At 39.8% G+C, this 72089-nt stretch overlaps 2 protein-coding genes across 8 annotated transcripts; one reads left to right on the top strand and one right to left on the bottom strand.

Annotated features, from left to right (window-relative positions):
• The first annotated feature begins 15977 nt into the window (after positions 1–15977).
• On the top strand, positions 15978–17767 carry LOC122024929 (formin-1-like). The gene is made up of 2 exons (XM_042583666.1): positions 15978–16169; positions 17014–17767. The coding sequence occupies exons 1-2, from the start codon at positions 15986–15988 to the stop codon at positions 17622–17624; spliced, it is 795 nt and encodes a 264-aa protein (XP_042439600.1). The 5' UTR covers positions 15978–15985; the 3' UTR covers positions 17625–17767.
• A 3575-nt stretch (positions 17768–21342) lies between these two features.
• LOC122023547 (polypyrimidine tract-binding protein homolog 1-like) lies at positions 21343–43580 on the bottom strand. 7 transcript variants are annotated; one of them, XM_042581695.1, is made up of 11 exons: positions 43231–43580; positions 38047–38057; positions 37852–37960; positions 37125–37187; positions 36969–37042; positions 36791–36886; positions 34771–34828; positions 34593–34697; positions 34446–34527; positions 22119–22231; positions 21343–21847 (listed from the first exon to the last, which is right to left on the bottom strand). In XM_042581695.1, the coding sequence occupies exons 1-11, from the start codon at positions 43414–43416 to the stop codon at positions 21479–21481; spliced, it is 1266 nt and encodes a 421-aa protein (XP_042437629.1). In that variant the 5' UTR covers positions 43417–43580; the 3' UTR covers positions 21343–21478. The 7 variants fall into 7 exon arrangements, 6 of the variants coding, with proteins under 6 accessions (XP_042437629.1, XP_042437631.1, XP_042437628.1 ...); XM_042581697.1 differs by adding an exon at positions 43043–43133 and having other exon boundaries at positions 37852–38061; positions 43231–43372; XM_042581694.1 differs by having other exon boundaries at positions 37852–38061; positions 43231–43579.
• Between the last annotated feature and the right edge of the window lie 28509 nt (positions 43581–72089).

Here is a 72089-nt window from a genome sequence, read left to right as displayed (position 1 = left end):
CGAGGGACGAGGTGCTGCAGAAGAGTACACCGGCGGACGAGAAGGAAGCATGCGGTGGTTCCGAGGGACGAAAGCCGGAGCGGAAGATTGCTCGGGGAGCAAGAGACGCTGCTAGCGAGAAGGACGGCATGCGGTGCGTCCGAGGGACGAAAACTGCGGATGAGTACGTCGGCAGACGAAAAGGAAACACGCGGCGATTCCGAGGGACGAGAAGCCGGAGGGAAGCCCGCTCGAGAAGACCGGAAGTTGGGTTCGGGTGAGCCCTTTTCCGGATGGCAGAGATCACCCAAGCGAGTGGATCCGGAGGAGAAGAACCGGACCGAGGCGGGACTGAACCAGAGAAGAGGTCCCGGACGAAAAAGTCAACATCTGTTGACTTTGGGCTCCGGGGCGCCCGGAGCAGTCCGGAGCACCCGGAACCCTTTCGAGCGCCCGGACCAGAATTCGATCTGATCATTGGGGGATAAAGTTTATCCCCCCCAGGGCGCCCCGACCAAGACTATAAATATAGCATTGGTCCATAAGCTTTTCAACGAACTCAGAACTGTAAATCCAACGCTTGTGCGCTTTAGAGTTTTAGTTTAAAACTCTACAACGACCAAGACAGGTATTTTATGTAAGTGTTATCTTAAAGAGTTCGAGGAAGGTTGTTTTTGTTTTTATTCTACAGGACTATCCAACAACCCCTCCTAGCCGGCCCAACGGTCCTACAAATACCTGCATCATTTCCAACATCTAAAGCAACCATATCAGTTGAATCAAAAGTATGATCAACTACATCATCACAACAATAAAAAGTACTTAAAGAATCTAGTGAAGAAGCAGATGCAGTGTCAGGCCTGACAAGAGCGCCACAATCCAACTCCTCACTGGCGCTTTGTGTGTGTAACTAAATAATGGATGATGCAATTTGATCCAATTGTAACTGTATGTTCTGTATCCTTGAGAATTGTTGCTCTTGAAGCTCGCTCATTTGTTGCATAATCTCCCTGAGTTTCCATGTTGACTCTTTCATTTGAAATTTATTTTGTTGATAAGAATTTGGCATAGAAAATGTTGAAACCTCTTGAAACCCATACGAATTCTGATAGGTTGGATATGGTTCAATAAATTGTCCTTGTACATTTTCACACCTGAAACATGAATTATCCATCTAATTAGCATTAAAACCATTAGAAAATGACTCATACCTATTTTGTTGATCCATGTTTGGGTAAATTTGATACTCAGGCTGAAAATATTGATTTTCCACTCCACCTCCAAAATTCTAAACATATGGATCCATGCTAAAGAAATATCCTGTTCTTCACTACAACACTAGCACTCAAAATTAGAAGATTCAAAAGCATAAAGTTTCATACACATGAAAATATTAACAGAAAAGTTCTTAACAATTAAGAAATAAGCCAACATGAAATCATAAAAAGAAATAAGCAATCAAATCAAGAAAGATGCTAACAATAAAATCAATCAAATCCAATTCTCAATCTAAAACAAATACACACTACTAGTTATCTCCCCGGCAACGGCGCCAAAATTTGGTGTTCGCTATTTTACATGTCACGTAGCACATCAAATTAATAAAGATTAGGAACTCAACTAACTAAATAAAATATGTGTAGTAAGGAGTCCCAAGTCGTATTTTTCAAGGATAACTAATGGATGTGTGCGCTCTAGATTCAAGTGATTCTTTTCAAGTTTTATTAATTAAATTGATTTTTCTAGTTTTGATTCATGCACAGGGAAGTATCTGAATAAAGTCCAACAAATAAGCTATTCATGCTAACTGATATCCAATCCACATTTAATCAAACTTGTCAACAAAAATAACCTTGACACTCTCATTAAGTTCACAATCTAAATGGAGCTCATCTCATTCTCAACCGTGTATTAATAAAAACTACAACCTTACTAATTGAGTTACAATTCAAGATCAGAACAAGATTAACATCAAAGAAAAATGGTTCCCACATCAAGATGATCACCTTATTTGAACTCAAACCGAATGCAAATCAAATTGCAACAATTCAAATGTGAACACAAAAATTTTCTGTTGTCAACAAGAGATTTATGAAATGCAGTAACTAAATCAGAAATGAATAGAGAACATATTTCAAATCAAGTATCAGATCACAGGAACAAAGAATTGCAAGTAAAGGAATCATGTGTTAATCGAACAAAGGAAACAATCTAGCTAACTCAAATGAAAGCAACAATGCAAACTAAACTATCAAATCTATTGATCTGAGCAATATCAAGAACAATTCAAAGACAAAGATAAAGAAAACAAAAACCTAAACTGCATTCCACAACCAAACTCGAGCTCCAATTCCTCCTCTCTGTCGAAACACAGATCTGCCTCTGGGAACGCCCTTCGGGCAATCACCGGCTAACCACTAAATCCCCTGCACAATCAGGAGAAGTCCAAAGCTACTGGGAACGCCCTTCGAACTCGGATTCACCTGAAATCACCAGTCGCCAAAAAACAGAGCAAATCTTGCGGAATCTAGAGACGCGAGGTGAAAATGGAAATGGATGGCCCTCTGAAGAATCAGAGAACGCCCTCAAATCCTCCCGTGAGTATGACAGCAGCTCAAATCGGGGAACACCCTCAAATCTTGGATTGGATGAAGCTCGCGGACAACAAGACAACGATTGGGGAACGCCCACAAATCGCTGCTCTGCCCCTTGAATTGCTTGTGGCCGGATCGTAGATAGCTCGCTGGCGTCGAAGGAGATTGAATCTTAGCTTTGGATATGGAATGGAAGCGTCGGCACCGCGAAGAAGATAGTGAATAGTGCGGAAATCACGAGGAAACGCCAAGCTCACAAGATGATGTAGCTTCTCAAAGCTTTTAAACTCTCCCAAATCTGATTGGACAGTCCAGATTATTTTAGGGCTTGATCAACGGCTGGATTGAACTCAGATTTGGATCAAAACCTCTGGATCTTCATCAATGGACGAGATCTACTCCTCATTAGGTCGGATGGACCAGATTCTTGACGGATGGCCCAGATCTCTCCGACCTTCAATGAACGACTACAATTATTCTGGAGTTTGATCGTCTCGTTAAAACTCCGATCCGAGCATAAATTTGGTTCAAATTCATCCAGTCTAAGATCCCTTGATGCTTACAAAATAACACTTAAATATTAGCATCAAATAAAGCCATAATAAATTAATTTATAATTAAGTCCAAAATCGATACAATGCATAAAATATGATGTAAATATGGGTTCTATCTATGAAAACTACATCAAACCATGATTGGATGAATGAAAATAGTGTAATAAAATCATGATTATTAGTACCCAATGGTATTCAACAAATGTAACTCGTTCCCGAGCTACATGGTTGGTTTCTCCCAAATTTATAATTCACAAAGGATAAGAATCAGCTAGCAACACTGAACTAGCAACAAAATGCTCAAGAAAAGAAGACACACATAGATTTATCTTTTTTGGCTCAGTACACTCCCGAGCGAAGTGATCTTTCTTTCCACAATTAAAACAAGTCAACTTATTTTTAGATTTCTTTCCAGTCTTCTTTCCTATCTTTTTGATTAGGCTCTGTCCCACAGTAGCAACTTCTTTCCCTTCCCTTTCTTATACCATTTCTGTTAGGACCAAAAGTAGCTAGAGGGGGGGGGGGGGGTGAATAGCTCGTCGCGTGCTCGTCGCTTGGCGTTGCTTGTTTCTTCAAGGATATGCAGCGGAAAATACAGAAACAAATCACACAACGCTAACAAGGTTGGTTTACTTGGTATCCACCTCACAAGAGGTGACTAGTCCAAGGATCCACACCACGCACGCACCCTCCACTATGAAACACTCCTTTTCGGTAACTACCGAGGGCGGAGAAGCCCTACAAGACTCTCAGTACAAGAAGAAGAAAGGGAAATACAAGTTAAGCAAAAGCTTACAAGATGTGCAGTAAAAACACTAACCCTAACTTCTTCCTCTTGCAATAGATCCGCCTCTTGACTTGGAAAGCCTCCAAGAACCTTCAAGAGGCGATCACGTGCTTGTAGAGAGCTGTGGAGGAGCCGGAATGAATCGAGAAGAGCTCGTGAAGCGATGCCGAAGACCACGCTCGCTGCGACGACGCCAGCGGTCGGATCCCGATCGATTCGAATGTTCCGAATCGATCGAGGCTTTTGATCGATCCACGGATCGATCCGGAGGCTCTAATCAGAAGCCCAGATCGATCCACGGATCGATCCGGCCATTCCAATCGATCCGTCGATCGATCGGGACCTCTGGATCGATCCACGGATCGATCCGGATTCTCGTGACCAGAAGCTGGATCGCTCCACCGATCGATCCACAGCCTGGATCGATCCACGGATCGATCCAGAACTTGGTTTTTGCCCAAAACCAAGTCCCAATCCTCCCTAACCAACATCCGGTCAACCTTGACCTGTTGGTACATCATGCCTCGCATCTGGTCACTCCCTTGACCTGCTAGGACTCCCCACCAAGTGTCCGGTCAATCCCTTTGACCCACTTGGACTTTTACTCGTCGTGCCAAGTATCCGGTCACTCCATTGACCTACTTGGAGTTCCACCAGATGTCTGGTCAACCTTGACCCATCTGGACTTCCTTCCTTGCCAAGTATCCAGTCAATCCTTTGACCTACTTGGACTTCCCAACACCAGATGTCCGATCATCCTTGATCCATCTGGATTTTCCCTTGCCAAGTATCCAGTCAATCCTTTGACCTACTTGGACTTCCCAACAGATGTCCGATCATCCTCGATCCATCTGGATTTCTCTCTTGCCAAGTATCCGGTCAATCCTTTGACCTACTTGGACTTCTCAACACCGGATGTCCGATCATCCTTGATCCATCTGGATTTTCCTTGCCCGGCTTCACTCACCGGACTTTCACCTAGCTTCACTCACTAGGGTTTTCCATCCGCCTAGCTTCACTCACTAGGACTTTCACCGCCTCACTCACCGGGACTTTCACCCAGCTTCACTCACTAGGATTTCCTTCTGCCTAGCTTCACTCACTAGGACTTTCACCTGGCTTCACTCACCAGGACTTTCACCTAGCTTCACTCACTAGGATTTCCTTCTGCCTAGCTTCACTCACTAGGACTTTCACCTGGCTTCACTCACCAGGACTTTCACCTAGCTTCACTCACTAGGATTTCCTTCTGCCTAGCTTCACTCACTAGGACTTTCACCTGGCTTCACTCACCAGGACTTTCACCTAGCTTCACTCACCAGGATTTCCTTCTGCCTAGCTTCACTCACTAGGACTTCCTTCTGCCTAACTTGCCAGTTAGGACTTCCCAGTCAAGTATCCGGTCAACCTTGACCTACTTGACTCTTCTTCGATCAATATCTTATTGTCAAACATCTAAACCCAAACCAAGACTCAGCTTGGTTAACCAGGTCAACCTTGACCTGAGGGATTTTGCACCAACAATCTCCCCCTTTTTGATGTTTGACAATACCACAATAACACTTACAATCCCACATGTAAGTTAGGCTAATCCTATAGCCTCCTTCTTCATGCCACTAGGTAATGAACACATAAGTTAAGCTTTTCATTCTCCCCCTAAGAGGGCAAACTCCCTCTAGGTAATGAAAACCTAACTTACTTCCTTTCATTCTCCCCCTATTGGCACACATCAACCCCCTACTAATAAAACACATCAACCCGTCTTTGGACACACATCAACCTATGCTCCAATTTTGGGCACACTTCAACAACTTCATCTGTTGAAGACTCTCCCCCTGAAGAGTTGCTCATCGTGATCACAACTTCACTCATTGTGATCAACACAATAATGAAGGTCCCATACCCTTCATTTATCCTTAACTTCTTCCTCAATGTAGACAAATACCCAACCTTGAGCATTTTCTAACATCTTGAGTTCCCACTTGAAATAATGAGGATATCCACTCCCCATTTCAAGTTCAACTGCTCATCCATGAGCATTCTCTTAACAGAAGGTTAACCACCTTCCAAGGTTTATGAAAAATAATTTTCATGTCTTTAAAGAGTCCCTCCCCCTAAAGACATGGTGGTAACTTCTGTCATTGCACCAACAATGACTTGGAATCCCTAAACCTTTAGGAAACCCAGATTTAGAAGTTTTGAGGTTCAAATGTTCAAAATTTGAAACAAACCTCAACCTAAACTTCAATGAAGTCTTCCTTAACCATTCCATCCTTGTTTTCAACACGAAAACACCCTTTTTATGTATACAAATGTATTTTAAGGGTTTGGAATGGTTACCTAGACTAAAATAGGTTCAAAGTGCTGAAATCAGGCTTTCCCAGCCAAAATCAGCAACTTGGATCGATTGGAGTTGGGTTCCAATCGATTGAACCTTTCTGAATCGATCCACTGATCGATTCAGACTACCTGGATCGATCGGCTGATCGATCCAGCGAGCTTCTGCTCGCGAAAAATGCCTTCTCAATCGATCGCCCGATCGATTGAGGCACTCCAATCGATCCACTGATCGATTGAAGCTCTGAAAAGGCTGAAATTCCATTTCAGTCAATTTCAGAAACCCCTAGAAAAATCTACAAAATTCCAAAAATCATAAAAATCATTGTAGACATTATTTAGGGCATATAGTATCATGGAAAAATAGTTTTCTAAGAAAATACTTCATATTTTCAAACATTGACACAAACTTGAAAACTCGTAAAAACTTTAGTGTTTTCTTCAAGTTTGTGCTCAACTATTTAATGATGATTACTATCAAAAGATAGCCTTCACCAAGGTTTTCCAAAAGCATTTTAAAATGATTTTCAAAACCAATATCCAACCATGTTCCTTGGGCTCAATGCACATGACTTGTACATTAGCTTTCCCAATGATTGGAAAACACATAACTATGTGTTTTGATGAACCTAAAACTCAGAAGAATGCACTAAATCAACATCTTGAGTTTTGTTCATCTTCCTAACATCTCACTTGTATCTAATGTGCACTTAAACACATACAAGTCACCTTATAGGTCTTTGTGAGATGTAAAATTTGGTTTTGCCCTATTCTAGGGATCATGCATATCTATCTAGGCATTTTGGAGATATTAGACACCCACCTAGGATGTCACTTGTTAATAAGTGTTGTTAAATGCCTTTTGTCCTTAATTACAAGGAATTAAACTTAATGCATGATAATGTTATGACATACATCAAAAAGAAATAATTTTCAAAAGAAAATATCCTATAATTACATGATGTATGAATGTCATGACATGGTATTTTTGGATTTTTCATAATAAAACATGAACGTAAAAATAGACATGATGTCATGACATATGATGGGCAAACAATCATGGCAAGATTTAACATAAATAAAATATACCTAGATTAACTATCTAAGTATCCTTAAAACCTTAGCTAAACTTACAACTTAATCCTAGATTGCCCTTAAGTGCGTCACGAAAACGCCAAAACCTAAATTGGCATTTCTAATTCCCTTGATTAATTTATGCCAATTGAAATTAAGCATATTCCTCAAATGTTGGCATATTTCATTTTTCCACAAGAGTAGCACTTTAAAGTTAAGGCCCGGATTGCCTTAAATTTCCTAAGAACATACCAAAATCCCAACTTGGTAGTTCTTGTGAATTTCCCAATATGTGCCTTTTAAGATTAAAATCAAATTTTCACCACTAGGCACATTTTACTCTTTCAAGGAGTAAATAATAATTCCATTTCATTTTCAAAGGTTAACAAAAACCTTGAAAATGCTCCTTGAGTGTCAATTTCCTCAAAGTTGGGTTAACTACCCTTCTAATCGGAGTTGACACTCTCTAACCCATCTATGGGGTAGAGAAGATGCTCCTAGGAACCCAACACCTATTGGTGCTCCTTGGATGCTCTAGATACTCACTAGGGATAACTTCCCTAGATACCTTCCTAGTGACCTTGTTTGGCTTCTTGGAGACCTTGGTCACACTTTCTAGGTCAACTCTAGGGATAGCCTCCCTTGTGACTTTGTTTGTGACTTTCTTAGACTTCTTAGAAGCCTTAGTCACATTTATTGCAAAAATACTCTTAGGGATGACTTCCCTAGTATTTTTGGCTTGACCACTAGACCTAGGGTTTGTTCCATAACTATATGAAACTCTATGGTAAGAGGGCACATCCTTCTTAGCCTTTGGTTTGTATCCCAAACCTCTATGGCCATTGGATGGCTTTTGTACCCCTAAACCTAGGTTATGCTCTTTTTGCCCTAATAGGATATTTTCCATCCTATTTAGGGTCTTTTCCATTTTATCAAGTCTTGACCTCAAGACTTGATTTTCCATCACTAAGTCCTTAGTTTTTGTTTTTCCATTAAGTTCATGAGCATTTTTATTTCTAGGCTTGTAGCTACAATCCTTAGAGTTCTTGCCTAGACTTTTACCTACATTCCTAGCCTTAGATGTAGTAGTTTTGGCATGTAGGGCCACATGCTTTTCCTTAAAGCCCTCATGCTTCCTATTCTTATGGTAAATTGCATTAAAATGATAAAAGTTAGAACTATCATGCTTTTTACCATAATGTAAAGGGGTAGGCTCAATAAATGTTACCTTCCTTTTTACCTTAGAGGCTCCCCCTTGACTAGTTCCTCCTTGAGCCTTGACCATCTTCTTCCCCTTAAGGCATTGACTCCGATAATGCCCCTTTTGATTGCAAGAGAAGCATATGATATGCTCCTTGCTCTTCTTTGTTCCGGAAATGGTCTCCTCGGGCTTCTCCTTGCCCTTTTGCGTCACTTGACCCTTCTTCTTGGCCAAGTTGGGACACTTGCTCTTGTAGTGCCCACTTTCCCTACACTCAAAACATATGATATGATTTTTATTATTAATTGAAATGTTTATACCTTCTTGTGTAGGGATGGCACTTGCTCCTCCATTTGATATTTCTTGAATTTCGGAGGTGGCACCATCTTCTTCTTCTTCACTTGACCCGGATGTAGAAGCTTCTCCTTCTTCTTGATCCGGCGTCACCAAGGATTGCTCCCCCTCAATCCTAGAGGTGGAGGCTTCATCATCTTGAACATGAAACAAGGAGTATGCTCCCTCCTTGTTCCCTTCGTTGCATTCCCTTGAGGATGAAGCTTCTTGGATTTCCTCTTCTTCGGAGGTTGAGCATCTCTCAACCTCGGAGTCCTCCTCTTGATCTTGCTCCAAAGAGTCACCCTCTCTGGATTCTTCATGATCTTGTACAGTGGAGGGGATCTCTTTATGAAGCTTGTCCAATTTGCTCCATAATTCCTTTGCATCTTCAAATTCTCCAATTTTGCAAAGGATGGTGCTTGGCAATAAATTGACCAAAAGCTTGGTCACTTTGTCATTAGCCTCGCACCTTTGGACTTGCTCTTGGCTCCACTTGCTCCTCTTGAGAACTTTACCCTTTGAATTTCTTGGAGCCTTGAAGCCTTCCATTAGAGCAAACCATTGCTCTATCTCCATCATAAGAAAATTTTCGATTCTTGATTTCCAAGAATCGAAACTCGTAGAAGTGTATGGTGGAGCCACCCTTGTGTCAAATCCAAGCCCATCTTGGAATTGCATCTTAAAGTTGAGCTTGATAAAGTCTTGAACTTGAAGAATTTGCTCCAACTTCTTCACCCTCTAGCTTTTCTTGATATGCTTGACCCTTCCGGCGATGATTCCGGTGAAGAGCGGCCTCGCTCTGATACCACTTGTTAGGACCAAAAGTAGCTCGTCGCGTGCTCGTCGCTTGGCGTTGCTTGTTTCTTCAAGGATATGCAGCGGAAAATACAGAAACAAATCACACAACGCTAACAAGGTTGGTTTACTTGGTATCCACCTCACAAGAGGTGACTAGTCCAAGGATCCACACCACGCACGCACCCTCCACTATGAAACACTCCTTTTCGGTAACTACCGAGGGCGGAGAAGCCCTACAACACTCTCAATATAAGAAGAAGAAAGGGAAATACAAGTTAAGCAAAAGCTTACAAGATGTGCAGTAAAAACCCTAACCCTAACTTCTTCCTCTTGCAATAGATCCGCCTCTTGACTTGGAAAGCCTCCAAGAACCTTCAAGAACTGGCGATCACGTGCTTGTAGAGAGCTGTGGAGGAGCTGGAATGAATCTGAGAAGAGCTCGTAAAGCGATGCCGAAGACCACGCTCGCCTGCGGCTTTAAACCCGACGCAACGGTCGGATCCCGATCGATTCGAATGTTCCGAATCGATCGGGGAGGCTTTGGATCGATCCACGGATCGATCCAGCACTTGAGCTCAGAACGCTCCGGATCGATCCACGGATCGATTGGCATCGCTTCGCGAGAGCGATTCCCGATCGATCTACCGATCGATCGGGCCTCGGATCGATCCACGGATCGATCCAAAAGCTTGCAAGAAGAGGATCGATCCACCGATCGATCCACGGGATCGATCCACGGATCGATCCGACGCTTTTGCCCAAAACCAAGTCCCAATCCTCCTAACCAACATCCGGTCAACCTTGACTGTTGGTACATCATGCCTCGCATCCGGTCACCCTTGACCGCTAGGACTCCCCACCAAGTGTCCGGTCAATCCCTTTGACCCACTTGGACTTTTACTCATCGTGCCAAGTATCCGGTCACTCCATTGACATACTTGGAGTTCCACCGGATGTCCGGTCAACCTTGACCCATCTGGACTTCCTTCCTTGCCAAGTATCCATCAATCCTTTGACCTACTTGGACTTCCCAACACCGATGTCCGATCATCCTTGATCCATCTGGATTTCCTTCCTTGCCAAGTATCCGGTCAATCCTTTGACCTACTTGGACTTCCCAACACCGATGTCCGATCATCCGATCCATGGATTTCCTTCCTGCCAAGTATCCATCAATCCTTTGACCTACTTGACTTCCCAACACCGGATGTCCGATCATCCTTGATCCATCTGGATTTCCTCCTTGCCCGGCTTCACTCACGGGACTTTCACCTAGCTTCACTCACTAGGGTTTTCCATCCGCCTAGCTTCACTCACTAGGACTTTCACCGGCTTCACTCACCGGGACTTTCACCTAGCTTCACTCACTAGGACTTTCACCGGCTTCACTCACGGACTTTCACCTAGCTTCACTCACTAGGATTTCCTTCGCCTAGCTTCACTCACTAGGACTTTCACCGGCTTCACTCACGGGACTTTCACCCAGCTTCACTCACTAGGATTTCCTTCGCCAGCTTCACTCACTAGGACTTCCTTCTGCCTAACTTGACAGTTAGGACTTCCCAGTCAAGTATCCGGTCAACCTTGACCTACTTGACTCTTCTTCGATCAATATCTTATTGTCAAACATCTAAACCCAAACCAAGACTCAGCTTGGTTAACCAGGTCAACCTTGACCTGAGGGATTTTGCACCAACAATTTTGATGTTTGACAATACCACAATAACACTTACAATCCCACATGTAAGTTAGGCTAATCCTATAGCCTCCTTCTTCATGCCACTAGGTAATGAACACATAAGTTAAGCTTTTCATTCTCCCCCTAAGAGGGCAAACTCCCTCTAGGTAATGAAAACCTAACTTACTTCCTTTCATTCTCCCCCTATTGGCACACATCAACCCCTACTAATAAAACACATCAACCCGTCTTTGGACACACATCAACCTATGCTCCAATTTTGGGCACACTTCAACAACTTCATCTGTTGAAGACTCTCCCCCTGAAGAGTTGCTCATCGTGATCACAACTTCACTCATTGTGATCAACACAATAATGAAGGTCCCATACCCTTCATTTATCCTTAACTTCTTCCTCAATGTAGACAAATACCCAACCTTGAGCATTTTCTAACATCTTGAGTTCCCACTTGAAATAATGAGGATATCCACTCCCCATTTCAAGTTCAACTGCTCATCCATGAGCATTCTCTTAACAGAAGGTTAACCACCTTCCAAGGTTTATGAAAAATAATTTTCATGTCTTTAAAGAGTCCCTCCCCCTAAAGACATGGTGGTAACTTCTGTCATTGCACCAACAATGACTTGGAATCCCTAAACCTTTAGGAAACCCAGATTTAGAAGTTTTGAGGTTCAAATGTTCAAAATTTGAAACAAACCTCAACCTAAACTTCAATGAAGTCTTCCTTAACCATTCCATCCTTGTTTTCAACACGAAAACACCCTTTTAATGTATACAAATGTATTTTAAGGGTTTGGAATGGTTACCTAGACTAAAATAGGTTCAAAGTGTTGAAATCAGGCTTTCCCAGCCAAAATCAGCAACTTGGATCGATTGGAGTTGGGTTCCAATCGATTGAACCTTTCTGAATCGATCCACTGATCGATTCAGACTACCTGGATCGATCGGCTGATCGATCCAGCGAGCTACTGCTCGCGAGATTTGCCTTCTGAATCGATCCATGGATCGATTCAGGCACTCCAATCGATCCATGGATCGATCGGAGCTCTGATAGTTGCTGAAATTCCATTTCAGTCAACTTCAGAAACCCCTAGAAAATTCTACAAAAATCCAAAAATTATGAAATTTCGTGTAGACATTGTTTAGGGCATATATTATCAAGGAAAAATAGTTTTCTATGAAAATACATCATCTTTTCAAAGATTGACACAAACTTGAAAACTTGCAAAAACTTTAGTGTTTTCTTCAAGTTTGTGTCTAACTATTCAATGGTGATTACTATCAAAAGATAGCCTTCACCAAGGTTTTCCAAAATCATTTTGAAAACTTTTTCAAAACCAATATCCCACCATGTTTTCCAAAAGATAGCCTTCACCAAGGTATTCAATGGTGATTACGCAGTGGGACCATTTATAGGTTCTACCATAACATGATTTATAGCCTCTAGAACTTCTTGTTCCTCAAGTATATTTTGTATCTTGAGCTGTCAGATTTTATAGTTATCCTCATATAATTTCTCTGTTATTGAGTTTAGCTATGATGTTCTTATTTGCCATGATCTAACATAAATAAACATATTATTTAGTATTCAGTGTAATTCACATGCATGAAATTATGATTGACTTATTGTTAATTTGAGTTGATTTACAAAATCAAGTGATAACTGCGTTTCCACTCATTATTTGTATGGTCCAAGCAAATCAACATTGATCAATACTATTACACACATCCCAACTAATGAACTTAATCATTATTCTATCATGATTTTTTTAATAAAATAAACTAATCATTTTTCATGATATCATGTAGAGCAATTAGCATATGAATGAACATATCATTAACATAAATATGCTGCAGTTTGTTAACATATAACAAACTGACATGAACTAAATGAACTAATACTATTCATACATAATGACAGTAACAATAATAGAACTCTAATTAATTAGATAGACTACTATCACTCCCACTAGGACAGACACTAGTACAATGGCCAACATTATCCCTTTCAACCTGAACTCATTTGGGGTAATCTCAGGTGAGACAGCTTTAGGATTCTCCATCATATCCCCAATTGGATCCTCTTCTGGATCCTCCTCGATCATTTATGGGTCCTCTTCAAACTCTTTAGGATCCTCTTCAGTCATATGGTGAAGTAGTTCTTCACATAATTCTAAATATGTGACACATCCTTGATGATGCCCCCAAATATAGTATGCTATCATCCTAAGATTCTCTGACAATGAACGTATCAAAGCCCAGATCCTATAACTGTCTAAGACTGAAAACTCTTCTCATTCAAGTTTCCAAAATAGATCATCAAGCTGTCCAATGTGTTCGTCGACTTCATAAGCAGAGTTATACTCTATCTCCTGAATTTCCTCCTTGAACTGATTTCGTTGCACTTCCGATGAGTCAATGTGGTAATCATCCGTGCCATCTGAAAAATTGAAATTAAATAAATCAGTACAAAACCGACTTAATTCAATTTATACAGGCATAGAATCAATATAATAAATCAAGAAAGAACAAATCTTCTTAATTTGCAGGAGTCTAAGTCGACTGACCCATTGGATCGGTTGATTGGGAATCCAGATCCTAAGCTGCGTCCTTTGTCCTTGTTAGAATTAATCTAATTTGACAAGGATTTATAGTACCTATGTTCTGTTATTATTTAATCTAAGTCTATTTTAGCTAAACTCAGACTTATTGATCAAACTTAGATTCGTTTGATCAAACCAAGGCTCTTTGGTTTAAGTCCGACTAATTAGAATAAATCTAATCATTTTGATCAAATTTGACCCAATAGAATAAATATGGTCATTTAATTATATTTGGTCCAAGCCCAATTAATCAACCCAAATCGTTTCCAGTTCTAATCAAACTGATTCAATTAAATCAACTAATAATTTAAGCTAAACCGAGTCTAAGTGGACCAAACTAATCTAGCCCATTAATTGAACCAATTTTCCAATTAATTACCGCATGCAAAAATTAATGCTACAGTATACATGCATTGGCAAAAAAAAAACATGCATTGATTAATTGAGAAAAAAAAATATAAAGTTTAACTTTATAAACCTACTATGTTTCTTTCTTGGTTTCTTGATTTCAAGATGCATGCCGTAACGAAATATTTATTATTATTATTATTTTATTTTTTAAAAATAAATTTTTTTCTCACGAAGTACTGTGCTTCGTATTTATCCTTCGTCTGTTTTCTTCGCCACACGATACCCACGCCGCCTCAACCGTTGCCTCCACGAAATCATGACAAACACAATTGCCGGCCACGAAGGCCAATCTCTAGCCTACTGGGGCGGTCGTCGGTCCTATCCTGCACCGGAATCCAGTCACTTTTGGCCCAACGAGGTCGTTGTTGGTTGTTCTGCCCATCCCGACCACCAGCACATCACCAGCCATCCGGGACGCCATCGCTGGCCATGGAAAGTCTTCGCTGGCATATCCCTGTGGCCCGAGCCCGGCTTTGATGGAAATCGTGACCTTGTCATGATTTTGGCGCAGTGCGTTGCCGAGCAGCGGTGTTAACACCGGCAAGCGACGCTTATTAGCAACCCTATCGCCAGTGAGCGACGCTTAAGAGCGACCCTGCCACTGGTGTCACTGAGACCCTATTGTCGGCATCATACAACCGTGGTGCAATCACCGGTACTTGTCTGCTACGACACATTAGTCGTGCAAACGGCGACGAGAAATCTTAACTAGGTATAATTCCTAATGTTCTGATACCATTGTAGGAATTATATAATAATTGAACAAAATAATTAAACACTTATAGTGATCTCCCATAGATCTGCAATCGGCGACGGTAGGACTTACTGTCGGAAGAACGATTACAAAATCGGAAAGCTCTTTATAGTTCACAAACTAAATCCCTCTCTAATGGGTGTTCTCCTTCTCTGCAAGACACATAGTTTCGGTAGAATTCTGACAACACTTCTGTTGTGCTTCGATCTCATCTGCATACACAACGCAACAACCTTTTCCTGATGCATGCACTCCTTTCTCATCATCCATCAATTGCCTTGGACGCTCTTTTATATAGAGGAAGATGATCTTCCTCTACCTCCATTAATAAAGGAAGGTGAAAGGATTGAAAGATGAAGGGAAAGAGACATCCTTTCACCTTCTTAACACCAACACTAAGAGCAATCAGGGTCCATAAAACTAATTAAAATAAATATTCATACATTCTTTATTAGTATAATTTAATACACACACAACATTATATAAAATCATAATGTTTTAACTATCAAAATAAAAATAAATAAATCACTTAGAAAAGAAACATCTAAAAAACAAAATAAATCAATCTTTCAAAATTAGGGTGAAATGAATCTTTGTTTTTTTTTAAAAAAAAATATTAATTATTTTAATCAACTTTTTATATATAAAGTTGCATGGTAATAAATGAACTTGGAGGATGCATATATAGCACCCAACGTCCATCTGAACCATTTAATAAAGAGCATAACTGTCACATATGGGCACCTTTGCTAGCTCTAAAGCAATAGAGCTCACACCATTCTCCTCATTCTTCTTCTTCTTTTTTTCTCAATATAAACTCTCCCATATGTTCACCCATATCTTCAAATCAAAGGCCCCATGGAATTTGGAGCTCACTCCTCGCTCCTTCGCTTAGTCATCTTCGCCTTTTGTTGCATCTTGTTGTGCTCTTCCTCCTCGACTCACCATGAAGTGAGAGAGGGTGCAGTGCTGGTGACCGGCACTGTCTATTGCGATACTTGCTTTCGACAACCCGACGCTAAGTCCACTCAGGTCATCTCAGGTTATGTCATCTTCAACCTCGCTCGTGTAGTATATTATGATCGAAAAAAGAACATCCTGTTGTGAAAATTAATTAGTTAATTAATTAATTATATTTATTTATTTATTTGATCCATAATTTTTTTTTTCTATAATACCTTTGAATACTCGCCTGGAAGTTAATTTCCACCTTGGAGCTGTTTTTCAAAGCTACTCTAAGGTAATCATGCTAATGATTCTTTAGTTATATCAACTAAGAATAAATTATATCTTGGATAAAAAGGTATACCAGAATGAAGCTCCAGTCAATATATTGAATTTTGAAGAAGGGTCAAACTATATTGAATGTATTATATACAATTTTACCAGGCTATTTTTGTGATTAGAATTCATGACCCTAAAATTATATTATATAATTTTCATGTTACATTAAGATTCGCTTCAAATTATATCTTGGATATGGAAAATTATAAATGCAATGCTATTTAAAAAAATGTTTAAAATTACTTCGACTTAAAGTTAAGATTTGAAACTCACCTGCTAAGGGATCGAAACCCACATAAGATACATGGTACTCAAATCACTCGTGATGTTATGTCGTTCGTTAAGATCTATATGCACTTTTCGAATTTATCTTAATAATTGATAGAAATTTATGTAAGACTAGATTGATCATCTTTAAAATTAATCGATTCAAATAACTTAATACATATATTAAAAAAAACTAAGAATGATTAATATTTTCGATAGAAAATTATAAATAAAATTCTATTTTAATATTTTTTATAAAAATATTTTTTTTTGTATGATAATAATTGTTACATCATTTCCTATAATTTGTATGTGACAAGATTATGCGAGTGCAGGTGGTTGGGTGGCAGTGGAGTGTGGAAGTTCAGGTTCAAACAGTCCGAGCTACCGGACGGTGGTCAGGACTAACCGGCAAGGAGTGTTTCGAGCTCACCTTCCGGCCAAAATCGGCGGCGATCGGCTCCACTACCTCGAGTCCTGCGCGGTGGAGCTCATCAAAACCAACCAGCCCTTCTGTGCGGTGGCGTCCTCTGCCACCGTTCCCCGCCAGCTCCGACTCAAGTCCAGGCGGCACGGAGTCCACGTCTACTCCGCCGGATTCTTCAGCTTCAAGCCGCTGAACCAGCCGGAGATGTGCTCCCAGAAGCCGGTACCGTTCGGAGACCAGAAGGCGCCAGCGGAGGAGCAGGCCGGAACCGGCGGGTTCTTCCCTCCACTTCCGCCCTTCAACTTACTGCCGCCGCTACTGCCGAGCTCGCCGCCGGCCTCGTCGGCTCTCCTGCCGCCATTTCCTCTGCATCCACCTTCCGCGCCGGTTAACTTTCCTCCGCCAGCTGATACGGCGATCGCACCGCCCCGAGCCGGATGGGGCCTGTTATTCCCTCCGGCGACGCCGCTAGTCCTGCCTTTTCCTAGGCTCCCCGGTCTTCCGCCGGCGTTTCCTTGAGAGAAGCAGACATCGCCATGACTGTGGAGTTGTTTTGAATGTTGTTGCCGTGCAATTAAATAAATCCTCTAACTAGTTTCTCTTATCTTATCCCTGTTTACATGGAAGAAAAATAAAAATTACAAAAAAGTTTTCCGCGTGGAAATTTTTTTTAAGGTTCATGTTTATTTCGTAAAAAAGAATGAATTACTCATTCTTTTTATTATTAAATTCATCTGTGCATCATTTTTTTTTTAACCATCCAAATCGAATGGGATGAACCTTTTCTTTCTTCCCGCATTTTTTATTGTTCTCGTGCTCATGGAGGGCTTGTTTTTTTTCCTCTTCCTTCGTCGAATTCTTTTACAGTTTACTCTCTCTCTTTTCGTTTTTTTTTTCTCTTCCTTTTCCTAAAAAGTTTGTTTTTGTTTTACTGTGTATTCCATTCCTTTTTCAATCCATGCCTCAAATAAACACAGAATTAATAATATTTATGCTAAGGTAATGTAAAAAAAACCTAATTATTTGAATTGTCAAAAATAATAATAATAATAATAATAAATATTGTTATTTATAGGACAGATGTATGACACCAGATCTCTTGATCCATATTTTTTAAATCATATGAAATTACGATTAGATCGTGGCCACGATCTAACTACATTGATTATGATTTTTCTCTGGATTCATTGTCCTCCTGATTATAATTTGAATTAGAACGGGTGGTCAGAGGTCTCCGAAAACCGCCTCCACTTAAGGCCAACAACCTGACTACTTACTACCATCAGCAGCCTCCAGCCACATAATATCTTTTCACGGGCATTTGTTATCTGAATTTAATTAGGGGTGTCAAAAATGAATCCGACCAGACAATCCAACCCGAGTTGACTCGAAAAAAATCAAGTTCGGGTTGGGTATTTTCGGGTGCGGGTCGGGTTCAGATTGGAGGGTTTTCAAGTTAAAAATTTTTGAATTAGGTTGGGTCGAATTCGGGTTGACTCGGGTTGATCCAAATATAGGGTTTATTCGATTTTTTAGGATTAAATTAAATTTTATTTTGAAAATTAAGATGTTTTTATATATATTAATATCGTATGATAATGACGGAGTATTGAGATAAAAGTGAAGAATTATATGAAAAATAGTTTAAAAAAAATCATTTTGAATTGGATTTTCGGATTATCCGGATTGGCTTCGGGTTGATTGGATTCAGATTCGATTTTAAGGGTTTCAATTTAAATTTGAATTTGGATCAGATTTGGATTGGATTAAAAAAAAATTAATCCGACCTAATCCACCCAGATCTATCCGAATTGACATTCTTAAATTTAATAGAGTATAATTATATTGTAATTAATTCTGAAATGATTCATATGATTCCACGTAAATTTTTCATTAACCATCATTAACCATCAAACAGATGACCAAACATTCTTGATATCTGATAAATGAAAAGATATTCTGTATCGTTGCCCGCTTTCATTAAAATCTCTTACAAACTATTATACCTGGTATTACATTGTTGTTGCACTGTTATAACAGTTATTATATAATTGATACAATAGCTAACAATAATTGTTATAATAATTTTTATCAAGCTAAAATAATTTTAATTAAATTTAAATAATTTTGATAAAGTTAATAAGGATTATTTTTAGTTTTGACTAAGTTTAACTTAAAAAAAATTCTAATATACTATACCAAAGAGACAGAATTACTATAACAATACTAAAATAAAAATATTTTTTAATAAAAAAATTATAAAAGGACTTTTAAATTCCAACTAACTCAAATTTAAATCATTTTAAATTTTAATTCAATTCTATTATTATTATTTTAATAATACAAGTTTCTAACTCTTCAAACCAACTAATCTTAAAAGTGATCGATCTAGTCCCATAAAAAATTTCTATTAACCATCAGAGTAAATCAAGAAGTGCTCATAGAAACTCATCTAAGAGACCAACGTTCTTATAGTTATCGTCCAATTGAAGAAAAATTTCTACAATACACCACAATTAAAATTCAACTATTAGATATCTAGTTAACTATTTGAATGAGTTAATCGCTATACTATAATCATAGTTCATAATATCATGATCCTCTCGATAAAGTCGAGGGGGAAAAAAAATCCTCATCCGTACTAATCAACTACAGTTTTCTGATTTATCTTTTCATAGATGATCACTGCTACGATAACATATTCCACCTTTTTGCTACCATAAGATCATGATTCTATGTAAAATCGATTAAGAATTAAGATCCAATCGATAAGGACCATAAAATTATATGATCCTTATCAAAAAGCCTTTAAATGCTATGGTATATGATTAATAATTATAAAAAATATCTTCATTTAATATATAAATAGATTAATAATATATTTTACCGTATAGAATATCAATTATTTTGAAAGCTAGTTCTAAGAGAGAATTTTTTTTTAGAGAGGATAAAAATCACCAAACACAGAATTTTTCAATATTAACTCAATATAAACAATATCTAACAATAATTAAATAATTATTTAAATAATCTTAAAATTTTAACACCAATAAAAGAACTAAAATTTTTTAAACTTCAAAACAGATTTTAAACAATATTTTTTTAACCTAACATTATATCTTTAAACAAATTTCAATTTGAAGTCTTAAATATCCTGTAATTCAATCCAAATTAAAAATTATAATTTCTCAAAACTTAATCGATCATGCTCCAATCCAACTACAAAAATCGATCATACACAATTCAAGTTCGATTCGATGTTCCAGATCATAGGATATGTGATCCTTCGATCCAAGATAACAATTTTACAGACTATGCCCGTAGCCCCAAGGACTACTTAAATTATTTTAAACAACCTAAACTTGAACTCAAATTTCATTTTGAACTAAATTTGAAATAAAATTATTTATATTTTTAAACTTTAAATCAAATTCAAATATCACATGTTTTTTTCAAAATCAACTCAAATATCAATATTTTTATATATTTAAAAATCAAAATTCAAATTTCAATAAAAATAAACATTCTAAAAATCAACTTCGATAAACTATACTTTAAATTGTATTCAATAGACGAATAAGAATGAAGATCATTTATATGCATGCACACCCCACAAAAAATCAATTTAAAATTTTTGTTATACTTAATACTATAACTCAAATCATAAATTTTTATTGACAGAACCAAAAGTTTTTTTAAAAAAACTCATCAAGATGCCTCGGATCAACTGAGACGCCTCAAACATGTAAGGGGTGCCCATGATGGACACCGATGTGAGTGTGCAGGTATAAAAAAAAAACTTATATACACACGGAATCAGTCTAAAAAACATCTGATTGCAACTGATTAAGTAGCAGCTCTAAGAAATTTTAATTTTGCATTCCACCCTGCATAAATTTACAAAGTTGGAGCCACGAGACATTCATAATATCGAGTAACACGGCACCTCAAAACCTATCATGAAGCAGTAGCTACCGATTTCTGCCAATGACAGAAACCATGGGAACTACATTCAGAAGAAATATAAATTCATTTAACTTGAAGTAAAAAGTGCAACCGAACAATTCATGGTAACAATTTCCTTAGTACTGAAAAACGAAGCTTGAAAATTTAGAGAATCATTTTATAGCAGGATGATACAAACCTGAAGTAAAATTAGACTTGGTGTGTTACAGAAAATAAACGCCAGTTTCACATTTCCACTGAGAACCCAATAATTTATGCATTATAGACAAACTAGCGAAAAAGAAACCAAAAGTGCAATCAGATGACGAAGTTGCACAAGATTCAAACAGTGGACTGACATTGATTTTTAAAGTAATAAACCGAACGACAACATAGGAAGAAAGAGCATTAGGTAAGATGTAATTGGGCTAGAAATACCTAGGAGGTTGGTCTGCAAATGGTGCACCACCAGAAGGCCTTGGATGCATACCGTACTGAGGCGTCTGCTGTGGAGCTTGAAGGTAACCAGCAGATGAAGTGGGGAGAGCACCTGACGTTTGGTACGGAGCAACAGTGGTTGGAATAAATGACTGGCTGGGGAATGTCCTTGAAGCCGATGCATAGTTGGCTTTGCTTGGATCCCAAGTAGGCATTTGCCCATTAGGAATCGGTTGTTGCATGGCAACCCCAGCTGCAAGTGGATTGCTCAGCAAACTACTAGAAGCATTAGGAGCATGTGATGTTGCGAGTATCCCTGCATCAGGAATGGTGTAATCCCTGCTCTTGTCACTGTATGCCTGGTGAAATGTACACACATGGAAAGAGAAACACTTTACTAAAACCAGAAAATACCCAAGGAAACAGAGAAATAAGATGGTGACATCGAGGTATATGTACGTGTAATTATAAAGGTAGATACATCCTCTAGCTTTATTCCAGACTTTCTAAAATGAAAGATACATGTTTAACTAAAATTCTGCATCTTGCTTATTATAAAAGAATGAAGAGAGAACCGACTGTTTCTCGGCATTCTATACTCCTCCATAACAAAAGAAATTACATTTGTACCTTTACATTGAGATCAGTATGACGAGAGTATGACAGATGAAGCTTACAGTAGCCACCATCATAAATGCAGTGTCCCTCCAGAGCCTCTTTGGCAACTGTTGCAGTAGTCACGTCTGGTGGGAAACGAGAAAAATAAGTCCTCATTTCATTTTTTTTTTTTCAAATTAAAAAAAAAACAAAAAAACTAATCCTTCAACTAGAGATTAAGTTCAACAGATTGGCTGTCACTGAAGCAAACATATTTGATTCTATCAAAGGTTTAAAATCTTGAGTGCCGATTTTTAATTGGAATGATATAGTTTTGGTAACCTATGGCATTATGCCGGTAAAATTTTGAGACTTATAATATAAATTTATAAAAATAAATTAATATCAAGTATCTATGCATGTGTTAATTAGTGTGTGTATCTATATGTTGTTAATAAATGTAAATATATGGTATAAATGTTAGTTAACTAATATATACAAGTTATATATAAATTAGATTATGTTAAGATATATATATTATAAAAAATATAACCATATGTTGTTAATTAATGTAAATATATGGTATAAATATTAGTTAATGAATATATATAAGTTATATATAAGTTTGATTCCCAGCTACGACGCATTTGCAGGGATTTTTCCTTCAAATGAGACTCGCAATCAAAAGATGATAAGCTTTTGGACCACGAGCGTTTCCCGATTTACCTGACGGTTAATCATTAGATTATGTTAAGATATGTTATTTAATACTATATATAATATGTTGATATATATAGTTATTATGTATCAATTAATATATTAATATATAGATGTTGTAATTTGATTTACAAAATAACTAATTGGGGAAGAAGTTGCAAAGTTGATTTTGCCATGCTAGGCATGTCTATTGCAACCCCGCCATGTGACACAAGTCGGAATCATGGCTCAATGACTTCATCACATAACGCATAGCGGCCACGACTCTAAACTACCGTCCTCTACCCATTGTCACATCACTCTCGACTAGTATATCTTCTCATCTATAGCACGGTTTATTTCTTCCTCATCCTCTCCCTCCCTCTCCCTCCCTCTCCCTAATTTCTTGTCCAGTTAGCGTGCAAAACTTGTACACTAAAAATATTTTTGCAAGATGTAAATAAATTAATAATTGAAATATTAACCTAGATAATGCATAAGACATAAGAGGATAAAAATAATATAAACAAGTGTTGATTGTAATGCACATTAAGGATATAATATTATGCGGTACAATAGTCTTGAAGGAACTATAATCCCAGCAGACTTAATAAAAACTAATTTACTTATTAATCTGAAAAAAAAAAATCAAAAGCGAGGAATAAAAAAATAACAAATTAATAATAAATAATTTATAAACATTATTAATATAAGTCAACATGTACATAGCAAATACTTAGAAAATCATAAAAATAAAATTTAAAAATTAGATCAAATTATTAGTTTATCTCAGATTTAATTGAATTTGATAATATCGTATATCTATTATTCAACAAGGGGATATTATTTAAAATAGTGTCTTATGTGATCATCATCCCTTTCCGTTAAATTGTTGTAAGATTGTAGTATGATTCGTTATTCTATAGATATTCTATAGATCAAACCATTGGGCTATGAGAAAATCCACATTAGTAAGTTCATATGGAAAAGAGAATGCCAAGCAAGAGATGTGGATTTAATAGGAAAAAAAACTAAAAAAGAATTAGATATAGTTGATAAAATGGGGGAAAAAAAGTAAGATGGCATGATCATACTCAAAGATGATTGATCCTATTCGAAAGTCGAAGAGACAGAAAGCTGAAGATGTGACGCTCACGCTGACCTCCTATGGACTCCACTCGATCCTGCAACACAAATTACGTCAGTGTCGAGCCAGGAAAGGGGTCCCGGCGTTGACCCTCCGACGCTCAAGTAGTCACCAACGATGAAATGTAAAGCGGAGCAACAAAAAGACTGTAGCATAAAAGTGAATATCGCATACCTCCGCCGATGCTTGGACCCCCCTTTATATAGAGCTCTAGTAGCACGTGTGCACATTTCCCAAGGCGAGCACGCTTCTCAAAAATTTTCTTGAAAAGATTTGTTAGTAAAGTGTCCTGACACAGTACCTTAACAGGACAAGCATATCTCAACAGTAGAAGCTTCCGCCGTACGATCTTCTGGTTGTTCATGCCTGGTGTCGACGACACTAACTCCCAAAAGGATGTCGTTGGATATTAGAGGGGGTGTACTGCTTCGGCCGAGTGGGTTAGCCGCTCGGCCGATGAGTCGCTGCTCTGGTGCCCCATCCGATCGGACATGACCTCGATACTCCTTAGCGTGTCTGCTCGACCGAAGTTCCACTCTGCTACTGTTGAGACCTACTGCCAAGCCGAGCGGGCTAGCCGCTCGGCCAAAGTTGAAATCTGTTGATGTTAGGCTCGGCTGTCTGGCTGAGTGGGGCAGCCGCTCGGCCAAAGTTCCGCCAGCCAATGCCGAATATTGGTGCCTTGTCGAGAGGGGAAGTCGCTCGAGCGACTTCTGAACATTGTCTTCATTGAGCGTCGGTCGTTTCACTTCTCCCCCGGTCGGGGCATGCGCCCGACCGGACGATGTCATCTATGCGTTGACCGCCTTAACTTTGACCTCCACCATGGCCGCAGGAGTGGGCCTCTCATTATCACTGCATCACATGCCTCCCCCTCAAGTCTAGTCGAAGGAGGTTGTAAATCCGACTGACTGGACTATTTGTCTGAGCAGTCTTCCACCCGATCGACCTTCGACACTATGTGGTTTCTGATCGGGATGCGACCTCTCCTTGCCGATCAGCCTATTGAAGCTTGTCGTTCGGCCATAGGTATGCTCCCTCAATCCGATCGGGCACAACGAAGGTTTAAACTTGTGAAATCTTTTCTTGGCCTGTCTTTGGCGAGCGCGAGCCAGGCTTACGTCACCTAGATTTCTGAGAAATCGTGCAAATCTCTTCGTATTAAAGCTGAGCACACCCCCATGCCGTCATTAAATGTCGACCCGTAGCGATGCACCACGTGTCCTGCTCATTACCGCCACACACCTGATGTGACAAGCAGATATCCGTTGTGATATGACGTTTGACGGTTCAAATTCAACAGTCAGATCTCGGCCTGGGTTTTTGCGACTTAGATCGGACGGCTCCAGTCGGTCGACCCTCAGGCTTATAAACCCGTGCGCGTTGCCGCATTTGCGCACTTTGCAGCGAGTTCTTTGACGACACTCTTGTGCTCCGGCGAAGTCCTTCTTTTTCACTCCTCCGGCGCACTTTCCACTAAGCTTTCTCCCCTTCACCCTTTACTTTCTCGTCTTCCGGCATCCGTCCTTCCCCATCCTCTAAGTTTTTCGACTTCTCAGTGCTACAGCGATAATTCTGCCAGTAGGTTTTCTTTCCTTCGCCTCTTCACCTTTCCTTGTTTTGCGATGACAAGTTCCTCACAGCCTCCCGCCAACATCCGTGGGCCCTAGTACACCTTTACCGAGTCTCGGTTTGACGTCGGCGACGCTGAGAGTTTGATAGCCACATTCGAGTTTCCTTCTGATTATCAAGTCTTCCTTCCCTCTTATTCCAATCGGCCAAATTCTCCGCCGCCCGACTGTATCACATTCTTTAGAGATCAATTCACCATCGGTCTGCGGTTTCCTATTCATCCCTTTGCCAGTTAGTGTCGAACTCCTTTTGGCTGCTGTGCGGGGTCGCCGTTCTTTTCCGCCTGCACGACATTCCTCTTATGCCCAGATCTTCCATTATTTCTATTACCCAAAGTAGTCCGAACCGGGGACTTTCCTTTTCCAAGCCCGAGTGGGCTTCATTTTCTTCGACAAAATGTCGACCTTCAACAAGCATTGGAGGAAATATTTCTTTTTTATACGCCTTCCCGAGCGGCCAGACTTCTTGACCCACTGGCAACTCGAAGTGACGTCTCAGCCTCCCTTGAAACGGTATAAGAGTCGATCGGGCTATCTCAATGTCGCTTCCATGCTGGCCGGTCAAAAGTATGACATCCACAAATTGCTGCTGGAGGGTGTCCTCTACATCTTTGGCCTGAGTTCGATCCGCACCCGACTGCCGACCAGCCTAGGTATGAAACTTCTTTCAATCCTTCTTTTGATTCTAACTTATTTTTCTTCCTCTTTTGCAGTCGAAGTCATGTCACGCGCCCGTCTGGCCGGCAAGGCGAAGCTTGCTGATGCCACGATCAATGCGGCCGATGTAGAAGAACTGGAGAGTCGCGGCCTGTAGCCGATCGACTCACAAGAAGAGCCGCGGGATGAGAGCGAAGCGGCTCCCGCCCTGGCAAGTGGTGGAGCGACCAGTGGCTCCCAACCTCCTTCTGAACGATAGCCGATCGTCAAAGTTGAGGGGGTTTCTGGCTCAACCTCCACAGCCGAGCCGCTCATAAGGCGCAAGAGGCGCCGGGCGGAGCCTTCGTCATGCTCCGCTACTTCAGGGGTGCGGTCTGCCGAACGGGTCGGGACGTCGACTCCCGCTCCTGTCCAAGAATCCATTGCTCCTGAATTGTCAGATTGGACCCCCTCCCTATCCGGTCTGCCTCAGGAGACTGTCTGCGCGCCATCGGTGGCCTTCTTGCCACCAAAATCGAAGACCAAGAAGTCGGGCATCCGGTCGGCCTCTTCATCATGGTCATCCGGGCGGGCAACTTCTGCATAGTCAGCCCCCGAGCGGCCAGCGCCACATTACGGAGATTCTGCACCTGCCGATCGAGGAGTGGCGCGAATCCAGTGCCGAGTCTCGAACTCCGAAGCACCAAATTATCATCCAAGGGCTGCTCGCCCAAATATAGGTCAATGCCCGGGCCCGTGCGACGATGATGCCTCCGAGGGCGCTCGCGGACAGACATACCTAGATGTCTACTTGGGCAAGTGTTAATGTTCTTTTTAATCCATTTTCGCTCAGCGCTTATATTCTCTTTGTTGCAGTACTGGATAGAGTCTGGTCATGTACCAAAGGCTCGTATTTTTACAGGAGGAAATGAAAAAGATTAAGGTCGCTGCTCGACCGTTGACGAAGACGAGAGTTTAAGGTCGTCGTTGGTGGTGACAAGAGTTTAAGGTCGCCGCTCGACTGTTGATGGAGACAAACATTTAAGGTCGTCGCTCGACCGTTGATGGAGACAAGCGTTTAAGGTCGTCGTTCGACCGTTGACGTATACCCGAGCTTAAGGTCGCCGCTCGACCATTGAGGAAGACGCATTTCAAGAGGCCTTTGCTTTTTATTCATATTTTACCTTGCGTTCGGGAGACATACAAAAAATACATAGTATTCACTCGCGCACCTCTCATCCAGCCCTATAGGGTTGAAGATGATTTGCGCTCCATGGCCTCTCGAGCTGCCTCCCCTCTTCATCTTCCAGATAGTAGGCGCCCGAACGAAGCTTCTGCACGATCTTGAAAGGTCCTGCCCATGGGGCCTCGAGCTTGATGACGTCGCCGACCAGCTTCACTTTCTTCCAGACGAGATCACCGACTTGGAAGGACATCGGGATTACCCTCCGGTTGCAGTTCTGTTTCATCCGTTGTCGGTACGCCGTAAGCCGAACCACTACTTTCGCCCTTGTTTCGTCCACCAAGTCGAGCTCCATGAGCCTCCATTCGACATTTCCTTCATCGTAGTGCTGCACCCGATCGGATTCTACTCCGATATTCACGGGCACAACTGCTTCGCCGCCGTATACCAGATGGAAGAGGGTTACGCCGGTCGCCTCCTTCAGGGTCGTGCGAAGGGCCCACAACACGCTGGGGAGCTCATCAACTCAGCTGCCTCCGACGTGGTCGAGCCGAGCGCGTAAAACTCTGAGGATCTCCCGATTGACGACTTCGGCTTGTTTGTTGCCCTGGGGATAGGCCACCAATGTGAAGGCATATTGGATGTCATAACCCTCGCACCATTCTCTGAGCTTCTGACCGGCGAACTGTCTTCCATTGTCAGATACGGAAATACCGAACCGGCAAATGATGTTCTGCCAAACAAACTTAATGACCATTTGCTCGGTTATTCTTGCAAGTGACTCGACTTCCACCCACTTAGAGAAGTAGCCGATCGCGACGAGCAGAAACTTCCGCTGACCGATCACCATAGGGAATCACCCAACGATATCCGTGCTACATTGGTCGAACGGGCAAGATACTGTGGATGCCTTCATTTCCTTGGTCGGTCGGTGCGGCAAGTTGTGATACTTCTAGTAGGACAAGCAGGTGGCCACCGTCCGAACGACATCCTCTTGGAGGGTCGACCAAAAATATTCGGCCAAGAGTATCTTTCGAGCTAATGCACAGCCGCCCGGATGGCCTCCGCAGGAGCCTTGGTGCACCTCCCGCAAAATGTACACGACGTCTTCCAATCCGACGCATTTGAGTAAGGACCTTGCGAATGCTCTCTTATAAAGTTGGTCCCCCACCAAGGTGAACCGTCCGACCCTCTTCTTCAGCAAGCGAGCTTCTTCTGGATCGGTAGGTATAGCTCCCGATCGTAAGAACTCTGTTAGGACCGTCCTCCAGTTGTTTGGTAAGGTTATTCCTTCCATCCGATCGATGTGCGCCACGAGTGAGACTTGTTCGATCGGCTACCCTATGACGATCGACAATAGCGAACTGACTAATTTTGCCAACTCGTCCGCCGCCTGGTTCTCCGATCGGGAGATTTTTTGTATGATGACCTCTTGAAAGTTGGTCTTCAACTTCTCGAAGGCCTCCACATAGAGCCTGAGACAGGCATTGCTTATTTCGAACATCATGGATAGCTGCTGAGCAGCCAACTGAGAGTCCGAGTGGATGAGGACTTTAGCGGCTCCCACATGCCGAGTTGCCTATAGGTCGGCTATCAATGCCTCATACTCTGTCTGCTTCATTATTGGTGCTCTGTAGTCCAGCCGAATGGAGAACTACATCCGCTCTTCCTGTGGTGAGATAAGCAATATGTCGACTTCGCTGCCTTGCCGAGTGGACGAGCCGTCAACATTATATCTTCCATGTTGCCTCCGGCTCCACATTCTGGACTTCTATGACGAAATCCGCCAAGTCCTAAGCCTTGATTGCTGCTCAGGGTGATATTGTATGTCGAATTTGCTTAACTCGGTCGTCCATTTGATTAACCTTCCTGATGCTTCGGGATTGAGAAGGATTCGTCCCAAGGCGTTGTTTGTTAGTACAATGATTGTGTGTGCTAGGAAGTACGGACAAAGCCTCCGAGCAACGAGAATCAAAGCATAAGCTAGTTTTTTCAAGACCGGTGTAGCGAGACTCTGCATCCTTCAATATATAGCTCAAAAAATATACAGGTTGATGCTCTTAGCCGTTCTGCCTAACTATAGCCGATCCAACGACATGTTCGTCGGATAGATAAATCCAAAGTGGCTCACCAACAACCGGCTTGGCCAACACAAGCAAGGAGTTTAGATATTCCTTGAGCTCTTCTAATGCCCGATTGCACTCGGCGTCCCATTGGAATTTCGTAGCTCCGCGAAACACTTTGAAGAATGGCAGGCTCCAATCGGACGACTTAGATATGAATCTGGACAACGCCATGATCCGACCGATCAACCGTTGAGCTTCCTTCAAGTTCCGAGGTAGCGGCATGTCTTGCATAACTTTGACCTTGCTCGGATTGGCTTCAATGCCCCGCTCGGTGACGATGTAACCCAGGAAGCGGCCACTCTTCGCGCCGAACAGACACTTGCTCGGGTTCAGCTTTATTTAATAGGTCCTCAACGTTCGACAGGTCTCATTGATATCTGCGCAGAGGTCAGCAACTCGAAGGGATTTAATTAATATATCGTCAACGTATACCTCCATATTACGACCGATCTGCCGTCGAAACACCTTGTTCATCAGCCTCTGGTAGGCAACTCCGGCGTTCTTAAGTTCGAACGGCATGACGTTGTAGCAGCATGTTCCGTCGGCCGTAATGAAGTTGACCTTCTCCTAGTCCTCGCGGGCGAGCAGCACTTGGTGATACCCTTAGTATGCGTCAAGCATGTAGATCAACTCGTAGCCTGTCGTTGAGTCCACCATCTGGTCTATCCTGAGCAGCGGATAGAAGTCCTTCAGGCATGCCTTGTTCAAATCACAGAAGTCGATGCAAACCCACCATTTATTATCCAGCTTGGAGACTAATACGACATTGGCTAGCCAGTTCGAGAATTGAACTTCTCTAATATGGCCGGCCTCCAACAACTTTTCTATCTCCGCCCAGATGATCACATTTTGCTCCGCGCTGAAGTCCCTCTTTCTTTGCTTCACTAGCCGAGCGGCCAGTCATACATGAAGCTCATGCTGAGCCACACTCGGGGAGATACCGGGAAGCTAGTGTGTCAAGCGAACACTTCGTGATTTTGTCTAAGGTAGGCGACCAACTCTGCCTTCTTCTCCACCTCCAGATCGGCGGCAATAAAGGTGGTTGCTTCCGCTCGACTAGGGTGGATTTGAACCTCCTCCTTTTCTTCATATACCAATGTAAGAGGCTTTTCAGTGATTGTGTTCACCTCCAAGCGCGGATTATTTCGAGCGCTCCTCACCTCGGTCTTGACCATCTCGACATATCATCGACGAGCGACCAGCTGATCACCTTTGATCTCTCCCACCCGGTCATCTACCGGGAACTTGATTTTTTTGCAGTAAATAGATACTACCGCCCGGAACTCATTGAGGACCAGTCGGCCCAGGATGATGTTGTAGGCCGACGGTACGTCTACCACGATGAAGTTCGTGGTTCGGTTCTCCTCAACGGTTCTTCCCCAAGCGAGATGGCTAGGCGGGCCTGTCCGAGTGGCAGCACTTCATTACCCGTGAAACCGTAGAGAGGTCGTCATGGGCAGCAACTCGCTCCAATCAATTTATAATTGATCGAATGCCTTCTTGAAGATGATATTCACCGAACTCCCTGTGACAACAAAAGTTCGGTGAATAGTGTAATTAGCGATTACTTCCTGGATGATCAGCGCGTAGTCGTGAGGGATCTCCACTCCCTCCAAGTCGCTGGGACCGAAGTTGATCTCGGGCCCTTCAGTCTTCTCCCTGCTGCATCCCACTGTGTGGATCTCCAACCGCCGAGCGTACGACTTTCTGGCTCTATTGGAGTCGCCGCCTGTCGGCCCTCTGGCGATCATGCCTATCTCTCCTCGAGATGCGTTGTTCTTGTTTTCTTCTCGAGCGAATGGTCTATTTCGCTCGGCCGGTACTCGGAAAGGGTCGGTATCATCCCTCCGCTGATGCTGGTGGTGCCGCTCGGACGCCCTTCTGTCTTCCTCCCGCCGCTTAGCAGATCAATGTCTTTTTCGCCGATCGAGAGAAGATCGGTGACGATATTCGCGTGGAGCCGGTCGGCTGACGATTGGTGTTAGACCGCGGTAATCACGCGTGTTGTGGGTCGTCGACTGGTGGAAAGAACAAATATCGGAGCCCATACTTTGCCCTTTGAAGCCTTCTGTCGACCGACCGCCACATGCTACACGGCATGTGTCCTGGTCTCCTGATGCGATCGCGTTCCTTCGGCCCTTGGCCCTTTAGGCGGCTGATGGCTGCTTGACGGTTGACGCCGAGGGTTCGGTCGACGCCTCTTTTCTTCTGGCCACTTGGGCTTCTTCCACATTGATATATTCGTTAGCCTTCTTGAGCATGTGGTCGAAGTCCCTGGGCGACTTCCTGATGAGCGATCGGAAGAAATCTCCCTCGACGAGCCCCTGAGTGAAGGCGTTCATCATTGTCTCGGATGAGACCGAGGGAATATCCATGGCTACATGATCGAAACGTTGTATGTAGGCTCGGAGCGTTTCTTTCGATCCTTGCTTCAAGGAGAAGAGGCTGACACTTGTCTTTTGATATTGTCGACTACTGGCGAAGTGATGTAAGAAGGCAGCTCGAAAGTCCTTGAGTTGCGTATTAAGCCGTCTGGCAATCTCCTGAACCAACGCTGCGCCAATCCGACGAGGGTAGTGAGAAGGACTTGGCACTTCACTCCGTCTATATACTGGTGCAGCGTGGCTTCATTATAGAACCGATCTAGATGATCATCTAGATTGGTCGACCCGTTGTATATCCCGATCGCCAATGGGGTATAGTGTCTAGGCAGAGGGTCTTGTAAGATCTCCTCGGAGAACTGCCGATTGATCCGTTCGAGCGACGTGTTGCTTCAGGGCGCCTTGCCTTTCCGTGAATCCCGAACGGGAGCATCATCCGAAGACGATCCCCGCTCTTGCTTCGCATAGGTTATCTCCAAGGGGGTTTGGAACAAGGCACGATGAAAGGGGATCGACGCGGGCGGCGCTTCCCCCTGTGTGTCGATCTGTTCTGCCCCCATACGGAGATTTGCTCCGTTCGGTCTTCTTGCCCCGCTCATCTCCCTGCCGCCGATGTTGCAAGTTACGGCGCTTGCCGATCGGCTAACGCCTGTTGTTGCTGCTGCTCGATCATCTTCACCACTCGGGCTTGAACGAGCATCTCGAGCTCTTCCTGGGTGAGCGTCAGGGTGATGAGTCGTCCAGCGTCCTCCATCTTCTCAGCTCGAATGCAAGTGATGTTCTCACAAGCGCCGCCAAATATGATCCTGTCCGAAAGTCGAAGAGACAAAAAGCTGGGGATGTGACGCTCAAGATGACCACCTATGGACTCTGCTCGGTCCTGCAACACAAACTACGTCAGTGCCGAGCCAGGGAAGGGGTCCCGACGCTCAAGTCAATCACCGGTGATGAAATGTAAAGCGGAGCAACAAGAAAACTGTAGCACAAACAGTGAATATCGCATACCTCCGCCGATGCTTGGACTCCTTTCATATAGAGCTCCGGTAGCGCACATGCACGCTTCCCAAGGCTAGCACGCTTCTTAAAGTTTTCCCTAAAAAGACTTGTCAGTAAAGTGTTTGACACAGTACCTTAATGGGCCGAGCATATCTCTGAAGTGACAGTGGAAGCTTCCGCCGTACGATCTTCTGGCTATCCATGCACGGTGTCGACGGCACCAACTCCCAAAAGGATGTCGCTGGATATGAGAGGGATTGTACTGCTTCGGCCGAGCAGGTTGGCCGCTCAACCAGTGAGTCGTTGCTCTGGTGCCCCGTCCGGTCGGACATGATCTCGATATTCCTTAACGTGTTTGCTAGACTGAAGTTCCACTCTGCTACTGTTGAGACCTATTGCCAGACCAAGAGGGGTAGCCGCTCGGCCAAAGTTGAACTCTGTCGATGTCAGACTTAGCTGTCTAGCTGAGCGGGGTAGCCGCTAAGCCGAAGTTCCGTCCGCCAATACCGAATATTGGTGCCTTGCCGAGCGGGGAAGCCGCTCGAGCGGCTTCTGCACATTATCTTCATTGAGCGTCGATCGTTTGACTTCTCCCCCGATCGGGACATGCTTCGCCCGACCGAATGATGTCATCTACACGTTGACCGCCTTGACTTTGACCTCCACCATGGCCACGAGGTGAGCCCCTCGTTATCAATGATCAATGGATTTTTATAATTAGAATGGTTGAATCTAATAAAGTGGAAGGCTTACAAGACATGAGACGAAATAAAACTCTAACCAATGAGGTAAATTGTATTTTTATAAGATTAGCAATTATTTAGTTATTTCATTAAAACGTTATTTCACTATTTTCTAGCTATGTTCTTAGACCAGTTGCTTGCCCACCCATAGTCGCCTCGGCCCGCACGACCACCACCTGCATCAGCTCACTGTTTGCCTGTCTTGCCAACTGCCTGCAACAGCCGCAGCACTCGCTAGGCCCACCCACATCTCACACGTAGCATCCATCGCACATTGTGCCCCTTCTCTAGTAATTGCTTCCTCTCCTCTCCCTTGTTCTTTCTTTACTTCTCTTCCTCTAACTCAACTTCTGTATCATGTCAATGCTAAGCGTTTCACTTGCTGACCAATAGGTGGAACAATAAATTCCACATGTACAGACCAGCACAGCTTGATACTTCAAACCTTGTATTATTGTGTATCTAGGTTTTGCACATAATAGAAGGGTGGTTTACCAAATTTTATTTAGAAAACCTAGAGGATATTTTATTTAAAGATAAAAATTAGTTACGCAGCCAAAGGAGATTCTCCCTTTGTGAGGGAATCAACCTTGGAGTGTGGCTATGGGGCTATGTTGGCTGTAGCTAAAGAAAATTTTGATTTTTTTTCCCACCCAACCATGAACAAGGTTCACCATTGAGGAGGTCGAAAGCTCTACAAGCAAGATTCATAGCTTAAAAGATGATTTTGATGCATATGCCACAAAGATTTGAAATATTGAAAGCAAACATGACAAAATGACTTTCAAATTAAATAATATAATTCAGCTGGACAGTCATACCTGGATACTGGATCAAAGCTTGAGTTCCTCCGTTCTTCTCAAATATTGCAATTTTCTGGACTGTACCAAAAGCTGCAAACACCTGATGAAAAAAGATGTAATTCTTCTAGCTATACACATGACAGAGGGGGAGATGAAATATCTCACTGTGTGAAGAACATCAACAGTCACAGCATATTGCATGTTCTCAATGGACGCAAGAAGCACATTGCTCTCAGGTTCCTTCACCTTCCCATCAGGTCCAAGGACAGGCTGAAGAAAATAAACAGTAGCCACTATAATGATCAAGAACATAAAGTAGGACTTCTGCAATATAGCTACTAACCTGTATGGTACCCTCAATTGCTGAAGGATTTACAGGAAGGTAAGGATTAGTGTAATCCCTACAGGAGATTATTTGGCATCAGATCAAATTTTTTACATTTATAATTCATTAAATCTGACGTTAAAACTATAAAGGTCTCTAAGAATTCAAATCAACCATATAACAAAATAGGCGTCATTAAGATGTATGTATGTAAGATCACAGATTAAACCCACACACACTTACAAAAAATAGGTTCCCAACTATTTGAGGTAGGGTACAGAATCTTATTCAGCCATAAGCCACAATATTAGATCAAGTATCATCAAAAGACAAACAATCTAAAGAAAAATTATGGAATAGCTAGAAAAAGTATAAAACTCAAATATACAGAAGAAAGAAAATTGCAAATGTTGTGATCTATAGTAGGCAAAAAACTGTAATTGAATAACACTACCAAAGAAACATAAAAAAGCAAACATAGTCAACCATAGCAGCTAAAAACAGTAGTAATACTTCAAAGGTGTAAGAATGATGATATAAACAACTAGAAGGAGACACCAAATTAAATTAAAAATTAAATCAAACTTTAATGTTTTACCAGAATCTGGACTTCTACATTGAAACTAACATATATGCAAAGCTGCAAGTATGAGATCATTCCTAGAAAATTGATGCCTACTTCATTTTTTTAAATAAAAATTTTTTTGGATTGATTTCACCACATTCTTTAAACATCACACCATAACCAAAACATTAAATTTTTGTTAGCAACTATAACAATCAAGCTTGTATCACACTAAGTGTATCAGTTATTTGAATCCTCCTACACCATTAAATTTGATCCCCTGTTGTATCCTCATCTATATTTAAATAAAAATTATTTTATTTTATCGTTGTTAACCAAAGTCTTCTTTGATCAACCTCTTCTGCGATTAATGTGTGTAATTATCATGGTCTCACATCGTTTAACTGAGGTATTTATTGGTCTACTACGTACACGTCTATATTATCTTTGTGTTTCTCGAAGTTTTCTCTTAATAGGTATAACCCGACTTTCTCTCTAATATTCTCATTTCTTATCATATTCATCTTTGTATGTCTACACATCAACCTTAACAGCCTCATCTCTGCCCACATGTTCGATTCATAGTCCAACATTCAACTTCATATAGCACAGCAGGTCTAAGCGTCGTTTTTGTAAAACTTCTCTTTAAACTTCAGAGGTATCTTACAATCACAAATATGTTAATTGCTAATATATATAAATTTAGGTCAGGCACTCTTGCTCAAATCTCAGTAAGCATGGACTTAGTTGCTTCATAGTTCATATACTCTCTAAACTCATTAGGCATATACTTTAGTTACTTTTATGGAATACATCTAAGAAACATTTCGTATAAAAAAATTAAGTCCATTTCACAGTTGGCATTGATAGTTCTACTAAATATAAATAACCTTGTAGATTAAGGTTCTTTAGATGAATAGAATAAATATTCTCTTCCATTTAAAGAATAAGAAAAAAACCTTGCAATCTATTGAGACTAAATTGAATTGGAGAATCACGTTCTATGTAAAGCACATGTTTTCATGATGAAGACCAAGAAGCAAAATATGTACATAGACAATGTAAAAAAGAAAAATCCAAAACTGACATGCTAGTAGGTGGTATAACCATCTGAGAGCAGATGACTGTACCCAGTAGGAATACATTAAAAGCAATCAGAGACATGCACAGGCACCATCCTATTTTGTGAATATCTTGACATGATCAATCATAGTGTGCATACAAGATCAAAAGGGTACTCTATTGTTCTTAAATACATCCAATGCATACAAAAGAAACTCATTGGTTAAAATCCCCGCAGTTTTATATCGGTTGTCAAGGATCTAGAAAACTGACTTTATTATCACTAATTTATACAGACTGTAGCATTTGCTAGTGGTTCAATGGATAGGAGAAATTATTGTCACAAAATACAATATAAATAGCCATAGAAATTAATGTTGACTTCTGTTAAGGTTACATGGATTTAGAGACCTGCTACGATGAGACTGGAATTTGATATTCAAATCTGTATGAGCAGAAAAAGTAATTCGCAAGTGGCATGTTTCAACATGCTCCGGAAGCAAGTACCTAAAACACACAAACAATTATTTAGCTACAAAGCGAGTACAGGTTCTTAATACATAGTTCAAGAGAGAAATAGTTATTGGACCTTGGGATACTTCTTCCATCCAAGGCATTTCTAGCTTCTGCAGCAGTTGCTACATCAGTGTATTGAATCAACGCCTATAAATTCAGAACATGAGACCAAGTAGAGTAGAAGTACAAAAGTTAAAACTGAGAAGATTACAAATACAAATAAACAAACCTGGAAACCAGCAGTCTTTTCAAAAGTAGCAATTTTGTGAACAAATCCAAATGCAGAAAATACCTAACCAAGAGAGAGAAAAAAATATCAATTATTAATGAGATTTAGATAAAGGATATAGCTGGTCTAATTTGAAAGCGCAAAAGTGTAGGAGGGCACCTGGAAGAGAATGGTAATCATCACAACTCCAGTAACACAATATTCGAGTGACATTTTTTATTTAATAAGTTGAAAATTATGCATAGGCCACAATTATCAACTACTTCCAACAATAAAATCAAGTGTGAAAAGTCAATGTAAAGAATGAGGACACATGTACAACAAACCTTTTTAAACAATAATTAAGCAAATTACAGCACTTGCAGAAGATTTACATATCAGTCAAAACATGATGCACCATGCATCTCAACAAATAGAAAAAAAAATCCTGATGAATTAAAATCTTAGACATGGAAATTTAAAGTCCACAAGAACATCACACAAAAATTGAATGACTTGCAACTTAAAGATGATAGGAAAAGAAAAACATAGTGATCCCCATTTATTCAGCAGTACAAGAAAGCAAAAGCAACCTGGTATATCTCCAAAAGCAGATGTTGATAATAAGTTGTATTCTAACTTAACATGTTGAATATTTGTCACTAACAATCAAGGGCAAAACCTATGAAATTTTATATACAAAGGCCTAAGATTATATATAAGAAGGTGATATTTTCACAGAACTCACCAAATGAATAACATCTATGCTGACATCACCAGCTTCCACACCCTCTATTGTAACAAGTAAGACGTTTCCAACAACCTCTCCAGAAGTCTTGTTGTTCACAATCTCTTGCCTGTTTGAATATTGGATATAAACAGTTTTGCCACGAACTTGTGCAGGTTCAGAGGAAGAGGCATAATATGAGATCATTGAGATTGCCTGATTAAGGTCTACCTGAAATGAAAGGTGAGCAACAAGGTTGGACAATTCTCTCTAAATCATTTGTAAAATAACAAGCATGACTTGAAGGAAATTAGAATGTATCTCACATCAAAGGCATTTGTGTAGAAACTAAATAAAGAAAAGAAACAATGACAAGAAAAAACTTAATGCACATATTGCCATAACTACTCAAGGAAAGAAGCATAATGACCAAAAGAACAATGTCCAAACTAGGCACTGTATTTGCCACATGTAGGCCATTAGTCTCACCACAAGACCCTTATGAACTATTCATGAACAACCAATGTTTGCATCATTAGTGTTGGGGTCATGGTTTGAAATCTCATTTTGTATTCATCGGCTTGTGTAAACATATTCTTCTGTTATGAACCGAAATTGAACCTAATTGGCAGAAGCAAAATTTCCACGTTCAGCCAAGCCCATCCCACCAGATATCAACTATATATTGCTGATATCAGATGATGTTCAGTCCATGCCACGAGATACCAACCATATATTGCTTGCATCAGGTGAATACAACGCTTCATTTAGGATAGCATTGAGGAGGAAACTAAGGGAAAATGTCTAAGTATCTTTCCTCTTCCTTTATCACTCAATGTTACTCATTAGATCTCACTCTCATGCTCATTGCAGAATTTCAACTTTGTATGCTCATTGTCTATGTAATCCGATAAGCATACCCTGTACACTTTTTTAGACATCATGTAATTGCTTTCTTTCATTTACTCGACTTTGCCAGAATTGAAGGAGGTATTACCATATAACATCCGGATGTAATTTCATAATTTCTTAAGTTGCTTCTGTGAAATAACAACATAATTGATTTTGTCATTCATAATCCATGATCCATATGGTCAATCATGCAAGCCAAAAAAAAAAAAAAATTGCACCCACAGGTTCATGCAAGGGTGATGACGCCAATAGGCCTGGGTCGACTCTCAACGGATACGGAATGTCTTCAATCCTTCCTTGCATGTGCTGCCTCATGATTTACCTCCCTTCTCAACAGTGGAGGGTCACCCTGGAGGGGCTGGCCAGGTGACGGTTTCACTTTTGCTTCCAATCATACAAGCAAAAAAGTAGAGCCAGTACTAGTACCATAATCTTTAATTTGTTCAGCATGTACTATCCATAGTCCACGAATAAAACAGAGAAAAGAGGGTGCTATATGCACCATTAAGGTGCAAAGTGAAAGCAAAAAATTAGCTTGCACTTTCATAATGAAAAAACTTTGCATATCAGAGAACTAAACATAACAAAAGCAGTCCTTTTCAATTTATAAAGTTACATAGGTTAGAACAAGTTGTAAAATTGATGTATTACTATATTAAGTAATCCCTGATGTCTAAGACTTGGCAAGCTTATAAATAGGGATAAAATATGTCCCCATGAATGTCTCTTGGAAAAAATAAAAATCTATCAATTCCAAAATGGATTGTCATGGAGATGGCAGCAAGTTATCCTCCCATTTCCTCATGCCTTAACGCTTTAGTTGTCCCCTTCGTGCCCATGTCAGTTACCAACTCTAACACTAGCACTCTGTGCTGGCATTCAACACCCCTACAAATCATGTGATAATTTGTTTATAAATAGACAAGCTAGCCACTTGGATCACACGAGTGGCATAGCTTGCGGTACAATAATAACAACAACAATAAAGCCTTATCCCACTAAATAGGGTCGGGTATATAGATCATTTTACGTCATTGAGCTCTATCTTCTACTATATTATAATACATACTTAAATAAATTTTATTTTATTTTATTGTTCATAACCAAGTCTTTTTTGGACTTGGTCTTCCACTTTCTCGTTTGATATGCGTGTTTGTCATAGTTTTACATCGACTAACTGGAGTATTTATTGGTCATCTAAGTACGTATCTGTGTCATCTTAAACGTGTCTTTCGGAGTTTTCCCTCAATAGATGCAACTCCGACTTTTTCTCTAATGCTCTCATTTCTTATTCTGTTCATTCTCGTATGTCCACACATCCACTTTAACATCCTCATCTTTGCAACTCTCATCTTTTGTTCATGTGCTTGATACATGCCCAGCATTCAATTCCATATAACATAGCAGATCTAAATGTAATTTTGTAGAATTTTCCTTTAAATTTTAGAGGTGACTTCACCCTAACGTTTTCTTCCATTTCAACCATCCGGCTTGTATTTTATGTAAGACATCTCTTTTAATCCCCATCATTTTGTAAAATTGATCCTAAATATCTAAAGCTCTTGATTCCGGACAACTCATGATCTCCTATATTAACAATTATTTCATTATGTAATATTGTTAAACTTAAATTTATATATTCTGTCTTTATTCTACTAAACCTAGAACTTTTCCCTTCTAGTATTTCCCGCCAAAATTTTAGTTTAGTATTTATTCCTTTACGTATTTCATCTACCAAAAACAATATCATCTACAAACAACATGCACCACGGTACTGTCTTGAATGTGTGTAGTGAGTTCGTCCATAATTAGTGTAAAAATATAAAGATTTAGAGTTAACCCTTAATGTAACCCTATCTTTATTAGAAATACTTCAGTTACTCCGCCTAAAGTCTTTAATCTAGTCGTTACATCCTCGAATATATCCTTAATTAGTTCAATATATGTTACACTAACACCTCTCTTTTCTAGAATTCTCCATATAATTTCTCTTGTGACTCTATCATAAGTTTTTTATAAGTCAATGAATACTATGTCCAGATCTTATTTTTGCTTTTGATATTTTTCAATTAATTGTCTAAGAAGATGTATAGCTTCTAATGTCGACCTTCTAGACATAAACGTAAATTGATTTTCGATCACCGTGGTCTCCTTCCTTAATTTTTTTCTATTACTTTTTTTTCCAAAATTTCATGGTATGACTCATTACTTTAATACGTTTATAGCTTGTACAATTTTGTACATCTCACTTGTTCTTATATAAGGAAATTAGAGTACTTATCCTTCATTGATCAAACATTTTTTTTGTTTTCAATATCATATTAAATAATTTTATAAATCATTCAATATTTTATTTCCCTAGATACTTCCATACCTCTATTGGAAAATCATCTGGTCCAACGACTTTTCCATTGTGCATCCCATTTAAAGCTTATTCTACTTCTCTAAAAGCTGAATTCTACAATAAAAATTTAAATTTCTATGCTCATTTGACCTATTTAAATTATCTAAGTTAGGTTGGTCTCCTAAACCTTCATTAAAAAGTTGATAAAAATATATCATTCACCGCTTTTTTATTTCTCTATTATTTACTAGTATCCTATTACATTCATCTTTAATACATTTTATTTGGATAAGATAGTTATTCTATAAATGTCTCTTTCCTCTTCTTTTGTATCCAATTTTTGATATAATCGTTTAAAAATTTCATTCTTTGCTTCATTCACTACTTTCTTATCTTCTTTCTGGGCTATTGTATATATTTTTCAGTTTTTCTCGTTCTTACAAATATATAATTCCTTATAAACTATTCGTTTTTCCTTCATTTTCTCTTGTACTTTCTCATTCCATCACCAAGATTTCTTATTTAGTGGTGCATATCCCTTTGACTCACCGAATACACTCTTAGCTACTATTTTCAACTTTGATATAATCTTATCCAATGTCGTATTAGAATCGCCGTATATTTCACATAATGCTTGTACTTCTACTTTCTTCTTAATTATATTCTGCTTCCCATCCTTTAACATCCACTACTTAATTTTAGAAGTCGTGTATGTTTTTCTTTCTATTGAAACTATATTTAATGCGTATATCTAACACTACTAACCTATGTTAGGTAGTTAAGCTATCTCCAGGATAACTTTGCAATCTTTACAAATCTTTCTATCATTTTTTCTAACCATAAGAAAGTTAATTTACGATTTATTATTCACTTTTGAACGTGATTAAGTGTTTTCCTTTTTTTTAAAAAAACATATTAGTTAATATAAGATCATATACTATCGCAAAATCTAATATAGTTTCTCTTCCTCATTTTTTGTTCCAAACCCATAACCCCGATATACCCTCTCATATTTCTCAATTTTCAACATGCCCATTTAGATCACCTCCTATTAAAATCATTTCATTTGGCAGAATATTTTGTAATATTTTATCTAAGTCGTCTCAAAACCTTAAGTTGGTAACTTCATCTAATCCTATTTGCGGTGCATATATGTTAATTATATTCATAGTTTCTTTCGCCACTATTATCTTAAGAGCTATAATTCTATCCCCTTTTCTAACTACTTCTACAACTTCATCCTTTAACAAACTATCTACAACAATACTTATTCCATTTCTTGCTTACTTTTTCCTATGTACTATAACTTAAAACCTGAATTCTCTATCAGTTTTGCCTTCTCGCCTATCCATTTTATCTATTATAAACACAAAATACTAATTCATCTCCTAATCATCGTATCTACTACCTTGGTTGATTTACCGGTAAGGTTCCTATGTTCCATATTCCAAATTTTAGATTATTAGTTTTCCTATATATTTGTTCTTATCCAACTTATGGTGTGAGAACTTCTGCCTATTTAACACTACACCCAAGTTCTCAGGTAAATGTATCAGTCCTTGCCGATACGTTACAGTCGGATCCTGCAACGCGAACTCTTGCATATTTAACGTTATACTCGAATTTTGCAAATATAGCGGTTATTGCCGAGACGTTATAGTCAGACTCTACAACGTGTTCCTTCCCAGGAACAACCTAGCATTAACACAATAGTTTAATTGATCCATTTATTGAATATTTGTCATAGTTTTAACATTGGCTGGCAACCTAACACAATCCTCCTCCTTTATCCGGACTTGGGACTGGCCATGATGAGTTCGTCATAAATGAAGTTTTGAGTGACATAGCTTGCAGTCATGTTCAAAATTGAGTAAAAGAAAAACTAACCCTCCAAGTTAAGTGATACTATGGAATCTGAAGAATGATAATTTCCATGGCCTGTGCTTTAAGCAGTACCTTTATATTCCTAAACCGTGACAAAGTGGCATGCACTTGGCCCTAGCACCTCATTAATTGCCTTGTATTAGACAATCACCAACTCCATTCTCTTGAGAAACACATTCCAATTTTTAATGTATGATATTCACAAAGTCTACAGACAGAACAATAAATAAAAATCGACAAAATTAGCCCAAGGTGCTTACGAACTCAACGAAAGCCTGGTTGCGATTGGCCCCGACGTTGCATTTGGTGTTGACGATCTTACCGAAAGGCTTGCCTAGCTCGATGAGCTCCTCTTCCGTGCACTCCCATGGCAGGTTGCGCAGGTGAAGCACCTTCGATGGCGTCTGCGTGTAGCGAAACTGTGGCTGCCCCGAGGAGGAAGACATATTTGATGATCGGACCACCCGAAAGCGATTTCCGATCTGAGAGACAATGAGACGGGCGGAATCGGAGGCGAAGTGGAGGTGCGGCAGTGGATTTCGCGTGCGTTAGGGCAGGAATGCGGTTTAGGGATCGGGCGGCGTCGATGCGTCGTCGATTTGGAGCGGGGGCTTTTATTGGCAGGGTGCAGACGTGGTTTTGTTTGGATCCGGACCGGTTTAAATTAAAAGTGTCAAAGATAGATTTTTTTTCGGCAAATTATTTAACCAGTCGAATAACTAAATCTCGATTCGTATTTCAAAAACTATATTCATATTTAAAAAATTATTATTCTTAATATGAAATATGATATACTGAAATAATGTTTGAAAATATAAATATAATTAAAAGAACTAAATAAATACATAGAATATAATTGTATGTTATTCTAATCTTTTTAAGTCTGAACTAACTAATGAATTTAGAAAATTCGGAATGACATGAAATCGGATTTTATATGTTGATCTAGTTCTTTTTATTGGTTATCATCTCTAAGTAGTGGATTTAATTATAAGTTATACATATAAATCCGTTAGCCTAATCCGTTATTTCTAATTAGTGGACTTAATTGGATGTGGATTTAATATGTATAACCCTTTAACCTAATCCGTTATTATCTATGGAATGATAACAGATTTGATTCATATATAAAGGAGAGGTCCCTAAGGATTTATGGTATTAAATCTTGACATAGTTTCTTGTTCTTCATCAATAAAAAAAAATTTTGGTGTCGTCGCCCCTAAGCCTTTTAGAAGATTTTTTCCATTTACTTCCTCTTTTTTGTTTTCTTCAAGATCTTCAGACGATGTTATAGTAATAACACTTCCACTGCAATTAGGTTCTCATTGTTTTACAATTTTTTATTCTTGTTATGTCATGATTCATAGAAACTAGATCCATGCTCTTGTTGTTGTATTTCCTCTTTGAATTCTTATTCGACTTTTAGAATCCATGCAGCATAAGGATTTACAACATTTTTTCAATTAGTATCAGAGTCACGGCTCTGTTTCTTCTAATTTCATGGTTTAAAGTTAGATTTTTTTTGTTGACCTTTTGTTCTGGCAAGTTGATCGTCAAATTACTGTAAGAGAAAACCTAGGAAAGACATGGGGTTTTCAAATTTTTTTCATTTTTGTGAAGGACATGAAGAATAGCGAGCGAATCATCACTTCGTCGAAAACCCTCATGATTTTAAATCAAATCATGATGGCTTAATCAATTGGCTTGGTTGACCAATTGATTGTCAAATCTAAAATAGCAAATAGAAACAATTGGAATTGATCGATTAATCGATTAAAGCTATCTTGATCGATTGAGAATTTTCCCCAATCGATTAACAGTTTTAAAATCGAACACAGAAACAATTGAATTGATCGGTCCATCAATTAAAATTTTCCTAATAGATTGAGAATTTTCCCAATTGATTAAAAGCTTGAAGTCGCGATAAAATCTTACTATTAATTGATTGAAAAATTTTCCTGATCAATTAACTAGCTAAATCATGACAAACTCGATTAGAATCAATCAACCAATCGATTGATGAATTCAATTGATTAGGATTAAAATCCAATCGATTAACAACCTTAGTTAGTGACTATGTCAATTTTCAATCAATTAAGAATGATTTTAATTGATTAAAATAGATTCAACTGGTTAAACACATTTCCTAACCTATTAAAGACTATTTCTACGTGAAATAATGTTTCATGCATAAAAGAAAAAAAATACTGTTTCAACATGAAACAATAAAAAAAAAAAAAACTATTTCATTGTTTTAATGTGTAACCGTGAAAGTAAAAAATAAATAAATAAATTTTTAATACAATGATTAAGCAATTACATATTATTATATAATACTATTTAATTATAGAATTTAAAGCAAGCTTAGCTTCTTAAGGGATGATTCTATATATGAACATGTAATTACATATAATAGACTTTCGGATCGATTGGGATAATCGATTAGATCATATCAATCGATTATCATAAGGTATCAATCAATTAATAAGCTTAATTCTGAATTGTTAAGACTAATTAAGTAATTTATGCTCGAAGTTTCTAGGTTTTTTATGGGTCTATCTACACAACGTACTACGAAGTTGAACTATCATGTCGGCCTGAAGGAAGACATCTTAGGTAGGTTTAGTATATTTTGTGTTGGTAGACGTATATCTATGCTAAGAGTATTCAGCCCAAAGAAAGGTTACTTTTATGTTAGATATATGCTTAAGGTAGCTTAAAATTATGGAACAAAAATTTTATTTTGTTCATATCATACACAAAATATGTTTACCCAAAGGAAGGTATATTATGTGGCTAATTAAGGTTGTTATGAGCTATGAACCAAAATATAAGTAATATAAAGTATCATATTTGCGTACAATGGATAGACCCAAAAAAGACATATTATGTGGTTAATTAAAGTTTGAATTATATCAGAGAGTATTTGACAAATTATATTTTAGTCTACAAAGTAAAATATAATGTTGTATTTAGTATCTCATAAAGAGCCCATTGATATGCATTTAAAATTTTATTTTATTTACATAATTTTATATTATACATATTCTTAGCTTTAGTTAAATTGTGAACTTAAATAAATTTCTATATTTAATTTCAATGCAATCTGTAATAGTCAGTATTAATAACATTCTAATATTAACTAGTTTAAATTTTGCTAAATGGAAAAATACGTGATCGTAGTCTTAAGCTGCATGGACTTATATGTTAGCTAGAGCCCTAGAGCCAATCATTTGATGATTGTATTATAGACTTGTTGTATCATATTTTATATAATTAAAAGGCATTTGTTTTGGTTATTATACTTACTTGTATTGGTGCCAAATAAACTAAGTATAATAACGTCATTGAGTAGAAGGTTCTCACCTATATCAATCGATTAGTTGAACCGATAGTGAGATGATATAGGGAATACTGCTCTTAATCATTCCTAGTCGAGTATTAACATTCAGGGACAATGTTAATGCAATAAGACTAGCATGTAGGTTAACTCGATGACTTGATCTCACAAGTCATGGATATAGAGATATCAAGTTGACACATGGGTATACATTAAAGAATGTATACTGAATGACCCGCCATGAGAAAGTATCATGGATTGTTATATGAGTGTCATATACTTTCTCATGTGACTATTAGTATGACTACTAGTCCTTAGACCTGAAGTCACCATGGTTCCCTACATAAGGAGTTATGTACTTTGGTTTCGTCAAACGTCACCCGTAACTAGGTCGACTATAAAGGCGATTACTGGGTATCTAACAAATTATGCGGAGGGATGTGAGTGATGTAGATGGGATCTATCCCTCCTATATGACGGGAGAGACATCGGTATTCTTGATAGAGTGAGACCACAAAGTGCATGGCCATGCCCAAATGAGTCAATATGAGATATTGAGCTCATTTGATTTAGTGAGTCTACTTGGAGTTCAGGATTTAGATTGATCAGAGGATGACACGGTCTATGCCTCACATTGATCAATCTAGATGTCTAGGATAGAAGGACACTTGTCATATTTTGTGAGGAGTCACAATTAATAGTCACAAGGTGATGTTGGATCTCAACATTCTTGTAACTTGGGTGGTAATGATGTGTTGCTAGATACCGCTCATTACTTATGCTCCTAAATGGGTTTAGGGCATTGCCAACGTTACAAGAACCTATAGGGTCACACACTAAGGACAATTAGATGGAGATTAGGTTCATATGATGAACCAAGAGGATTAGATTCATTTGATGAATCAAATTAGATTAAGAGTAATCCTAATTGGGCTAATTGAGTTGGACTCAAGTTGATTCATGTGTTCAATGAGTCTAATTTAGATTATGACTCATTGAATCAATTTAATTAAATGAATTAGATTGATTATATTAAATTGACTTGAATTAAATGGTTGGATTAGATCAACCATGAGAGAGATTAAGTCAAGTTTGACTTGACTTGAGAGGAAGAGGAAAAGTCAAGTTTGACTTGACTTTTTGCCACATCATTAGTGAGTTGGTAAGATGTGGACCAATGATGATGCTCCACATCATCATGGTTACTTAAGTGAGATGTCACCTCATGGAGGTTACAATTCTTCACTTTAATGGCTCCACATTAATTGCACTTAATGTGGAAATGGGGGTTACACTTTTTGAAAGTGGTCGGCCACTATTGTGAGGGGATGGAATGAATTTTTCATTCAAGGCACATTTACTTCATCCTCTTCCTCAAGCTCTCCCTCTCCCTCTCCTCCTCTACCATTGCCGAGACCCTTTGGAGTGCTAGCACACTCTAAGGCTCTCTCTCCATTGAGTTGTTTGTGTGGATACATATAGAGAGTTGTCAACGTTGACAATTTCGAGATCCGGCACCATTTGGACGAGCGGGAACACGAAGGGCTTCGCTTCAAAGGTATAACTTTTTTCCCTTGTAGATATAAGTGTAGATCTAGGTAAACTCGTACTCGTAGTTTTTTGAAAAATTTTATTCTTCGCACGGATCCGTTGGCTAGGGAGATTCGGGGTTTCCGCGACGCGAAAAGCGGTTTTCGCGGCCCGAAAATCCCAACAGTGGTATCAGAGCCACGTGCGAAGGCGTGTACGAGTTTATTTTGGTTTTTATGAAAAATAAACATTCTTTGAATTTCTGTAATTTCATGATTTTTATAGTTTTAAAGGGTAATTTTCTCGTAGAAGCGAAGCACAAGTGTTTAGACACTTGTAGACTTAGACTACCGAGAAGATTTTTCCGTTACGGCAATGTTTCGACCCAAAACTTTTTCGGACAGCGGCTAAGGCGCTGTAGGATCGCTTAGGAGCAACTCGCCATGGTTAGATCGCGGGTAAAGGTACTACCCCTAACCCCACAAGGGGATTTGCTCCGCGATTGCGCCCGAAATCGCTAATCGGGACCGCCGGGAAAAATTTACTCACAAAAAATTGTAAAAATTATGAAAAATTACAAAAAATTATGAAAAATATAATTTAGAATTATATATTATTTTTGTGATAGTCATGGCCCAAAAAGACCCAATATGATTGGATTTGTGTTGTAATTTATAATACGGCCTGCGTGCCGTCATGTGTTTGTGTGTGCTGTATTTGATACGCGACCTACGCATCGTGCCTCCCTATTTATTTTCTGGTTGTAAATTAGATTTAGACTCGAATGTAACTCGAGTTTCAAAATGTAATGTAAATTTTGAAGCGGTGGAAGGTCCACTCAAGACGGAGTTACGAGGAAGGCGCGAGCAACACAAGGTGGTCAAAAGGAAGGCGCTTGAGAAGCTGTTGACCTTAGGTTGACCATCCGATCTTCTCATTAGCTTGATAAGATCGTAGTAGGGCCATGACATAATCACAAAATTATTTAATTAATTACTTTTGTGTGTATGTGATGTTAGAGTGTATACTGAAAGTCTAAGCTTTTGTAAACATTTATTTCGAATAAAGAATCACATTTGGTCAAATCATCTACATTTGTTGTAGTTGTTCAATTAATTTATATTGTAGATAACATAGTATGTGGTGTCACATACAGAAGATGATATTATCAATACCTTATAAATTATAAACAGTAGCTCATGACCAAAATGGAAAGGAACAAATCATTGGAAGGTCATAGTGTAATTAGGAATTAGTTTATCTTGACTATATAATTACACTAGTACACTTAGAGTGTATTGAGTAGGACCATTTGAGGTCATTTCTTTTATACTGACTTTATAAAGGAATAAATACCTCAGTTATTATGGAAGTGCGTGCTCTTAATCCTAATATAATAACAAACACATATATTTGATATTTATTTCTTTAATTTATCAATGAGTGAGATTTAGTTCGATGAATCAATAAGCTCGATAAGTTGGGAAATGATATTACTTATAGTGTGTGTTGTTGATTATAGAAGGAAACTGTGTCCTAGTAATCTAGGTTGATAATGTCCCCAAGATGAGCTCATAAAGATTGTCATGTTAAACCCTACAGGTGGACTTAGTCCGACATGACGATAAGGTTGAGTGGTACTATTCTTGGATTAAGATATTGATTAAATGAGTTGTCAGTAACTCACTTAATTAGTGGACATTCGACATCTTAAACACAGGGAGATTGATACACTCATAATAAGAAGGAGCCCAAAAATGTAATTTGGGATTGGTGCGGTAGTTCAATAATAGTTCTCTAATGGAATGAATTATTATTGATAAAATTAAGTTGTGTGTTCGGGGCGAACACGGGATGTTTAATTTTATCGGGAGACCAAAACCAATTCCTCCTCTCGGTCCCTATCGTAGCCTCTTATTTATAGAGTACTATACCCACCTATACCCACTTTCTATACCCACCTAATAGGGGCCGGCCAAGCTAGCTTGGGAACCAAGCTAGGGCCGGCCTAAGCATAAATTGGGGTGGCCGACCCTAGCTTGAACCCAAGCTACATATTAAATTAAAAAAGATTTTAATTTTAATTTTTATTATGTGGAAGATATAATTTATTAAAGAGAATTAAAATTAAAATATCTCTCTTGTAAAAGATCTACAAAAGATTAAAGAAAGAGATTAGATCTCTTTCCTTATTTGTAGATTGGTGAGATATTTTATTTTCTCTTTAAAAATTATTCACATATTGTTAAATTAAAATTATAGAAATTTCTTTTTATCAACCATGAAGAGATTTTTGAAGAGAAATTTTATTTTTAAAATTTCCGGAAACAAATTAGGAAGTTTTAATTTGTTGATTAAAACTTGTCTAATTTATTTCTTTTGATGTGGCCGACCAATATTGTTTTAATTGGAAATTTTATTTTATTTTTCTCAATTAAATCATGTCAAGGAAATTAAGGAAATTTTATTGTAATTAAATTTCCTAATTTGCCTAGGCCAAGGAATATAAAAGAAGGGGTGGGGGTGCCTTCATGAGAGACAACAATCTCTATTATTTCTCTCCCTCTTTTGTTCCTTGTTGTGGATGGCCATCATCATCCTCTCCCTCTCTTCCTCTTGTGGTGGCTGAAACATCCCTATTGCTTGGAGTTTTTGTGGAGGCTGGATACTACTTGGAGAAGAAGAAGAAGAAGGAGAGAAAGCTAGCATCTCTTGGAGCTTGGTTGGTGTTTTGATCTTCTTCCTTGGTGAAGCTTCCTTGTTGTGGCCGAACCTAGTTAGGAGGAGAAGAAGGTGGTTGGTGGTTTCTCATCTCGGAAGATCGTTGCCCACACAACGTCCGAGGTTAGAAGAGGAATACGGTAGAAGATTAAGAGGTCTTTCTAGAAGGTATAACTAGTAGTTTTTCCTTTTTCGCATCATACTAGTTATTTATGGAAATAATACCAAATACAAGAGATTTACATTCTAGTATTTCGAATATGTTTTTCAAAGTTGTGTTTTTTTTGTTTTATTTTTCCTTGTGATTTGATTGTTCTTTTCGGTTAACCTAAAGTTATTTTAGGAAATTAAATATTAGATTTCTATAAAAGGTTTTGTCTAGTCGGTGGTGGTTGCTCCCATATCCAAGAAGGCCATGCGCCTCGCCACGTCAGTACTGGGAACCAATTATGGAAATTAATATTTAATGGAATTAATAACTTAAGGTGATTTGGGTCGAACGTGTTAAGTTCCGCAGGAGATCCAAGTCAAAACCTAAAAGAACAAATAGATTAAGTTTTGGATCAAACGTGTTAAGTTCTTCAGGCGATACAAAATTTAATTTAAAAGAACACATGGTAGCTAGGAAAAGGTTCAGACCTTTGTACAAAATTTTTGTACAGTGGAACCTCTAGGTTTTCCGAGTAGCAACCAACAATTGGTATTAGAGCTAGGGTTTTGCATCTGTGTATTTGGTATTAATTTAATTATGCACATGTCATACATAATTTAGGTAGGATAATAGTAGGATGTGCTAACTTTGTGGATGCAGGATCCAACTATTATGACTTATAGTTTTATGTGTGTGATTGGACCCTTGGACATGTCAAGGGCATTTATATGTGTGTGCATGATTGTATTAAAAATACAGCAGGAGCTGTATTTAGTTTTAATTAGGATTTTGTTTTTGATCTAGATACATGTACATTCCTTTTATAGAATATAGGATCAAAAATGTAAAATTCTATTTATGTCGCGGATCAAATCTTGCAAAGCGTGGAACCTTCTAAGGACCAGAGGCGCAGCGAAACTAGGAGCAAGATGGATGCGACAGCTTGACCCCGTGGCGGTGGCCAAATATGGCAGCAGCTTGGGATGACAACACACGGAGGACAACTATAGATAAAAGCCATAATAGTTGAAAATTAGATTTTCTATTTATTGCTTTTATATTGTGCTGTGTGTGCATATTAGTATACACGACTAGTAGGCTAATATAGTTAAAATTTCTCATTTATAAATAACTAAGTGGGAGAGGGATTTTTAAATAAATCTCATGGTCTCCATTACTGGTTTGTAAGTAATGCAAACAAGCTTGCGCGTTGGCTCTGAGTGCCTTCCTCCATAACGGATGAGCTTGTTTGTGGATCACTAGAACAGACTTCCATTTTTGGATGACTATAGGAAGTTAATTAAGAGCGTGTGATCTTCCCCAACGGAAGGGGCATAATCTTATTAATGGACTTAGTGTCAAGTAATGATATACACTTAGACATATCTAATAGTATCCTCTCCATCGGAGTCACTGCTATTATTTGTGTGACCAAAAGATACCAACTATTAATTTTATTTGTCAAAAAGTTAGGTTGACAAGATAATAAAATTAATGGGTTAAAACCCTCCTTTTACAAATGTTGAATTTGTATACGTCCACACTAACGTGGAATACAAAATTCACGGTGTTTTGAGGTGTTGGTTAATTTAAAATAGTATTGTTTGAGAAATCAATATTATTCTAAATTTAGAGTTCTGACCAAAAGTTATTTGTGATTCTTAGGATGACTTTCAACCCACTGTCCATCATACTTTAACAGAATAGACTTACTGGACCTAATTACATAGATTGGAAAAGGAACCTGGACATTGTTCTTACTGCTGAAAGCTATAAATTTGTACTGACTGAGCCTTGCCCTGAAGCACCTACTGGTGAATCTACCCAAGAGGAGATTGAATATCATAAGAAATGGGTAAAAGCAGATGAGATGGCGCGGTGTTACATTTTGGCTTTAATGTCAAATGTATTGCAACATCAGCATCAAGATTTACCAACAGCTTATGATATTATGAACAATCTCAAGGAACTCTTTGGTCATCAGGATAGGGCTTCTAGGCAAGAAGCCATGAGAAAGATAATGACAGTCACCATGCAAGAGGGTACTCCTGTAAGGGATCATATCCTAAAGATGATGACTTATCTGAACGAAATACAGATCCTTGGAGGAGAAATTGATGGGGAAACCCAGATCGATATGATCCTCCAAACGCTACCGAGAAGTTTTGAGCAGTTTCACCTGAACTATAATATGAATAAGAGGATTTATTCATTAGCGGAACTACTGACAGAACTTCAAGCAGCAGAAGGATTAATTCTCAAATTCACTATGCTGAAAATGGTTCTACTTCTAAACCGAGAGGAAAGAAGAAGAAGAAACAAGTAGGTTCAGCAAAGAAATTGAATAAGTCTCAGAGTACGCGATTTAAAGCTGGAGTGAAGAAGCCGAAGGGCAAGTGCTTCATCTGCAAGCAGGCAGGACATTGGAAGGCGGACTGTCCTCGTAGGAACCAAAACAAAGGTATATCTCATGCTCTAGTTGTTGAAACATGTTTAGCGGTGTTATCTACCAGCACCTGGTGTGTAGATACGGAGCCATTGATCATGTCTGCAATTCCTTGCAGGGGTTCCAGGAAACTATCTGAAGGAGAAATTATCGTCTACATGGGCAATGCTACTAAGGTGGCAGCTGTTGCAGTGGGAGACATCTACTTATCTTTTAGTAGAAATAGAAATTTGGTTTTAAGAAATTGTCTTTATGTACCCAGTTTTAGAAAGAATTTAATTTCAGTTTCTAAACTGTTTTTAGATGGATATTCGGTTTCTTTCAGTAACGATGTAGTTATTAAAAGAAATAAAGTGATTATATGTTCTGGTGCATTAGTTGGCAATTTGTATACTTTAAATCCAATTTCTTCCACAAAGCAAAACATGGAAATTTATAACTCATCTTCTAACTCTAATAAGAGAAAAGAACTTTCAGAAATAAACCAAGCATATCTTTGGCATCTAAGGCTTGGTCATATTAACTTAAGTAGGATTCAGAGGCTTATAGCTGATGGACTTTTAAGTTCGGTAGAGTTGGAAAATTTTCCAACTTGTGAATCTTGCTTGGAAGGAAAAATGACCAAGAGGCCGTTCAAGGCCAAGGGGTATAGAGCTAAAGAAGTATTGGAATTGGTTCATTCTGATTTGTGTGGTCCTATGTCTGTCCAGGCAAGAGGAGGTTTTGAATATTTTGTCTCTTTTATAGATGATTATTCAAGATACAGATATATTTACCTAATTCGCCGCAAGTCTGAGTGTTTTGATAAGTTCAAAGAATACAAGGCTGATGTGGAGAAACGATTAAGTAAAAGTATCAAGACACTACGATCTGATCGTGGTGGCGAATACCTCTTAGGAGGGTTTAGGAATTACTTATCAAAGGCCGGGATTCAATCCCAATTGTCTGCACCTGGAATGGTGTAGCAGAACGAAGGAATATGACTCTTATGGAGATGGTTAGATCGATGATGAGTTATTCAGAATTACCAAATTCGTTTTGGGGATATGCTCTGGAAACAGCAGTGTATGTTCTAAACTTAGTACCTTCTAAATCAGTTTCTTCTACTCCCATAGAATTGTGGAATGGGCGAAAACTCAGTCTAAGACATATTCGGATTTGGGGTAGTCCAGCACATGTGCTGAAACCAGATGCTGATAAGTTAGAATCCCGTACAGAAGTTCGTGTGTTTGTAGGATATCCCAAAGGAACGAAAGGTGATTTATTTTATAGCCCTAAAGACCAGAAGGTCATTGTTAGCACCAATGCCTAGTTTTTAGAAGAAGACTATATAATGGATCACAAGCCCAGTAGTAAAGTTGTTTTAGAAGAACTAAGAGAGGACACGTCTACTTTAGTACCAACAGTACAAGATGAAGTATCACAAGAGACTGCAACACGTGTCACACATGATACACAACCACAGACAGTGCTTCGTCGTAGTGGGAGAGTTGTGAGGCAGCCTGAGAGATTCATGTTTTTAGGAGAGTCTTCGGACTTGATCACGGGTAAATATGAACCTGATCCCCGGACATATGACGAAGCACTCCAAGATATAGATGCAGCATCTTGGCAAAAGACGATGAATTCTGAAATAGAGTCTATGTACTCTAATAAGGTCTGGGAGCTTGTAGAACCACCTGATGGTGTAAAAGCCGTTGGATGTAAGTGGATCTACAAAAGGAAAAGAGGGACAGACGGGAAGGTAGAAACTTTCAAAGCTAGGCTTGTTGCGAAAGGGTACACTCAGAAAGAGGGAATTGATTATGAGGAAACCTTTTCACCGGTAGCCATGCTTAAGTCTATCCGGATACTCTTATCCATTGCTGCTCATATGAATTATGAGATTTGGCAAATGGATGTCAAGACAGCTTTCCTTAATGGAAGTCTTGAAGAGAACATCCATATGAAGCAACCAGAAGGGTTCATTGAAAAAGGCAAAGAGCATTTAGTGTGCAAGCTCAATCGGTCCATGTATGGACTAAAGCAAGCTTCAAGATCTTGGAACATCCGGTATAATGAAGTAATCCAGTCATATGGATTTATTCAAAGTCCGGATGAGTCTTGTGTATATAAGAAGTGTAACGGAAACGTGGTAGTATTTCTTGTACTATACGTAGATGATATTTTGTTAATTGGCAACAATGTCAAGGTATTATCAGACGTAAGGGTATGATTGTCCAAACAATTTGATATGAAGGACTTAGGAGAGTGTGCACACATTCTTGGGATCAAAGTAATAAGGGATCGTAAGAAAAGAATGTTGTGTCTGTCCCAAGCTTCATATATAGATACAATCCTTGCTCGTTTTAGCATGCAGGATTCCAAGAAAGGTTTCTTACCTTTTAGGCATGGAATAGCTCTATCTAAAGAGATGTCTCCTAAGACATCAAAGGAGATAGAAGACATAAAACCAGTTCCTTATGCCTCGACTGTAGGAAGCCTTATGTATGCAATGCTATGTACGAGACCTGATATTTGTTTTACCGTGGGCATGGTCAGCAGATATCAGAGTAACCATGGACAAGGACATTGGACTGCGGTAAAGCATATTAAAGTACACGAGAAGGACTAGAGATTATATGCTAGTTTACCAGCCAGACGATTTGCTCCCTGTGGTTACACGGATTTCCAATCAGATAGGGACAACAATAAGTCTACATCAGGCTATGTGTTTACTTTAGGAGGTGGAGCCATTTCATGGAGGAGTGTTAAGCAGAAATGCGTTTCGGACTCAACCATGGAAGCAGAGTATGTAGCAGCCTCTGAGGCAGCTAAAGAAGCAGTATGGCTCAGGAACTTTCTAATGGACTTAGATGTGATTCCTGGTTTGCCCAAAATCATCACAATTTATTGTGATAATAGCGGTGCAGTTGCAAACTCAAAGGAACCACGAGCTCATAAGGCAAGTAAACATATAGAGCGCAAGTACCACCTGATACGAGATATCGTGAAGCGAGGAGAAGTTGTCATCGCCAAGATTGCATCAGCGGATAACCTGGTAGATCCTTTCACTAAGGCCCTTCCGGCGAAAGCTTTCGATCGGCATGTGGAGGGAATGGGAATCAGATGTATGGTAGAAGATATGACAGCTTAGTCATTAGTATAAGTGGGAGATTGTTAGAGTGTATACTGAAAGTCTAAGCTTTTGTAAACATTTATTTCGAATAAAGAATCACATTTGGTCAAATCATCTACATTTGTTGTAGTTGTTCAATTAATTTATATTGTAGATAACATAGTATGTGGTGTCACATACAGAAGATGATGTTATCAATACCTTATAAATTATAAACAGTAGCTCATGACCAAAATGGAAAGGAACAAACCATTGGAAGGTCATAGTGTAATTAGGAATTAGTTTATCTTGACTATATAATTACACTAGTACACTTAGAGTGTATTGAGTAGGACCATTTGAGGTCGTTTCTTTTATACTGACTTTATAAAGGAACAAATACCTCAGTTATTATGGAAGTGTGTGCTCTTAATCCTAATATAATAACAAGCACATATATTTGATATTTATTTCTTTAATTTATCAATGGGTGAGATTTAGTTCGATGAATCAATAAGCTCGATAAGTTGAGAAATGATATTACTTATAGTGTGTGTTGTTGATTATAGAAGGAAACTGTGTCCTAGTAATCTAGGTTGATAATGTCCCCAAGATGAGCTCATAAAGATTGTCATGTTAAACCCTGCAGGTGGACTTAGTCCGATATGACGATAAGGTTGAGTGGTACTATTCTTGGATTAAGATATTGATTAAATGAGTTGTCAGTAACTCACTTAATTAGTGGACATTCGACATCTTAAACACAGGGAGATTGATACACTCATAATAAGAAGGAGCCCAAAAATGTAATTTGGGATTGGTGCGGTAGTTCAATAATAGTTCTCTAGTGGAATGAATTATTATTGATAAAATTAAGTTGTGTGTTCGGGGCGAACACGGGATGTTTAATTTTATCGGGAGACCAAAACCAATTCCTCCTCTCGGTTCCTATCGTAGCCTCTTATTTATAGAGTACTATACCCACCTATACCCACTTTCTATACCCACCTAATAGGGGTCGGCCAAGCTAGCTTGGGTTCAAGCTAGGGCCGGCCCGGCCCTAGCTTGAACCCAAGCTAGAGGGGCCGGCCATATTAAATTAAAAAAGATTTTAATTTTAATTTTTGTTATGTGGAAGATATAATTTATTAAAGAGAATTAAAATTAAAATATCTCTCTTGTAAAAGATCTACAAAAGATTAAAGAAAGAGATTAGATGTCTTTCCTTATTTGTAGATTGGTGAGATATTTTATTTTCTCTTTAAAAATTATTCACATATTGTTAAATTAAAATTATAGAAATTTCTTTTTATCAACCATGAAGAGATTTTTGAAGGGAAATTTTATTTTTAAAATTTCCGGAAACAAATTAGGAAGTTTTAATTTGTTGATTAAAACTTGTCTAATTTATTTCTTTTGATGTGGCCGACCAATATTGTTTTAATTGGAAATTTTATTTTATTTTTCTCAATTAAATCATGTCAAGGAAATTAAGGAAATTTTATTGTAATTAAATTTCCTAATTTGCCTAGGCCAAGGAATATAAAAGAAGGGGTGGGGGTGCCTTCATGAGAGACAACAATCTCTATTATTTCTCTCCCTCTTTTGTTCCTTGTTGTGGCTGGCCATCATCATCCTCTCCCTCTCTTCCTCTTGTGGTGGCCGAAACATCCCTATTGCTTGGAGTTTTTATGGAGGCCGGATACTACTTGGAGAAGAAGAAGAAGAAGGAGAGAAAGCTAGCATCTCTTGGAGCTTGGTTGGTGTTTTGATCTTCTTCCTTGGTGAAGCTTCCTTGTTGTGGCCGAACCTAGCTAGGAGGAGAAGAAGGTGGTTGATGGTTTCTCATCTCGGAAGATCGTTGCCCACACAACGTCCGAGGTTAGAAGAGGAATACGGTAGAAGATCAAGAGGTCTTTCTAGAAGGTATAACTAGTAGTTTTTCCTTTTCCGCATCATACTAGTTATTTATGGAAATAATACCAAATACAAGAGACTTATGTTCTAGTATTTCGAATATGTTTTTCGAAGTTGTGTTTTTTTTGTTTTATTTTTCCTTGTGATTTGATTGTTCTTTTCGGTTAACCTAAAGTTATTTTAGGAAATTAAATATTAGATTTCTATAAAAGGTTTTGTCTAGTCGGTGGTGGTTGCTCCCATATCCAAGAAGGCCATGTGCCTCGCCACGTCAGTACTGGGAACCAATTATGGAAATTAATATTTAATGGAATTAATAACTTAAGGTGATTTGGGTCGAACGTGTTAAGTTCCGCAGGAGATCCAAGTCAAAACCTAAAAGAACAAATATATTAAGTTTTGGATCAAACGTGTTAAGTTCCGCAGGCGATTCAAAATTTAATTTAAAAGAACACATGGTATCTAGGATAAAGGTTCAGACCTTTGTACAAAATTTTTGTACAGTGGAACCTCTAGGTTTTCCGAGTAGCAACCAACATGTGATGCATGCTAGTTAATTAAGTAATTAATTAGTGCCTAACGATTAGATTTGATCTATGTCGTGCACATGATGCACCCTTCGATTAAATTAGATCTATCGAGTATATGATACGCATCATCGTTTAGATTAGATCTAAATCGCGACAACTCGTAATGTCTACCATGCCGTGATACCTACCACTACCTCGATCGCATGTTGTTATTGAATATGCCAAAGCAGAGCAACACATACTATCTTGGTATGGTACGGAGGGACAATCTTGGTCCCGCCTATCAACGCATGGGTGAGTACAACTCAATTAGATTGAGTAACTAGTTAACTCAATTAGATCGAGTTTAACTATAGGCATTATCCAATGGTTGGTAGATAGGTCAAAATCACGTTTATATTAACTCTTGGGCGTATTAGCCAAAGCTAACTCGAGTTTTAATATAAATACGGATTTTGATCCTATAAACAAGAGTTGCATAGAGATGTAATTGATAATTAGTTACCTACCGATCATACTAAGTCTTGGGTGTATTAGCCAAAGCTAACTCAAGGGTTAGTATGATATGGATCTTGTCCCACATGAATTATAGAATTCAGTGGGAGCATCATTTAGTTAAAGGCCTAATTAAATGATTTAAAGAATATGATATTTATTTTCTGCATTTTTCTGTTGTAGATAACCATGACGTCAAATACGAACACTTTCTCCCCGCGATCTGTTCTTGAGAAGGACAAGCTCAACGGAGCAAATTTTCTAGACTGGTACAGGAACTTGAGAATAGTTCTCACCCAAGAATGTAAACTGTACGTTCTGGAGCAGCCCATTCCGGAGGCTCCTCTTGCCACTGCCCCGCGAGCTGACCGAGATGCTTTCAAGAAGCATCAAGATGACGCATTAGATGTGTCTTGTCTAATGCTCGCGACCATGAACTCTGAGCTTCAGAAGCAACATGAGTTAATAGGCGCTTACGATAGGGTTGAACATCTTCGTTAACTGTATCAAGGCCAAGCGAGGCATGAGAGATTTGAGATCTCAAGGGCACTGTTTCAGTGCAAGATGTCAGACGGGGCTCCTGTAGGCCCATATGTACTCAAAATGATTGGGTACATAGAGAACCTACAAAGGTTGGGGTTCCCACTTGGCCAAGAGCTGGCCACTGACCTGATCTTGCAATCCTTGCCGGATAGCTATAGTCAGTTAGTTCTAAACTACAACATGAATGAGATTGACAAGCTACTGCCCGAGCTGCTTAGCATGTTGAGAACTGTTGAGCTGAACCTTAAGAAGGCTAAGCCCAACACTGTTCTGATGGTTCAGAAACATAAGGGCAAGGGCAAACCCAAAGGCAAGGGAAAGTCCCAAGCCAAGGGCAAAGGCAAGACACTGAAGCCTAAAGGAGGGGTCGCCAAGGATGCTACTTGCTTCCACTGCGATCAGACCGGGCACTGGAAGAGGAACTGCAAAGTATACTTGGAGGATCTTAAGAAGAAGCGAAGTGAGACTTCCACTTCAGGTATATATGTTATAGAAGTCAATCTATCTATTTCTACATCATGGGTATTAGATACTGGATGTGCTTCTCACATTTGTACTAATGTGCAGGAGAAATAGCGGGCATTGACAAAGGGCGAGGTGGACCTACGAGTAGGCAATGAAGCAAGAGTTGTTACTGTAGGGACTTACTCTCTATCTCTGCCCTCTGGGCTTGTACTAGAGTTAGTCGATTGTTGTTATGTGCCTGCATTAACTAAGAACATTATATCAGTTTCTTGTTTGGACAAGAAAGGTTTCTCATTTACAATAAAGAACAAATGTTGTTCCGTCTATTTAAACGATATGTTCTATTGTAGTGCACCTCTGATAAACGGACTCTATATTCTAGACCTTGAAAGCCCTATCTATAACATAAATACCAAGAGGTTCAAGTCAAATGACCTGAACCAAACCTATCTCTGGCCCTGTCGCTTAGGTCATATAAATGACAAGCGCTTATCCCAGCTCCATAAGGATGGTTTGCTGGACTCATTTGATTTTGAATCTTATGAGATGTGCGAGTCATGCCTACTAGGCAAGATGACCAAGACTCCTTTTAGTGGGCACAGCGAAAGAGCGACTGATTTGTTATGACTTATACATAGTGATGTATGTAGCCCTTTCAATGTCGCTGCTAGAGGCGGTTATAGGTACTTCATCACATTTACTGATGACTTCAGTAGATATGGTTATGTGTACTTGATGACACATAAATCTGAATCCTTTGAAAAGTTTAAAGAATTCAAGAATGAAGTACAGAACCAGCTTGGCAAGAGTATTAAGATATTTCGATCAGATCGAGGTGGAGAATACCTTAGTCATGAGTTTCATGACTATCTAGCTGTGTCACGCCCCGGAGGAGTCTCTGTCCGAAGAAATTTCGGCAGCATCTCCCCTGTACGGCGGACAATCTGAAACATTCTACATATCCATATACCTCAGTCACATGCGGCTGGAATAATAACAGTAAATAAACAATCACCCACGCAGTTTAATAGTAGACAAACAGAGCAGTAATAAGATGGCTCGAAAACAACCCTACTCTACTACACCCATAAAGCTCAAATCTGATTTTTCCTACTCCACTACACTCATAAAACACAAATCCGACAAACTCACCTCTTCTGCCATCCAGGTAGGTATGTAGTAAAACATATCGAATAAAAATCCATCGACAAATACAATCCATACATTATCCAAGTATCAAAATAAACCAATTCTAAACATAGTCAAATAAGAAGAAAAAAACTAAAAGGGTCAATAAATCCTCGTGGTCTGTAGGGGACCAACAACTGGAACTCTCTCCTGATAGCATCAACCTGAAAAACAACAACAATGGAGGCGGGGTGAGTCCAACACTCAGCAGGTACAACTGATATGCAAAGTAAGGAAATAACATCTAGCACTAATCATGCGTACAGTCTCCTGATATAAAGGATGAAATGCAACTGAAGTAAACAGGAGAAAAACTGTACTAACCAGGACCTGGGTATAAGGACAAACAGTCCGAGTGGCATAGAAATCTTGTATGCATGTCAAACATAGGCGTCCAAACAATATACAACATATAAATGCAGCAAGCACAAACACAAGCAATAAATGCATCATGCATATGATGCCAATGATGCGTCCTGGTCACCCCTGACACCAGTCGATCATCTCACACACAATAGTGAGGCCGAGTGGGTAGGGCTGTGACAACCGTGCACTCTGTCGTCACTGCTCCTGATGAGTGACCGAGTGGACGGGATGCTGTCGGAGTATACCTATCCTCCTACCCCAAATCATAAATGGGGGAGCGCAATGCTCTCAACTCCCGGTACACGATGACGGGGAGGAATCCCTGCCGGCTAACACATTGCATCACGCTACCCATGAGCGGACCAACGGAGCCAAACAAAGTCCTTGCTGCAACACACACTGTCTGAATCGACCACTAACCCATGAGTGGTGGTGTGTGTAGATCCATGTAACTGGCGATGTGCTCAACAATAATGGAGCGGACTATCGCACAGCATGCAATCATGCAAATGGTGCATGACACTAATCACAAAATATCTTGAACTAATCCATATATATATAAAAGTGCACCATAGGTCAACGAATCAAATCAAAGGTACACAGAAGGTATAAAACCTAGGTCTTGAACATGGTGAAGCATGGTATATCACTACCCCTATAAGCATGTATAAGCAGGTAAGGAATACATGAGATGCAAAACAATCAATCAATCAATCATGTAACGGGTATCGGGTAGTGATTAACCGAAACAAATAAGAGAACATAATTATTGCTACTTGTTAAATTCACTACTATGCATATCAAAGACATAAAGTCAAAAATACCTGCCTCCAAAAGAAAGGTCCAATCCAGTAATCGAGATACTCGTCTCGTATCAATGTCCTGTAATAAATTGTACAATTTAGCTAAGTTTAATTATAACTCAAATAGTTAAACCAAAACTATTTTCCTTCAAGAACCCTAATTAAATAGTTAATCACAATTAACTATCCCTAATCCAAAGCTTAGGGTTCAATTCCTAACAAAACAGATCAGAAGAAACACATTTACCCTAATGTGCGAACAGTGATCAAATGCCTATCTCTCAACCAAACATTGTTCTGTTGAAATCAACCCTAGGAAAGATTCAATTCCTTCCAAGAATCAATCTAATATAGCAACAGAACAAATCCTCTATTGTTTAAGTACTAAACATACCTTACCTTAATCTGATCCAGCATTACTTGGTGAAGAGATCCAGATGTGATTGTAAGGAAGAAAGAACCCTCCACTTCAGAACTGACGAGGAGAGTATCATCGATGGTTATCCTCTTCTCCAAACTTGAAGGGCAATGGATCTCAAGCTAACAGCTCAGCCGTGCAAGGGGTACAGAACCAAGTTATCTTTCAGTCGTAGTCGGCTTCCCGCACTGTTGGTCTCGGCCAAGACCAACCACCTCACTAGATCGGATTAGGGCATAGATAGCAATTGCCGGCGGTCAATAGAAGAGACATAGGGCACAAATAGAGGTTACCGGAGGTCAATTGAAAGGATCTAGGGCATGATCGATGGAGAAATTGTGCCGGCGCAGCTACGACGTCGAGATCGCTCCACAAGTGGCTCGTGTTAGCAGAGGAGAGTGAAGTAGAAGGGAAATCGAGACACAAGCTCAGCAGCGGCGTCGACTTGCGGTGAAGTCGCGAGGGCTCAGCACAGAGGAGATCGGGGCTCGGCAGTGATTCAGGGATCTCGGTGGTGAGGAGGTGATGAGGGCAGAGGAAGGGAGGGCACTGCGGGTGATCGGCGCTAGGGCACAGGGTGGCCGGCGGTGGCGCCGGCACCAGGGCAGAGAAAGAGCGGCTCTGCTCAGTCGGAATACAGGAAGAAATAGGGAATCAACAGAAGCAATCGGGCAGAGGAGGCGTCGGCTTCTCCGCTTAAGCACGAGGGAGGGAGGAAAACCGCCACGGCCGGCAGTTAGGGCTCGGAGGAGTCGGGCGCGCGGAGAAGAAGAATCAGGCACGCACAGTAATAGGGAGGAAAAGAACATAAATAAGAAAAAGGGAAAAGAAATAAATAAATAAATCTTTTCCTCACTTAAATGAGTAGCCTAAACAGGTTTTTCCCGGGTCCCATTTTTATCCCCGTTAATTTATCCGTACGAGCTCCGAAAAATTCCTGAAAAATTTTCAAAAATTTCGGAAAATTCCCTTATTAATATTCGCCTATTTTTGGTATTTTATATTCTCCCCCACTAATAAAAATTTGGTCCCCAAATTTCGTTATCTACCATCAGCAAGTACTAACAACAGGTAAAGAGTATAAATGCTGAACGGTAAACTAAATCACATTCCTCAAGTGAAAAGATGGGGATATCGAGCTCAGATAGTATCCTCGAGCTCCCAAGCAGCCTCCTTATCCGAATGATGCTGCCATCCGACTTTAACCAGCTGGATAGTCTTGTTCCGCAACTGACGCTCTTTCCGGTCCAGTATCCGTACCGGAACCTCCTCATAGGTGACGTCAGGCTGAACTGGAACTGAGATATCTGTCAGCATATGCGTCAGGTCGGGTACGTATCTCCTCAACATAGATACGTAGAACACATCGTACACGCCTACCAAGGACGGTGGTAGTTCTAGTCGGTAAGCTATCGCTCCGATCCTCTCCAAGATCTCGAAAGGGCCAATGTACCGCGGAGCTAGCTTATCTCTGAGGCCAAATCTCTTCACCCCTTTCGTGGGTGAAACTCGCAGAAATACATGGTCGCCTGCAGAGAACTCTAAGATTCTCCGACTCCGGTCTGGATAACCCTTCAGGCGGTCCTACGCCTCTGCCATCCTCCGTCTAATAGTACGGACCAACTCTGCCTCATGCTGGGCTCTATGAGGTCCCAATAACTGGCCCTCCCCAACCTCATCCAGAGGGTGGGTGTCCGACAAGGCCTACCTTACAACGCTTCAACGGTGGCCTTTGGATAGCCGAATACAAACCGTGGTTGTAGACGAACTCTCTAATGTAAATGGTCCTCCCAACTGCCCCTAAAATCCAATACACAAGACCTCAACAAGTCCTCTAGAGTCTAAATGGTCCGCTCTATTGTCCATCTGTCTGCGGATGAAAAGTTATACTGAAACAGAGCTGCGTGCCCAAGGCCTGCTGCAGACTCTGTCAAAAAGAAAAACGAGACGTGAACCGGGGGTCTCTATTCAAAATAATAGTCAACGGGACACCACGTGATCTGATGATCTCCCGGCAAAACAGCAGGTCTTTCGGATCGTTAACGAGTGCGCGGATTTGGTTAATCGATCAACGATTACCCAAATCGTGTCATGGCCTCGTCGTGTCCTCGGTAAACCCACCACAAAGTCTATAGTAATATGTTCTCATTTCCACTCGGAAATAGGAATCCGCTGAAGTAAACCAGCAGGTCTTTGGTGCTCAGCCTTCACCTGCTGACATACAAGACATCTAGCTACAAATTCCGCGATGTCTTTCTTCATACCGTTCCACCAGTAGGAACGTCTCAAATCTCGATACATGCGGGTCCCGCCTAGGTGGATCGCAAATCGAGAGCGATGAGCTTCCTGAAGTAGCTCCTGTAAGACTGGATGAGACTGAGGTATGCATAATCTGTCTCAAAAGTATATAATACCCTCCTCGTCTCGTGTGAACTCGGTCTTCTGCCCGGAAGCTATCTGGCTACAAATAAACTGCAAATACTGATCAGCAGCCTAGGGCTCTCGTATCCTCGTCCTGATCAACGACTGAGCAACCATGGTAACCAGAGTACCCTGCTCTGTCTGTCCTTACCCCTCAAAGCCCAAATCGGAGGAACCTTAAATCAAGTCTGTGACCACAACTCGGTGGCAAGCTAAAGTCCCTCCGGACTTCCTGCTAAGCGCATCGGCAACCACATTAGCTCTTCCCGGGTTATAGCTAATGGTACAATCATAATCCGTCAAGAACTCCATTCATTTCCTCTGTCGAAGATAAATTTCTTTCTGAGTGAACAGATATTTGAGACTCTGATGGTCAGTGAGAATCTCAATGTACTATCATACAGGTAATGCCGCCAAATCTTCAGGGCAAAAATAATAGCGGCCAATTCCAGATCATAAACTGGGTATTTCTTCTCATGCTCCTTCAACTATCGAGAAGCATATGAGAATACTCTACCGTGCTACATTAAAACAGCACTCATACCCTGTAGATACGCGTCGATGTAGAGGACAAATCCATCCTCTCCAGAAGGTAAAAACTAAAAATTGAAGCCGACACTAGTCTCCGCTTCAGCTCCTGAAAGCTAGTCTCGCAATCCTCGGACCACGTGAACTTCACGCCTTTCCTGGTAAGGTATGTCAGTGGCATAGCAATCCGAGAGAAACCCTCAACGTATCTCCGAAAATATCGAGCCACACAAAGGAAGTTGCGAGCCTCTTCTATAGACTCCGTCTACTCCCAACGGTAACAACCTCGATCTCCTGTGGAACCACGGTATACTCCTACTGGTGACCGTGTGTCTCAAACATCTCACAGAAGACAATCAAAATACGCACTACTGATCTTCACATCTAGACGTTTCCATCGAAACATCTCTAGAACTATGCAAAGATGATGTGCGTGACTCACCGTGGATCCGAAATAGATCACAACATCGTCTTCAAGACAATGGAAACCGATCCAAACATCCTAGAAATACCAAAATCATCAGGTCTCTGAAAACATCTAAGGCTTCCCAAACCCTAATGATAAAATCATGACACATAATGTCCGTATCATAGACATTTCTAACCATAAGATCCCTAACAATAAGTCTGAAATATAATCACCAACAATACAAATCACCAAAGAATAGATCTACCAGTGTGAGAGCAACGCTCCATCACAAGAAATACCACATATGTGGGAGCAACGCTCTACCACAAACAATCCGTAATATGTGGGAGCAACGCTCCACCACAACAATCCAAAATATGTAAGAGCAATGCTCTATCACAAACCAACAATAATATGTGGGAGCTCCGCTCCACCACAAACGATCCTTAAGTGTCCAAGGCACCTAACTATCCAACTAGAGGCTGCATGAGATCACTCAACCACATATCACTGTGGACAGCCAAAGGTATAACAATCCAGCAATCAAATCAAACTCATCATCAAATCTATCAACATCGTAGTGAGTCACCTACTGATAAGAATATGGGTTGACAGGGTAATCCAACAAATGACATAATGCAGACACTCCACATCCTGCATTCAACATAAGTAGAATTATCATGCTGCTACCAACAATACACCTGACACACTTGCTCACACAACATATGTATGATCGACATAATCCTCCAATTTATACACACCACACATACTCACAACATAGGTATAATTCATCGTGATACCTCCAACAATGCATACCGAACCCGTGTGCATATATCAACATAGGTATAATCAACAATACACCTCAACAACACTCACATGACATATATACATCTATGCCAAGAGTATAATCAACGTAATACTTCCAACAAATCATAACCGACACGAGTATACTCTCAGAACAATCATATAATAAACAAGATACCTCAAATATTACACCGAACACATCTGCACATATCACAACTCAGATTAAATCGATAAGATACATCCAATAAAACACTCAAACATATGTGCACATTTCACAACATAGTTTTAATTGACAAATACCTCCAATAAATAATCAAACATGTATGTCTAACCACTCGGGTATAATCTACTAGAAACCTATAATAATTATATGTATAAATGTGTACAACCCAAAAGATAAAGTCAGAATTCAAGAACATCAAGACACTCTCATTTTTATCCTCAAAAATATCAGCCCACATAATATCAGATGAATAAGTCTCTACTCCCCATGAGAGCAAGTTAACATTCAAAACATCAAATCATTATTTATCCACATAGTCCAATATCAGAGGAAGCAAATATCAATTTTATCATCCTGTTAACTAACCACAACTAACTAGATTTATTAAATTTCATAGGCACACTCAACCGTAAACTCTCTAGCACCCGATCTATATCTGATCACCAACTATAATCATCAAACCTGTGAATATCATACATGACACTCACTATGTCACCATCAACGACAACCCAAATAATAGATCATCAAAATAATTATCCACTAATAGATCATCAAAATAAATATCTAGTAATAGATCATCAGACAACCACATAACATTTACTCTCATAAATCATTAGAACTCAACACATCACAATATCTGATCTCACAATATCCCTCAACCTTAAACCATTCTCAACAATGATCAAACATGATAACTCCCCAATGACTAATTTTTTATCGTATCGGTTACCCTAATATCCAAAAGATATGAGTATAAAAACTCTACTGGCTAAGTCAACAGGAATATGTAGGTATCATCCATTAGCCAGCTAACAATAGCAGAGGCTGGTATGTGCCTCCATCTCCTACTAGTAGTAACAGAAGCTAAAACTACTGATGGTATGATATAAAAAATCACCAGAGACTATAATCTATTAAGGTCAACCATGCTCAATGGCTAACCCATCACATGTAATATGTGTTACAACAACCAGACAGGTACTAAATAAAGAATGCTAATACATGCTATAAACTATAAAATTAAACATCATACCTATATGCTGTCTGGAGATGTTCCATCATTGTCCAGTCCCCAACTTCTAACCTCAAAATTCCGAACATGAAAATCACCGGAAATCCATATATATCCGAAACGGAAATCCATAACATATAAATAATGGAAAATCTGTGCAATCCAAAATAATTGCCCAGTTTGACTCGCAAACTTGGGCTAACCCAAATATCCAGAACACCAAAAGCAGGTGACATAACCCGCTCTGATACCAATAAATTGGTATCAGTTAAATCTCAAAAATCCGTAACAAGAAAAACAACAAGTATCGCCAAACTTGGCACTCTAATACCAAATAAATTGGTATCAGGTTATCCCAAATATCAAAAATACGAAAACAAAGGATCGTAAAACTTAAGCTCTGATACCACTAAATTGTCACGCCCCGGAGGAGTCCCTGTCTGAAGAAATTTCGGCAGTATCTCCCATGTACGGCGGACAATCTGAAACATTCTACATATCCATATACCTCAGCCACATGCGGCTGGAATAATAACAGTAAATAAACAATCACCCACGCAGTTTAATAGTAGACAAATAGAGCAGTAATAAGATGACTCGAAAACAACCCTACTCCACTACACCCATAAAGCTCAAATCCGATTTTTCCTACTCCACTACACTCATAAAACACAAATCCGACAAACTCACCTCTTCTGCCGTCCAGGCAGGTATGTAGTAAAACATATCGAATAAAAATCCATCGAAAAATACAATCCATACATTATCCAAGTATCAAAATAAACCAATTCTAAACATAGTCAAATAAGAAGAAAAACTAAAAGGGTCAATAAATCCTCGTGGTCTGTAGGGGACCAGCAACTGGAACTCTCTCCTGACAGCATCAGCCTGAAAAAATAACAACAATGGAGGCGGGGTGAGTCCAACACTTAGCAGGTACAACTAATATGCAAAGTAGGGAAATAACATCTAGCACTAATAATGCGTACAGTCTCCTGATATAAAGGATGAAATGCAACTGAAGTAAACAGGAGAAAAACTGTACTAACCAGGACCTGGGTATAAGGACAAACAGTCTGAGTGACATAGAAATCCTGTATGCATGTCAAACATAGGCGTCCAAACAATATACAACATATAAATGCAGCAAGCACAAACACAAGCAATAAATGCATAATGCATATGATGCCAATGATGCGTCCTGGTCACCCCTGACACCAATCGATCATCTCACACATAATAGTGAGGCCGAGTGGGTAGGGCTGTGACAACCGTGCACTCTATCGTCACTGCTCCTGATGAGTGACCGAGTGGACGGGATGCTGTCGGAGTACACCTATCCTCCTACCCCAAATCCTAAATGGGGGAGCGCAATGCTCTCAACTCCCGGTACACGATGACGGGGAGGAATCCCTGCCGGCTAACACGTTGCATCACGCTACCCATGAGCGGACCAACGGAGCCAAATAAAGTCCCTGCTGCAACACACACTACCTGAATCGACCACTAACCCCATGAGTGGTGGTGTGTGTAGATCCATGTAACTGGCGATGTGCTCAACAATAATGGAGCGGACTATCGCACAACATGCAATCATGCAAATGGTGCATGACACTAACCACAAAATATCTTGAACTAATCCATATATATATAAAAGTGCACCATAGGTCAACGAATCAAATCAAAGGTACACAGAAGGTATAAAACATAGGTCCTGAACATGGTGAAGCATGGTATATCACTACCCCTACAAGCATGTATAAGCAGGTAAGGAATACATGAGATGCAAAACAAGCAATCAATCAATCATGTAACGGGTATCGGGTAGTGATTAACCGAAACAAATAAGAGAACATAATTATTGCTACTTGTTAAATTCACTACTATGCATATCAAAGACATAAAGTCAAAAGTATCCGCCTCCAAAAGAAAGGTCCAATCCGGTAATCGAGATACTCGTCTCGTATCAATGTCCTGTAATAAATCGTACAATTTAGCTAAGTTTAATTATAGCTCAAATAGTTAAACCAAAATTATTTTCCTTCAAGAACCCTAATTAAATAGTTAATCACAATTAACTATCCCTAATCCAAAGCTTAGGGTTCCATTCCTAACAAAACAGATCAGAAGAAACACACTTACCCTAATGTGCGAACAGTGATCAAATGCCTATCTCTCAACCAAACATTGTTCTGTTGAAATCAACCCTAGGAAAGATTCAATTCCTTCCAAGAATCAATCTAATATAGCAACAGAACAAATCCTCTATTGTTTAAGTACTAAATAGACCTTACCTTAATCTGATCCAGCATTACTTGGTGAAGAGATCCAGATGTGATTGCAAGGAAGAAAGAACCCTCCACTTCAGAACTGACGAGGAGAGTATCATCGATGGTTATCCTCTTCTCCAAACTTGAAGGGCAATGGATCTCAAGCTAACAGCTCAGCCGTGCAAGGGGTACAGAACCAAGTTATCTTTCAGTCATAGTCGGCTTCCCGCACTGTTGGTCTCGGCCAAGACCAACCACCTCACTGGATCGGATTAGGGCATAGATAGCAATTGCCGGCGGTCAATAGAAGAGACATAGGGCATAGATAGAGGTTACCGGAGGTCAATTAAAAGGATCTAGGGCACGGTCGATGGAGAAATTGTGCCGGCGCAGCTACGACGTCGAGATCGCTCCACAAGTGGCTCGTGTCAGCAGAGGAGAGTGAAGTAGAAGGGAAATTGAGACACAAGCTCAGTAGTGGCGTCGACTTGCGGTGAAGTCGCGAGGGCTCAGCACAGAGGAGATCGGGGCTCGGCAGTGATTCAGGGATCTCGGTGGTGAGGAGGTGACGAGGGCAGAGGAAGGGAGGGCACTGCGGGTGATCGGCGCTAGGGCACAGGGTGGCCGGCGGTGGCGCCGGCACCAGGGCAGAGAAGGAGCGGTTCTGCTCGGTCGGAATACAGGAAGAAATGGGGAATCAACAGATGCAATCGGGCAGAGGAGGCGTCGGCTTCTCCGCTTAAGCACGAGGGAGGGAGGAAAACCGCCGCGGTCGGCAGTTAGGGCTCGGAGGAGTCGGGCGCGCGGAGAAGAAGAATCAGACACGCATAGTAATGGGGAGGAAGAGAACATAAATAAGAAAAAGGGAAAAGAAATAAATAAATAAATCTTTTCCTCACTTAAATGGGTAGCCTAAACAGGCTTTTCCCGGGTCCCATTTTTATTCCCGTTAACTCGTCCGTACGAGCTCCGAAAAATTCCCGAAAAATTTCGAAAAATTCCCTTATTAATATTCGCCTATTTTCGGTATTTTACAAGCTGAGTGTGGGATTCTATCCCAACTCACTCCTCCTGGAACACCACAGTGGAATGGTGTATCCGAAATGAGGAATCGTACCCTATTAGATATGGTACGATCTATGATGAGTCACACAGATCTTCCGACATTCCTTTGGGGCTATGCTCTAGACACGACAGCTTTTATACTCAACCGAGTTCCATCCAAGGCCGTGATAAAGACACCATATAGGATATGGACTTGGAGAGATGCCCAAGTGTCTTTCATGAGGATTTGGGGATGTGAGGCCTACGTTAGACGTCAAGTCTCAGATAAATTAGGACCCAAATCTGACAAGTGCTACTTTATAGGATATCCCAAGGAAACTAAGGGATATTACTTCTACATTCCCAGTCAGCACAAGATAGTTGTGGCAAAGACTGGA

Source organism: Zingiber officinale, chromosome 9B (assembly GCF_018446385.1).
Source record: "Zingiber officinale cultivar Zhangliang chromosome 9B, Zo_v1.1, whole genome shotgun sequence".
Classification (NCBI taxonomy): domain Eukaryota; kingdom Viridiplantae; phylum Streptophyta; class Magnoliopsida; order Zingiberales; family Zingiberaceae; genus Zingiber; species Zingiber officinale.
Note: the sequence above shows the minus strand (reverse complement) of the source record. Positions and strands in the feature narration are given on the sequence as shown.

Bases quoted from the DNA above. Each gene is read 5' to 3' on its own strand.
- LOC122024929 (XM_042583666.1), top strand. From the start codon at position 15,986: ATGGAATTTGGAGCTCACTCCTCGCTCCTTCGCTTAGTCATCTTCGCC. The intron at 16,170-17,013 runs GTTATGTCATCT...ATGCGAGTGCAG, and splicing joins GTCCACTCAGGTCATCTCAG to GTGGTTGGGTGGCAGTGGAG.
- LOC122023547 (XM_042581694.1), bottom strand. From the start codon at position 43,416: ATGTCTTCCTCCTCGGGGCAGCCACAGTTTCGCTACACGCAGACGCCA. The intron at 38,062-43,230 runs GTAAGCACCTTG...CTTTCATTTCAG, and splicing joins ACCAGGCTTTCGTTGAGTTC to GTAGACCTTAATCAGGCAAT. The intron at 21,848-22,118 runs GTACAAATGTAA...ACATTTCACCAG, and splicing joins ATACTGATCTCAATGTAAAG to GCATACAGTGACAAGAGCAG.